Genomic DNA, 72,089 nt, shown 5'->3' on the forward strand with positions numbered 1-72,089 from the left:
GGTATGAAGTGAGCTGACTTGGTTAAGCTATCCACCACTACCCAAATGGAATCGTAGCCAGCTCGAGTGCGAGGCAATCCGACTATGAAGTCCATACCGATTTCATCCCATTTCCACTGAGGAATTTGCAATGGTTGCAACAATCCGGCTGGCCTCTGATGCTTTGCCTTGATCCGTCGACAACTATCACACATAGCCACATGCTCTGCGATTTCCCTCTTCATTCCGTACCACCAGAATTTTTTCTTCAGATCTTGATACATCTTCTCACTTCCAGGGTGTATCGAGTAAGCTGTCTCATGAGCTTCCTTGAGAATCAACTCCTGAATAGACTAGACATTGGGAACACACAAGCGGTATTTGAACCATATCACACCCTCTGCATCTTCCTGAAAGTCTTTGCCTCTGCCGTCTAGAATCAGTCGCCGGATTTCATTGATCTTCTCATCATTCTTCTGTGCTTCTTTGATTTCCCGCTCTAAAGTGGGTTCTAGCTCAACTGTTACTCCTCGCATATTGTTAAGAAATCTGAGACTCAACCTGTCAAACTCTTTGGCCAACTCATAAGGCATCGGATGAGCGACCATCAGATTGACCTGAGTCTTCCTGCTCAAAGCATCTGCCACTACATTTGCTTTGCCTGGATGGTAATGAATCTCCAATTCATAGTCTTTGATCAACTCTAACCATCTTCGTTGCCTCATATTCAGCTTCGACTGAGTGAATATGTACTTTAGACTCTTGTGGTCTGTGTAAACATCACATTTCTGCCCATACAAATAGTGTCTCCATGTCTTCAGTGCATGAACCACTACTGCCAACTCTAGGTCATGGATCGGATAATTCTTCTCATGAACCTTCAGCTGTCGGGACGAGTAAGACACAACTCTTCCCTCTTGCATCAACACGTATCCCAAACCAATGTAACAAGCATCGCAATACACTAAGAAGGGCTTGTGCACATTAGGTAAGACTAAGACAGGCGCTGTAGTCAACTTCTCTTTCAGCGCTTCAAAGGCTTCTTGGCATTTCTGGGTCCACTTGAACTCATTTTTGAGAACCCTTCAATGAACCGCCGATAATATCCGGCCATTCCAATGAAGCTCTTGATTCCTCGGGCATCTGTTGGCGCTTTCCAGTTCAGAATGTCTACTACTTTCTTCGGATCCACAGCCAATCCTTCCTTGTTGATTATGTGACCCAAGAACAGGACTTCATCAATCCAGAACTCACACTTGCTCAACTTTGCATACAGCTGGTGCTCTCACAATCTCTGCAATACCATCCTCAAATGATCTACATGCTCTTCTTAGCTTTGAGAATATATGAGAATATCATCAATAAATACCACCACAAACTTGTCAAGATAATCCATGAATACACTGTTCATCAGATTCATGAAGAAGGCCGATGCATTTGTTAGACCAAAAGACATCACAGTGAACTCGTACAACCCATACTTGGTAATGAATGTCGTCTTCGGAATATCTGAAGGTCGAATCCTGAGCTGGTGATAACCCGACCTCAGATCTATCTTTGAGAACACGCTGGCTCCTCTCAACTAGTCGAACAGATCTTCTATCCTGGGCAAGGGGTACTTGTTCTTGATTGTGACCTCATTCAGAGCTCGATAATCGATACACATCCTTCTAGTGCCATCTTTCTTCTCCACGAATAGGACAGGAGCGGCCCAAGGCGAGGTGCTTGGCCGGATGTAACCTTTCTCTGACAACTCATCAATCTGCTTCTTAAGCTCAACCAACTCTGGTCCAGATACTCTGTAAGCTCTCTTAAAGATGGGGGCAGTTCCAAAAAGAAGATCTATGGCAAACTCAACTTTTCGCTCAGGGGGCATACTTGGTAAGTCCTTTGGAAACACATCTGGGAACTCGGACACAACCTTGATAATCTCAAGTGGATCTGTTTCACTGCTATCAACAGCCATCTAATAACAACTTCCTTTCTTTGGCTCAGGCGGGACTAACTCGGTCACCACTTCCTCTCCTAGTGGGAACATCAACTTGATTGTCCTCTTATCACAACTGATAACTGCCTAATACTTTTCTAGCCAGTTCATCCCTAGGATGACATCTATTCCCTGAGTACCCATTACTATAAGATTAGCAGGAAACACTATCCCCCTTATTTCCACACTTACATTCAAGCAAATGCTATCGACTCGAATTCTACCACCGGCTGAGTCAATTTGAATGGGGGTTGACATGGTAGTTATTGGAAGATTATGTGCTTCTACCCATGATGCAGTAATGAATGAATGCGTTGCTCCAGTATAAAATAACACTTCTGCAATATGGGAGTCGACTGGAAACATACCTACTATCATGTCGGGGGTTTCCTGAACTGCTTCAGCCTCTAAGTGGTTCAGTCTCCCATGGTTATAGCGTGGATGAGAGCGGTTGCCTGCTCCAGGCTGAGGCACATTCTGCTTTGCTGGGGCACTGGGGCCTGACTGCTGCTGGGCTGCCTTCTTCGGACATTGCATCACCCAATGACCTTGCTCTCCACAGTGAAAACATGCTTTGTTTCCACCCTGAACTGGTGCGGCTTGACTGTTCTGCTGGTTCGCTGGGGCAGAAAGACGAGGTGCCTGCTGATTCTGCCTCTGGAAGTGGCCTCCTCCTGACTGATTATTCTGACGATTCTAATGCTGGTGCTGAGGATACTGCCTTTGAAACTGCTGCTGCTGAGGTGGGCGCTGGTTCTGCCTGAACTGCTGAGGTGGATTGCCTAAGAAACGAGGGCGATTGTTGCTTCCAGGCTGGGGTCCACTGATCTTGCGCTTGCGATCTTCCATCTCTTTGCGCTTCCTCTCTGTTGTGATTGCTCTGTCAATCAGGTGCTGGAATGTTGGGAAGGTATGATTCATCAGCTGATACTGCAGAGCGTCGACCAAGCCTCTCAGGAAACGATACTGCCGCTTGGCGTCGGTGTTGACATCTTCAGGAGCATAGCGAGATAGCTGTAGAAACCTGTCTCGATACTCACTGATAGACATAGGCCCTTGCTTGAGTGCCAGGAACTGCTCCTTCACTGTCATCAGACCTGCAGGAACATGGTACTGACGGAAGCTATCTCTGAATTCTTCCCAGGTGATGGCATCGGGGTTGGCATGGGTGGCGAGATAGGACTCCCACCAAGACTGAGCTGCTCCTCTCAACAGACGGGGACCATATAGAACCTTCTCCCAGTCGTCACACTGAGCAGTGTGCAACTCCCGCTCCACTGTGTGCAGCCAGTCTTTAGCATCCATGGGGTCAGAAGAGTGAGCAAACACTGGGGGATGACCTCTCATGAATTCAGCACGCTTGTCCCTAGGCATCTGAGGCATTTGAGGCTGAGGTGGTGGCTGCTGCTGCTGAATGGCGGCCAGAGTCTGACCGATGGCTTGAACTGCCTGAGTTTGCATCATGAACATCTGCTCGATGGACATCGGGGGCGGGGGTGGCAGCAGCTGTTGCTGGGGCACCTCACCCTGCGGTGCTGCCTGCTCCTGCTGAGCACGCCTTCCTCCTCTGCACCTGTTTTCTGATATCTGCAGAATGCAACCACACATCAGAACTAACCTTGCAAATCTTGCAGCATAAGAAAAGAGTATAGAATTCTTCCACAACACTGAACAGATGAACATCTTCACTGATCTCCAACACAGACCAACATAGCTTCTCAGATAAAGAGGAAAGTAGAATAAAAAGGCTTCCCAACTAGATAACTAACTTCATTAACATATAAAAGGTAAACCAAAATGCAGGGGATACCCACACTCTGGTGACAGTCATTACAAAGATCCAAATCCAACATAGTTCATCATGACAAACATAAATGCACAGGATAAGCAAACTACCCTGTCTAACTAAGACTAACTAAAAGCAAGACTAACGCTAAGACTATAACTTCTATGTATATATTTTCGTATTAATTACAAGATCCGACTCTGACGATCTATGGTTCTAAATTTATCTTGGTCCTGTAGTCGGGGTTGCCATAGGACTGGTGTCCACGCCGAGGTGAGCGGTACGGGTGCTGAGTCCCGACGGGAGCAGGGGAGCCATCCTCCAGGTGACGATGCTCCGTGCGCTCAGCCCGCAGCTGGGCGATCTCAGCACGAGCCCTACTCAGCTCGTCTAATGCATGGTCCAGCTCCGTGTTTAGCACGACGGCTAGGTTGACTGTGCTGCTCAACCTAGGATTGTCCTCGCCAACAGGTGAGACAATCACGCCTCCTGTGCTGCCAGATGGACGACGGGGGTAGGGTTGAAAACGGACGGAAAAAATCCCGTCCCGACCCGTACCGTTTTCTACATTTGATCCGACCGTTTCCGTATTTACGGAAAAATATGGAAACGGGACGGAAACGGGAGAAGGCTTATTCCGTCCGTATTTGCGGGATCCCGTTTTTTTCCGGATTGAACCCGTATTTATTCCATATTTGACAAATATGGGACGAGCCTAATATGCATTAGTATATAAACTAAATCCTCGTGTATTTAGGTGACAAATTATAGCACAATTGGTCATTATAACCACCGGCTCTTTTCAAATGACAAGTGATCTAAAGTCTTAAACAACATCGGATATAGCTAAATATACACATTTAGCAACCAAACAACAATATAATGTTACCTCTCTATATATATTTGTTTTATGTTATTTTTCTGTTAATCAGTCACTAGTCAAACATCAATAACATCTCTATTTGTATTAAATTATGAGTTTCCGTTAGTATTTCCGTTTCCGTTCATTTTCGCAATTCCGTTTATCCCGCTCCCGTTTCCGTTCCCGGCTATTCCGGACCTGATCCCGTTTCTGATGATAAAATGCGGATACGAAAATGGGAGACGGGGTTTTCCGTCCGTTTTCATCCCTAGACGGGGGTAATACTTCAGGTTGAGACCGTCGGCTAACCCGCCGAGCACTGAGCAGTAGTGCGAAAGCGCACGCCGTACAGCACCTTGCATGGCCGCCTCAGCTGAGTCTCGCTCAGAGATAGAGTAGTGCTCTGAGCAGATCTCCGCACCCCGGAGACTGTTCTCCGGACGGCGCACCAAGCAGGTCGCCTCCCAACGGTCCGGGTAAACCCCGCGACTGGGCTGGAAGATCACACAGCGATACTCGATAGACCAAGTACGCCGGTCGAGTGCCCGACGTAGCAGGGTGTCGAGTGCATCGTGGAAGTGACACCCGCGAGCAGCGTCGCGAGTGATGGGTCGAGCAACCCATCCTTCCGGCTCCTGGTCGGCGGAAAGGTCGGTGATAATATAAGGGAGGACCTTGTCAACTATGTAAGGAGTTCATCAGTGATAATATAAGGGAGGACCTACAATTCTGATGAAAAAGGTTTGATCATGAGTTTTATTTCATTACATATATAAATTGGGTGTCAAAGTTAATTCAGTAACCATGACATAATGAAATATTTACGTTTACCTATTCTAATTTTAATAGTATATCAAGCCATCAAGTTTTTACTGTCTATTTATTAGAATTGAATCATAATTGGTTTGCACTACTTTCAATTTACAATATTTACAACTAGCATTACAAATAGCGAAAATACAGTTGTAGTTACAACCTTGTCTACATTATGCGTGTGCGCATATACATTGCTACCTCTACATTTTGCATTTGAATGAAGTGATCTCTGGCAAATTAAATAACTGCAATTTATACGACACTGTTTTATTGCTATATCATGCATATAGTAATAATGTTTGTACTATTGTATTCTTCATCCATGACACCATGACAATTTTTAGTTCTTAGGTTGGAATAGCAATCCTATTTGAGGAATGGTCTTGCTTTTTTGCTGATGACTAGCTCCAATTTTTTCCCACTGCAGACAAGCCTAAGGATATGACCGGGTAGTGTTATGGATTCACGGCCTTATTTCTTTCTGTGAGATCTTTAGAAATCTTTTAGGGAATGGAATGCATATGGGGCTTTTGTTCCATGTTAAATGGCATTGGCTCTGTCATATCTTTCTACCATCCACTATTTGTGGACCGATCTATACACTAAACACACTTAAATGTTTTCTAGACCGTGGAGTGCGCACAATTTACTAGTTAAGATATAGTTTAGTTCCACAACAATGGCTGATATAGCAGAAGCCAAGTGTTCTGATGATTTGTTTTTTCAATTGTGTTTTCTATTATTGGTTCAAATGCACATATATTGACATGATTTATGGCATGGCATCTGCCATCTTTGTTATATTTATGACATCGTTCTTGATTGATGTGTGTGACATGAATGATGGATCTTTTTAACATCCTGGCCATCATTGTGTCATTCATTATCGTCTTTTATATACCATTTATGGGTTCACGGATATGAAATGACAGGTTTCTTATTTTTTAAGCTGAACCATGCGTTGCCTTTTGAGTTGTTACATAATAACTTGTTCAGTCGATGCGTTTTACGTTCAAAAATTTCAATGCGACATGCATGGAAACTAACACTAAACATACGCAATTTAAACGTCGTAATTCGTTACGAAACAGATCAACGATTTATGCTAAAGTTCACACATATTTACGTTATTTTGGTTCACGTTTTACGCAAAATCCGTCTGAGCCAGAACCCACGCACGATCGGACACACGCAATTTTTATGCCGTAATTTTGGGCCCCATCCGTCGTTATGAAACAGATTTACGATTTACGCTAAAATTCGTACCCATTTACGCTGTTTTGGTTCATGTTTTACACAAAAATCCGCCTGAACCAGAACACGCGCACGATCGGACGCGCGTGATTTTTACGCCGTAATTTTTGGGCCACATTCGTCGTTATGAAACAGATCTACGATTTACGCTAAAATTCATACTCATTTACGCTGGTTTGGTTCATGTTTTATGCTAAAATCCGCCCAAGCCAGAACCCGCGCACGATCGGACGTGCGTGATTTTTACGCCGTGATTTTTGGCTCCATTCGTCGTTATGAAACATATATACGATTTACGCTAAAATTCGTTATCATTTACGCTGGTTTGGTTCACGTTTTACCCTAAAATCTGTCTGAACCAAAACCGTGCACGATCGGATGCACGCCTACCTGCGTGGATGTATATCTGGCTGGGCTTTCCGGTACTAATGGAAGCCCTGATCTTCCATTAACACGTTCCTCTCTCTCTATATTTCCTATACTTTAAAGCCAGTAGGAAACAGCTTCTATTCGGCGTCCACGTCACTTTTTTTAATCTCCACCGTTCGATCCAGGATCAGTGGCTGTCACCCGTCAGCAACAGCCTCCTGTTTCCGACCGATGCTGTTGTGCCTGTGCGCTGTAACCACTATCTTTCGTGGCCTTGCTGCTTCTGGAAACATCGATCTGCAATAAATAGAACACGTCGTCGAATCGTTTCATTGCCTCCACACACACGATGTCTCCAGACACACACGATGTCCCCGGAACTCTGTCGGGTGATGGCTTCCACAGGGCGACGGCCTCCACGGAAAACCGGCGAGTCCTCTCTAAGCGCTCGATCTCAGATCAGTATGTGATGGTTATACCAATTTGGAGAGGTATGTCACCACCATGACACCCTCAATGATCCACAATACTTGCCCAAGGTATTCTCGTTATTGCTCTTCATCGCTTCATTAGCCTGTTGTGTTGTCATCTTACTTCTCAGAGTTGTCTACTACAATTGGTAGGGAAGGGGTTCCGATGGATAAAACTGCAGCATCTGCACCACTTCTCAATGCTATCTTGGATGGAGATTGACGCAAATGATACAGGACTTGAAAACTCAATGCTTGGAGCACTTTAATCAGGAATGGTCAATCTAAAGTTCAATGTTTCAGCATAGTTCTTATCCTAGAACTTCTCTTTAAAACCCTTCCTCTATTGATAACAGGTAGCCACATTTAACTGAAAGTCAATGTGCTCATCAGCCTTTCATTCGTTGCTTCTTCTCATTGCGTATTGCATTGCTTCTTCTCATTGTATACTGCAAATGTGTGAGTATATGCTAAAATACTAAATCACAATCTTTTACTTTCTCAACAGGTTCTTGGTGTCAGTGACCACATTTTGGTTTAGTTACAATGACTATAGCATGACTTTACGACATTCCCTCAAGCATCTAGTTTTTTTACCATATGGATATGTATGGATACAATATATATATAGCAATTAGTTTTATTGTCTATCCCAATTAAGAATGGCCACAATGTAGCATTTGATTGCCATACACCTCTAATCTATCCTACATAAGCAAGAATATGTTAATACAGCGGCAGTTTGTTACATTACCTGAATTTATTTATTAAAATGGCCATTAAAAAGGGTGTTTTGTTACCTATATGAACACATATTGCACTATATACAAATTGAACTGTGAACCATGAAATCATTGAAAGGATGTTTTCGTATTAGAAAAGGTTAGCTGGTTTACTTTCAGAAATGAATTTATCAGTGAGGCAACTATTAGATACCTTTTTAAAAAATATATAACATTTTAGTTCACTTTTAAAAAGGGATTAAAACATCATACCAAGGTAAAATAACCAACTTTAGTCGCTGCAGCATTGTTTTGATGTAAAAAAAAGAGGTTAGTATTACAGGCTCCTTCCTTGAACACTAAATCCTATAAGTACTTCGATGCCCTATATGTCATTCCTCCAATTGCAGTCAGTACATAGTTTACCTCCTTTATTATAATATATAAATTTAACAATGCATTTTATAGCTTCTTTCTTCGATATTTAGAAGCTCAAAAAAAGTGTTCAACTGTGTAGGAACAGTGAGATCAATGATTCAATGCCTGCACCTAGATATGACATGTGGTGATTTTGTTGACTGTACTTTAAACTCAAGTTTTGAACAACTCATTAAACTCAAATTGTGAACAACTCATTGTAACACATAACTGTTGTCTTTTCTACAATGTTCACTATTATCTTGTGTATGGTTTCTATTATGCTCCTAGAACCTTCATTGCAGCCGTCGAGTTTTTTTTGCATGTGTATATATATGTCCGAACCTCGTGGTGCAAAAAAACATGAAAAATGTTGAAAAACAGGTATTATGCTGGTAAAGGCATATGTGGTTGCAGACATGTTCAACTAATATCCTTTTTTCACATATTTGCCAATGATCCGATTATTGTTTTTAAACTTTCTTTACCATGAAGATTACTAATTGTATATTGTTATAATTCAAGTTTAGTTATATTCCTTCTTCATATAAAAGTATCCTACAATAAAAAATTGTGCGCGCTCTGGCGTGCGCCAACCACCAGTATATATATAAAGTGAAGGGGTAAATAGCGTTAGTCAGAAAAAGACAACATTGTATTGGTCACAACATTATATAACATGTTTTGTAACGATAGCGTTAGTGCAGAAAAAGGTACGCATCTGAAACGGACGTGCCAGCAAAAACCGCCACGTGCTGAACCGCCTGCCGCACCGCACTAGCGTCCGCAACAGCAGGAGACGTCCTCGCTTTCCACCTGCACAGAGCGCCAGGGCCGTAGCGTGCCGATCGCTCGATCCCACCAACTGAGGCCACTGTCTAGTTGCCGACTCTCCTCGCAGGCCGCAATCTCGCAGACACGCACCGTCGCGGTATCCGTATCGCCAGAGTCCTCACGGATGGCCTCGCCAGCGATGGTCCCGCTGCGGCAGCTCTTCGTCGACGGCGAGTGGCGCCCGCCCGCGCAGGGCCGCCGCCTCCCCGTCGTCAACCCCACCACCGAGGCTCACATCGGTGAGTAAGCTCCCCCGATCACTGTCGCCTTCTATTATTATACTCTACTAGCTTTTTACTTGGCCTGGCGCTGATGCGCTGGGTTTCGCGTGCGCGCGCAGGCGAGATCCCTGCGGGCACAGCGGAGGACGTGGACGCCGCGGTGGCGGCGGCGCGGGCGGCGCTCAAGAGGAACCGTGGCCGCGACTGGGCGCGCGCCCCGGGGGCCGTCCGGGCCAAGTACCTCCGCGCTATCGCCGCCAAGGTACGCTGGTCCTCTTTGCTCTAGCCTAATTGGGCCAGAAACCACTCCTGTGCTGTGCCTCTGCTTCCAATGGTTGGTACCTACTAGCCCCTAAGCTAGTAAGTTATTCAGAGTGGATTGAATGTGTGACAACTAAGTAGGGGGTGTTTGGGAGTGAAGTTTTTTCAAAGTTTTAGAAGAATACTGCAGTATTCTCAAAAACTATAGTATTATATACTAAAAAGGTGTTTGGCAAGCCAGCTAAAATCTCTGTTTTCAAAACTAAAGTATTACAAATACTGCAGCTCTTTTGAAGTATTCTAAACTTATGTTTATACCTCAGTTTTCTCTGTAAAACGCAGCGTGCACATCTCTCCCACGTGCAAAAAAATACTTTGCTTCCAAACACCTCTATGTATTCAATACTGTGGTATTCTAAAACTGTAGTATTTTAAACTGTGGTATTGTCATGACTAAAATATACCGTAGTATTTCAAAAACCGTGGTTTCCAAAAACTTTGTTCCCAAACAGGCCCGTACTTGTGAAATATACGTTGGTTTCCGTACACTCCATTACTGTTTCTGCGTTACATGAGCAGAGGCACAGAAAGTACAAATTAAACTCCTCCAATTGTAAACCAATCTATTCAGGGGAAATCCTTATGTTCTGCTTTTGGTGTGAACAAACTATTGCACTTCCCATCAATACAGGGTGTGTTAGCTTTATTATCAACTCCAATTTCAAAACACCTCAAAAGATCTTTCTCTTTAAACTTCAATTGAGAAAGTCTTGTAACATTTGGCTGGGCCATCAAAGTTTTGTTCAAATATATTCACATATGTCACATTTTGTGTATAAGAATGTCTTCTTATTCAGGTGATTGAGAGGAAACCTGAGCTGGCTAAGCTAGAGGCACTTGATTGTGGGAAGCCTTATGATGAAGCAGCATGGGACATGGTATGTGACACCTTATGGAAGTGCAATTTATTTTCACTAGCTTGCAATTACAATCTGTTTGGTATTCCATTTATCAGGATGATGTTGCTGGGTGCTTTGAGTACTTTGCGGATCAGGCAGAAGCCTTGGATAAAAGGCAAAATTCCCCAGTTTCTCTTCCAATGGAAACTTTTAAATGTCATCTCCGAAGAGAGCCTATTGGGGTAGTTGGGCTGATAACTCCTTGGTATTTTCATTTCCCCCTCACTTAGCTGTTACTTGTATTTATGACCAAAACTCACAGGCGAGTGCCTTATTCAGTAATACAACTTCATTTCTCATAGATCTCAGGGTTGTATAAATGTATAGCGAATAAACTGCATATTCTCTAACCACACACAGTCTTTTAAACCTAATTTCGATAACTTTCCTCATCACCATTCTGAAATATTTCCAGTATTCAGATTTGTACTTCCTATCCAGTGTTGAATCTCACCTATATATCCAAGTTAATGTCAATTTTTTTTGCTTGTGTCAATGTTTGGCCAATATCAAGTATTCTTTCTATGTTGATATGACAGTGAGCTTTGTCCTAGTATAAGTGTACGCTTCTTTTCTAGAAACTCACTATTGTGTTACTATCTTTGTTCACATAATTGTTGTGCGGGCCATTTCAGACTATTATGTCTATATATAAGATGCTGTTGACTAAGTAACTTATTTACTTATATTTATGTTTTCTTCATATGTTCTTGTTTTACTTATTCTGATTCTGACTCTAAAGCATTATACTTTGTACTTGTATTTGTGTTGCAGGAACTATCCTCTACTGATGGCTACATGGAAGATAGCCCCTGCATTGGCTGCTGGTTGTACAGCTGTGCTGAAGCCATCTGAACTGGCTTCTGTGTAAGTATTAGCATGTTATATCATGTTCATGCTACAAGCAACAGCATTTTATGTGCCTACGTTTTGAATTACCAGGACTTGCTTAGAGCTTGCTGATATCTGTAAAGAAGTCGGTCTCCCTTCTGGTGTCTTGAACATTGTGACAGGATTAGGTCCTGATGCTGGCGCTCCTTTGTCAGCACACCCAGATGTTGACAAGGTAAACTATTCTGCATATAATGACATAATCATGCATGAGCACTCCTCATAGCATGGGTTTTCTGTTTATTTAGGTCGCTTTTACTGGGAGTTTTGAAACTGGCAAGAAAATTATGGCATCGGCAGCTCCTATGGTCAAGGTTCGTCTGTGAATTATGTTTTATTTATAGTAATGTGCTGTGCCGTGTTGTTTTGCTCTCTTCTAGTTGATAAATTATCAGAAAGTATGATTTGAGTGCCCTATTTTAAGAGGAAATTCTGTTGCATTCCTTAACATTGCATTTTTCTTGACAGCCTGTTACACTGGAACTTGGTGGAAAAAGTCCTATAGTAGTATTTGATGATGTTGACATTGACAAAGGTACGTTTATATTCTAAGGATTACAAAATTCCTGAAGTTCATTGGTATTTGTGGATTGTTGCAATTTGCAGAGAATTTAACTGATGAGAATGCTAAATGCCTAAACCCTTCAAAGCCCTTCATCGGTTTCTGGGATTTTCATAGAAATACTCAGCTGAGCCTGATCAGGCTACTACAATAAGAATTATTTTGGTTTGAAAATTGATTGTTAGGATTTGTAAAATACAGTCCATAAAGTTGTGGGGAAAACCCACATGCTTGCTATAGTTTGGACTTTTGACCACAGCACCAGACTTTTTATTAGCTGCATTTTGCACAAAATTTAGAGATGCAGCATGCCAGTTGAATAAAAAGATGAAACAGAAAGTATTTGATGCATTATGTATATGTTACATGATTTGATTTCATCATAGACCTTGAGAAATATAGGGCTGAACTTCTTTGTAGAACATAAGTTTTAGTTCCAAGAAAGGGAACTTTTACAAATTCACTGACCAACTTACTTTAGTTATGCTGATACTTTGCTCATTGTGGAATTATGGATTATGCTATACTTCCATCATTGATCATTCGTTCTAAATATAAAACAGCTGTCGAGTGGACTCTGTTTGGGTGCTTTTGGACCAATGGTCAGATTTGCAGCGCAACATCTCGTCTTCTTATCCATGTAAGTTTCATATGTCATTGCCAGTAGCAGTTGGGATACTTTTCACACATAATAGCTGTCAACCATAATATATTTCCTTGAGTGGTGTTGCTTTAGCTTTACCCCGCCGTGCCGTTAACTTCTGATTCGAGAAGGCTACCATTTCAAAATCGCTGTACTGAATATATAGCAGTATACTATGAGGTTTACACCTATATTGAACAATATATGTGCCCCATTGCCTAAGGTTCACACTCTTCAATTTGTTGTGAACTGTGCACTTTGGTTTGGTGTATATTTAGAAGTATATATTCTCAATGACTTGATTGTTTTTACTCCCTCTGATACCAAATGCAAGTAGTTTAGGACATAGTCCTGATCTCCAATGTGACACTGTTTGACCGACTTGAACAAAAAACAACCTAACAATTGGGATTGGAAGGAATAGGTTAACAATGGCTATTTACTGCTATATATTACTCTTTCAAATCAGATCTCAATTATGAATCAGTTATGTTATGTACTTATGTTATTGTTGTCAGTAACACAGTAACCAAGTTCTGCCTCCAATGAAACCGTTGCAGACAAAAATTGCTAAAAAATTTAATGAGAGGATGGTTGCATGGGCCAAAAATATTAAGGTTTCGGATCCACTTGAAGAGGGTTGCAGGCTTGGGCCAGTTGTTAGTGAAGGACAGGTACTACATGTCAACTTTGTCTAAATGTAAATTCACCATGCCAATGCTATGATTTGTAGCTTCTTTCTTATTTGACAATTTGGTACTTCTGATATAGTAGCTGTAAACTTTGTCTAAATGTAAATTCACCATGCGAATGCTATAATTTGTAGCTTCTTTCTGATTTGACAATTTGGTACTTCTGATTTAGTAGTTGTACACTCTTGTTTTTGCTAGTTTCTACAGGATGTAGCTTCCTCTGATTTTGAGAGGATCTGTGTTCAGATGCACTGACCAACACCACCTTTAGATTTACTTTGTTATATTTTAGTATGTTTTTACAGCAAGAGCTATGGTATGGATTAATGTTTATGGTCATACTGGATTATGAGAAAATGACACCCTAATCACCACCATATTGGTAACCATACACATAGTTTCAGATTACCTTGTTTCATCTATAGTTGTTCATAGGAGCCTTATATATATTTTTGTGTTCTCAGTATGAGAAGATTAAGAAGTTCATATCGAATGCCAAAAGCCAAGGTGCTACTATTCTGACTGGAGGTGTTAGACCTGCGGTAAGGCCTGCATTTGGATTTACAAAGATCCACATGCTAAAAGCATGCTATAGAGAGATAGAACTAATGTTTCATGTTTTACAGCATCTTGAGAAGGGGTTCTTTATTGAACCAACTATTATTACTGATATCACCACATCAATGGAAATCTGGAGGGAGGAAGTCTTTGGTCCAGTCCTGTGCGTTAAAGAATTTAGCACTGAAGATGAAGCCATCGAACTTGCCAACGATACACAGTGAGCTGATTCTTTTTAGCGCAGTTTCGATGTCTTTTTTGCAGGCTTCACAGGTCATGTGTAGTCCATAGCTTATGAATTTATGCCAGTATCCTTCTTTTGAATTTTTGATAGGTATGGTTTGGCTGGTGCTGTAATTTCTGGTGATCGGGAGCGCTGCCAGAGGTTATCTGAGGTACGTATAAGTGAAGAGGTCCACAGTATTTGGTTGGCAAATTGACTGCATCAGACTGATACTCAGAGTGCACTTTTGTGTGTGTGTGTGTGTGTATGTGGGGTGGGGGGGGATAAGGGGTCACCATTATAGCTCTGTGCTTCTGTCCATGCTATCACTCGTTTGAAGGGTTCAATTTGGTACTTTTGATACCATACCACTCAATTCGATTTTCGTGTTGCAACATGGAATTCGTGGTGCACTTGCTCTCAGAACTGGTTTTGGGTATTTCTACTACACATCTCTAATGAAACTTGCGCAACAGGAGATTGACGCTGGATGCATCTGGGTAAACTGCTCGCAACCCTGCTTCTGCCAAGCTCCCTGGGGCGGGAACAAGCGCAGTGGATTTGGACGTGAGCTTGGAGAAGGGTGGGTAACATGGAACGACAACATTTCTAACAGATATTGCTATGGGATCTGAATGACACTGGCTGTTTATCTGTAGGGGCATTGATAACTACCTGAGCGTCAAGCAAGTCACGGAGTACATCTCTGATGAGCCGTGGGGATGGTACCAATCCCCCTCCAAGCTGTAAACTGGCAAGACGAAAATTTGTCTGTTTCGGTAGAATAAATATATCTCGATGCTATACAGAACGAACCCGTGTATCACATTGAATGACATGGTGAAAAAGGCACATCTGCAGGATAAAGGCGAGAGTTGAGTTGAAACCAAAAATTTTGGAACTGTGCCATTATAAGAGGTGGATTTTGTCAATGGGCCTTGTCTAGACTTCGTTATCAGCAAAGACAGATTTGCCCCTATCTTATCTGGACAGAATCCCGGCACGGGGTCCGTCATGAGCCCAAGACAAGAGCACGGCCGTTTATTGTCGGCGCACGGCCGTTTTTTGCGGCATATTTAGCCTGATGCTAGGTACTATCGGTATGGATAGCCTATCAAACCGAACCGAGCCCGTCCCCGTCGAACCTGTTTGTGGCCCAACCTTAGTTATGATATAGTCCATTATATATAAATATGACCGACTCGATCTCTCAATTTAAAGCTATTTTCTAGTTCTAAGGGGCCCAACGAAGAAGATTGGAGAGACTATAATTTTAGGATATGGGACGGGCTTGAACTGGTACGATCTAATAAAGGCATGACGTGGTTTAGAGTCGGACTGTATCACTGTTTTTTACACTTCGGACTGGCATGGTATAACCCAAAACTTTTTTGAATTTTCTTTGTCTGAACTCGTTTAGCTTGAAGCATGATGTGCTAGGTCTGGTTCAACTCAATTCCAAGCATTAGTCACATTAACGAAGAAGATTGGAGGGACTATAATTTTCTTTGTATTCAAAAATGAATATCAAGAAAGTTTTAGCCCCTCCATTCCTGTTTTCCCAAACATGTCCATAACATATTAAGTAACGTAAAATAAACTCTAACTTAATTAGAACACAACTTCAACAATATCCAGTTGGGATTGAACAAAAAGTTGTCATGCTTCCGACCGTGTCAGTTGGTTGGCCGCCAAGCCAGTGCAACCGTTACGTTCCAAACTTCCAACTCAAAGGCGTCAATCTCGTGGTCATGCTCTTGTGCAAGTGCAGCAAAGCACGGGTCACCGGATCCTTTCCAGCTCTCGGCCGCGGGCCGCCCGCTTGAAATAGAGCGCAGGCCACCTGCCGCCGGTGGCCCGTGCACTGCACCCGGGAGTACCTGCTCTACCGCGCCGGCGCGCCTTGCTCCGCCCTAGGCAAGCAACACGCACGCCGGTCGCTGGCGTGGCGGCGGCACTTAAAAAAAATCCTGCGAGCCCGTTCGGCGCGAGCCGAGTTTTCGCATTTGTCTCGACGCGGCCGCGCGATCTCTGGCGCTGCATCACGGGCCGGGGCCGCGAGCCACACACGGAGCAAGCAGCCAAGCGAGCGAAGCGAACAAAAAGCTCACGGGGGCCAGCTAAGCGCACGGACCGACGCCCGACGATGGCCGCTCTGCCGCGGCGGAGGCTCCTCCTCTTTCTCGCGCTGCTCCGTGTTCTAATCTGCGGAGCGGCGCCGTTCCGGGCGAGGGACCTGCTGCCGCTGCTGCCGCGGCGGATGGCGTGGCAGCTCATGGGCGCCACGGCCCACAGCGCCGTCGACCTGCTCCCGTCGTTCGTCGGCGCCGTGGCGCCGGGCGGGCCCGCGGCCGCCTGGCGCGGCGCGTGCTTCGACGAAAACCAGGCCGTGCTCGACCTCACCCCCGGCCGCAACGGGACCGCCGGGGGCCTCGGTGGCGCCGTCCTCCGCCTCAAGGTGAGGGATCCCTCACATATTACACACTCACTCGCATATTGCCCCCTTTGAACCCGCAACCTCATTTACTAGTGGTTTATCTCTTTCGATTCCACCCGGCCGGCCGTAGTCCTAGCTGACTCTAAATCCCAGACATATGGTGTATATATATATTTTTTGGATGAAATTCTGCCTTCCCGATCAATAGCAAAGCAAACACGTTGGGCTAGCTTGATTGTTGTGTGGATTTTGACCGAGACCCGTAAGAGAGACAAATGAATTTTGAATGCCTGAATAAAATAGCTAGCACAACAAGACAAACACGCATGTTTGGAACGCGGACAGAATGGCCATCGTAGGTTCCCCGACTGGTCGGTGGCAAACAGTAGAAATGCCAAATCGCCAGTCCGCACGTCCGCGTGTCACTCTGTCCTGCAGTCCACAAAAATATGAAAGCATGCATGATATTCCAAGGTCGTCCTGTTCTCGGTTTCTTCCTCTGTTGTACACTTGTCAATCTTAATTGGATGAACTGGGACTGCTACATTCGGTCGGTCAATAATATCCTTTACGGCAATTTCTATCTCACCAAAAGCGTTAATTAATTCCTTCCTTGTTGCTGTAGACTGCTTCGCCTCAGAGCTGGACATGCATGGACCTGTACGTGTTCGCAACGCCCTACAGGGTAGCCTGGGACTACTACATGAGGTCGAACGAGAACCACACCTTCGAGATCAAAGCGTGGGAGGACGCGGCAGAGATGGAATACGTACGTACGTATGGGTCGACTGTCTCTTTACGCTCAGACAGACAGCATGACTGTCTCTCTTTCTGCATGCAGGTAAAGCAGCACGGGATCGCCGTCTTCCTGATGCCATCTGGGATGCTTGGGACGCTGCTGTCCTTGGCCGACGTGGCGCCTTTGTTCTCCAACACCGGCTGGGGCCAGGACGCCAACTTGGCGTTCCTTGGGAAGCACATGGGGGCGTCGTTCGAGAGGCGTCGTTCCGCGAACACAATTATAAGGAGGGAGGACGTGCGGTCGGGCGACTTCTTGGCGCTCTCCAAGATCCGGGGCCGGTGGGGCGGGTTCCAGACGCTGGAGAAGTGGGTCACCGGCGCCTTCGCCGGCCACACCGCGGTTGTCCTCAAAGATGGTGACGCCAACCTCTGGGTCGCAGAATCAGGCTACGAAAATAACAAGGCAGTTCTTGCTGGTTCAGTTTTTTCATAGCTAGAGCTAGGAAGCTAGCTTTGATTCAGCCTTATAGCTAGCTAATTTATGGCAATAATTGTGGCCTGCAGGGTGACGAGATCATTAGCATGACTCCGTGGGACGAGTGGTGGGGGATGGCGCTCAAGGACGAGTCCAACCCTCAGATAGCGCTTCTGCCGCTGCACCCCGATGTACGGGCAAGGTTCGACGAAAGCGCCGCGTGGGAATTCGCCCGGAGCATGTGCGGGAAACCCTACGGCTACCACAACATGATATTTAGCTGGATCGATACGGCGTCAGACAATTACCCGCCTCCTCTTGACGCCAACCTGGTTGGTATTATATATAGATATATATACTTGCTGCTCTCTTATTATCTATGTTTGTGCTAGCTGCTGCGCTCGTATTTATTATTATTATTATTAATCCCAGGTAATGGCCATTATGTCCATGTGGACCAGACTGCAGCCGCGCTATGCTTCCAACATGTGGAACGAAGCACTTAACAAGCGACTTGGGACTGAGGTATCTATATGCTTAGTTTAGTTCATTTTCATCCATTTTTTTATCTGCTGTTTCTACGACGGAAGCATTATTCAAGGTGACTAATTAAAAGCTCATCGATCAGTGGCTGAGGATACCATGGCATGCTTTTGCTTGGATGTAGAAACTGGACCTCCATGGGATCATTAGGGAGACCGAGAGACGGGGCCTGTCCTTCAACCAGCTGCTCACCGTACCTGAGCGAGACGACTGGGAGTACAGCGACGGCAAGTCCACGACGTGCGTCGCCTTCATCCTGTCCATGTACAAGGCGGCCGGAGTCTTCGCTCCCTACACGGAGTCCATCCAGGTCACCGAGTTCACCGTGAGTATAGTGCAGCTTGACTCCTGAGTCCTCACAGGAACTGTACGTTTTCTCAACTGACACGGAATCTGTGGTAGATCCGGGACGCGTACATGCTCAAGATCTTCGAGGACAACCAGACGCGGCTGCCCAGCTGGTGCAACGCGGCGGCGGACGGCCTCCCCTTCTGCCAGATCCTCGGGGAGTACAAGATGGGCCTGCCGGAGTACAACACCATCGAGCCCTACGCCAACATGAACGAGAACTGCCCCTCGGCGCCGCCCACCTACAGCCGCCCGTCGCGCTGCTAGCTCGGCGTTGCCTGGGGTGTGTGTAAACTGTAAACTAAGCTAGCTAAGTGTAAATAGACCACGCTGTGTGCATGCTATTCATGCAGTGGTTTCATTTGCAGGTAAGTCGTCGTCGACGTCGTACGTGCAGAGTATATGTTGTTGTTGTTGTTGTTCGCTCGTATGCTTAATTCAGCCATTAATTCAGCTACGGCCTAGCTACCGGCACAAGTTAATTTGCTTAGCCTTTAGCCTTCGCTGCTGTAAAGTGACTGCTCGTGGAAATGATTACTACAAAATTAGTGTAAAGCGGCCGCACATCTGGCCTTCAGTATGTTGTCTGTTTTGTGTAATGCAAGAGCCTTATCAACATGAAACATCAGAACGACTGCTCCAGTAGCGTGTTCTGGAAAATATACTTGCTCAACGCTACATCTGTATTACATAAGTATATGGTATATGCCTTATAGCATGTCTGTCTCTTCCTCCTTAACACCGTGTTGGCGTCGATCTGGACACCAATCACTACGATAAGTACCGACGCCGGTGCTTTCTGCGGAGCCTCGAATGGTCCGTGCATGCGCAGAGGCGACGGAATTCGCCAATAACATCTGAATCTCGTTCCCGGGAGGGACTCTGTCGGAGAGGAGAGATTTTAGGGTTTGTCTTGGAATCGGCAGGCCACCCAAGACGTTTCTAAACGTCGTAGAGCTGGAGAGATGTGAAGATTAGAGGAATAGATCTATGTTACTGTCTACTCATAGGGCGAAAAGTAAAGAACGGAAGATAAATTGATTGTTTGATCGATTGTTGGTTCTTTAACCGGCCATACCCCTTCAAATATATAAGGGGAAGGTCCAGACCCGTTCCTAGGTGTTCTTCAACACCTCCCGCGGGATTAGAGTACCATGCGAGGAGATAGTAGTTTTAACGGCCTGATCTGATATATTCGCGGACCATCCTCGCCTATGGGCGGATCGTCCGGGTCTCAGGGCCGGACTGTCCAACCGTGCTTAGTGCCACAGATGGTGCTCAACACATGCCCCTGCCTTTTGGAGAAGATGAGCGAACCAAAAGCAATGGTACAGGCTGGAACCAAAAGCAATGGGCTCAATGTGATCACATCGGTTCTCTTAAGCGTCTTGTAATAATTGCAATATGTATGGGGTTACCGGATATTACTAGTGTGATCTTGTAAGGGCCTTCCTAGCTTGACGACCATTTCCCGAACTTCCAGTCTCTGCTCCTTAGTGGCAAGATGGTCTTCCATACCAGGTTTCCTTTCTAGAATGACTTAGACTTGACCTTCTTGTTGTAAGCTTCGGCGACCATGATCTTGTCTTTCTCTATTTCTCCTAGAGCTATCACTCTCTTATCGGTTACTTCATCAATATTGTCCATCATTGAATTATGATAATCACCGACAGTTAGATCATTCTGTCTGGTGAACCTGACAACATTTAGGCTTACCTCTACATGCAAAACTGCTTCCTGCCCATAAACAAGCTCAAGCAGAGATACTTTAGTAGCACGGTGTTTAGATATTCTATGAGCTCATAAAGCTTCAGACAAGACCTTATGCCAATGCTTAGGATGATCATATATCTTTTTTTACCAGGCTAATCAATGTCTTATCACTAGACTCGGCCTACCCATTGGCTTAAGCATAATATGGAGATGAATTGAGCAATTTGATTTTGTATGATTCATCAAACTCACGTACCTCCTTTGACATAAAAGAAGTCCCCTGGTCTATGGTCAAAGTCTGAGGAATGTCGAATCTATGAATAATATGCTTAGTTATATACTCAATTACCTCTCTGTGCGTCATGTTCTTTAGAGCAACGACTTCAGTCCATTTGGTAAAGTAGTCTGTGGCGGCTAACATGAAACGATGCCCTTTTGATGATGAAGGATGTATTTCTCCTATAAAGTTCAATCCCCATCCCCTGAAAGACCAAGGTTTGATGATAGGATGTAGTTCGGCTGTCGAGACCAATTGTAAGTCGCCGAATTTCTGATACACTGCGCATGAGGTTCATGTAGCAACACATAATCTGACAACATTTTTATGTTGTGTTTCTATTATGTCTTACAAATAAAAGATTTAATCATCGAACCAATTTTATATTTGTGTTTCAGAGATTTTTTGAACAAAATTAGATCACACATGTTGTATAATATTTAAAGATTCAGTTATGCACACTTCACTAGTTCATGTTCTAATGTAGACAAACAAATCAATCCTAAATACACTAATGCAAACAATCAAACACAAGCCTATGCACTAAACTAGCATGTACATAGGGAGCCTGATTCCTCACGTACGGACTAGGATACTACCATGCAGCAACCAAACAAATTGATATACACACTACACATAGCATCATGTAGATCAACATAATAAACTACCGAATAAACATATTGACTCACATCGGCTTTGTCGGTGCTAGTTTGATCAAGTACAGAAGTAGACAAAGCAGGTCGTCAATTTAGACACGCCGATTTATCCATCAGGCAGTGCTAAACGTCATCGAACAACTTTGAGCGGTCGCACAGTTGCGCTGCCCAAAAACATTATTGACGCCCCTCGTGTAGGCTTCTCGACGGCAACGGTTCGAAGATACCACTCGCCCTCCTCCTCATTGCATGCCAAGAAAAAGGCTTGGTGAAATCACAACAACTCAATCGCCACATCACAACTTTTCAAAGCAAGAAGAAGAGGAAAATGGAAGGAATTTGATGTGTGGAAACCTGAACGCATTCAGGGCATAACATAGTCGTGGCTGCCCTCAAGTAGCTGTTTTCCTTAACTCGCCCATTAATTAGCAGCAGGCCGCCAATTAACCTCATTTATGGAAATAAAACCTATACTAAATCTTAATTAATTAATACAAAATGGTTAAAATGAGTAAAGGATACAAGTGGCCAAATACACTACGCCACGCCACGGTCGCGCGTCACAAGTCATAAGTTACGCGGAACATGTCACACCCGGTTTTGGAAGGCAAACCGAATGCGAACCATGTACGTGCCAGGATCAGAAACTCACGTACACAGCGATTACATAATTGGACATCATCACACATTGTTCAAAGTAAATAGCGGAAAGGTACTTTATTACATCAAGATGTCCAAGACATCCACATAGTCATTAACATAACATTGTCATTAGTATTATCAAAGTGCGGAAAACAGATATGGCCTTCACAGGCAGTTGACTGGGGGTTTGCCACTAACATAACTAAAACTCGTTGTAGTCCTGGAACTCCTCAAAGTCCTCCATGTTGCCTACATCTCCTCCTGAGCACTGAATACAGTGGGGACAACCTGGGGTGGGGGTGGTTTTTAAAGCAAGGGTGAGTACACATCAACGTACTCAACAAATGTCCCGTTTGGCTGTATGTGGAGTTAAGGTTAAGCAGTTGATTTTACTTGGCCAAGTATTTATTACTAATAGTATAGCCAAGTTTTAGTAATAAACCCAGTTATTACCCAAAAGTACTCCCTCCAAGAGGAAATACCAGAGATCAGAGTTATATTCATCATCATTAACTATAATCATAAAAGTATCCAAAGTTCTTCTAATCAAAGAGGATCCCAAGGCTGCTCTTAACCGTGAGGACGACTGATATACCAGTTTCTAACACTCTGCAGAGGTTGCACACTTTACCCACGAGTCGTGATCCCTTTTTGCCTCGGGTCGATCAAACCCTCAAACACTAGCAAGATGAGTAGGCAAGGTTTCACTACGTAGCCTTTACAAAGATTCTCCAGAGGTCATAGTCGCCCGTTAGGTTTCTCCAATTTGATAAACACAGTACTTCTCCCCACAAGAAGGGTGACTAACAAAACCAAATCGAAAGAACCTCGACAACCAGCCTTGGCAGAGCAAGTACTGTGCCCGGACCCCATTGACGGTGCTACGACGAAGCCGACTACACCTCAAGTTTCTCTAATATTGACAGATATCCCACGGGTCCACTAGAAGGTAAGAAGGCCTCGCGAGAAGCTTTAGGCCTACTATCTCGCTAGACCATCCCTTCGTGGGCCAGGAGGAAACTGCTGGCGGAATGGGACGACACGAGAAAGAAGCAGACTCAGGCCCAAGCGACTCGTTGTACTTAAGCGCTATCCACAACGCCCACCCGACTTTCCCGCGTGCAGCGACCTTGAATATCGGAGTGAACTAGGGATAAGTCGGCAAGATTATAGGAAGATCAGTTCAGTCGGTTCACTATTGTTTAGGAACATATCATCATCACATACGCATGTAGTGCCCCACGATCGAGTATATAAGGCCTAGGGGGTACCCCATCATTTCCAAGTCAATCACCAACCCATTTCACTAGTTTCTCTCCATTCTGGAGATTCCTCTTGTAACCCACAACATAAAGATCCTCACCAGGAAGTAGGATATTACGCCTCTCCAAGCGGCCCGAACCTGTAGAAAGTCGCCTGTCGTCTCTCGTGCATCTCGCACGAACCATTGAGTTACAGTCAACATCACCGTCCTACCCAAAAGCACCGTGAGGGGTAACCCCGGGTGTGCGGTCAGACTCCAAACACCGACAGCTGGTGCGCCAGGTAGGGGGTGTGTCATTGATCCAAGCTAGCTCAATGGCCGTTACCTCCTAGTGCAAGATCGCTCTTCGCCCTGGATATGTATTTTGTTTCGGGGCCATCTTATCCGTGGCAGATGAGAAGGGAATTCTGCACCGCATAGCAGATCCACCGGAGAAGAAACTTCTCTTGGAAACCCCCAGGAAAGCCGGAACAAGACAGCGGACAGCGCAACCTCCTGTGCCCCAGACGAAGACTACTTTTTGCAAGCCGAGAACTTACTTGCCCGAAGAACTCCGCTGCCCACTTCGCCCACAAAGGAGTGGACGCGGATTATAAGGAAGAGAGAAGCAAATGTTCCTAGAAAAGGAACGGAGCTCCGCCGAGCTATCTTTTCGGCACCTTCACCCTCAAAGAAGGACAGAAAGGAACTCACCACCACAATAACTCTTTTCTACCCCGAAGTCCTCTTCATCAGGGGAAGCTTGGAATCATCTCCCATCTCCAACGATGAGCCAACCATGCCAGGGGAAGAACCTCCCCAGCGAGAAGCTCGGCGATGAAGGAATAAACGCCGGAATATTCGGCGACATCACGAGGCTAGGGAGCAGGACCCAGCGCAGCCCATATATCGGGATGAAGTCTTGGAAGTGGGAGAAACTCCCGACGAGCGGGTATTCAGAGAAAGGAGGAATTCTAACCGATGTGACCGCCGGCAAGCTCAAGACCGAGATCGAGAACAAGCTGAACAGGGCGCAAGGTTACGCCGGGAGAACCCTCTCTTCGCTCGAAACCTGAACCCTGACTTCGCTCGCGCAATGAACACACCGAGCAAAGTCGGAGGAGTGCTGGCTCTGATAGCTGACGGCCTCCCGCAGACTCCGGATTTTGAAGGCTATCGACGGCTGCTTACTCGGGCAGCTAATCATCTTCTACCCATCGCTCATCCCCCGAGCGACCTACGACACACCATCAATAGTCGGCGAGACACGCAGAGCTCCATCAACGCTTCGCGCGACCGACGACACAAAAATGAGATAAGGCGCCAGGAGGAGTATGATCGGGACCATGGCGTCCTGGCTCGAAGTCACGCCACCCGAGTTGAGTTGGCTGCAGCCTCAACCAGTGGCCCGATCCAGGGACGATCGAGACGACACATCACCGACTCCCCTCTCTGGGACCGACACCATGAACGTCGACAGGAAGACACATGTGGAGTATCCGCGCTTACTCCGTGTCTCAGGGCCATCCAGTGGCCCCCAAACTTCAAGGTCTCCAACGTCGACAAGTACGAGCCTAAGCAGGACCCGAGAGGCTGGTTGGCCGTTTATACGACCGCCACCCGGGTCGCTGGGGCAACCGAAGACGTGATGACCGCATATTTGGCCATCGTCCTTGGGCAGGATGCATTGCAATGGCTACGTCATCTACCACGACACTACATCGACGATTGGAGCGACTTCAGTCGGCGTTTCATCGCCAACTTCCTGTCCCTCTCCGACAAGCCGGCGCAGCCATGGGACCTCAAATCCATCAGGCGCCGAGGGGATGAAACACTTCGGTCATACCTCAAGAGGTTTTAGACCATGAGAAATCATATCCCCGAGGTCACTGAGGCAACAGTGATTGAGGACTTCTACCGGGGATCTAATGACTCGGCCTTCGTCCGAGCCATACCGCAGAAAGCGCCAACCATCTCCGAACAACTGTTTCGAGAGGCGGACCTCTACATCACCGCTGACGAGCGGGCCCAGGACCTCATCGAAGGAACGAAACCTACACCACCGGCACCACGGCGCGACGTGAACCAGCAACCCGACAGGCGTTGGGAGAAGAGGCCTCGTGAGGAGGTTCACGCCACCAGACCACCCGTCGCTCGTGCCCAAAGGGCACCTCGTGGAGGTGAGCGGACACTGGACGTCATCCTCGATGCTAAGTGCCCGTACCACAAGGCCATGTGCCACACCTTGCAGAACTGCAGGGACTTCAAGCACTCCGTCGGGAATGGCTGACTGTTCCAGCCTCTACCACCTCCCCCACCACGAGGATGGCCTGGCGAGCCCAGGCAGCCTCAGCAACCAGAAGGGGGAGGGGGTGGAGCATTCCCACGCATTGACAGGGAGGTCAACGTCATCTTCGAAGGACATGGGTCGTAGGAGAACAGAAGGCAGCAAAAGCTCTATGACCGGCAGGTCCTAGTGGCAACCACAAGTGCCCCAGCTCCTTATCGGTGGTCAGAGCACACAATCACCTTCAGCCGAGCGGATCAATGGCTCAACTTCGACCATCCTGGCAAGTACCCGCTCCTCGTTGACCTGGTGATCCGAGAGAGCAGGGTAAAGAAAGTACTAGTGGATGGGGGAAGTAGCATCAATGTTACCTTCCCCGGACGCTCCTGGGCTTGGGGGTCGCACTCAAGGACCTCACCGAGTTAGACACCCCTTTCTTCGGCATTGTGCCGACCGAAGGAGAGTACCCGCTCGGGCACATCTACATGCCCGTCACCTTTGGAACTCCGGAAAACTACAAAACCGAGTTCTTGAGGTTCAAGGTGGCGCGTTTCGACCGCAGGTACAACGCCATCATCTGCAGGCCGGGACTGGCGAAATTCATGGCCATTCCGCAGTATTCATACATGATATTGAAGATGCCAGGACCGCAAGGAATCATCACCGTGCGCGCTGACTTCCAAGGTGCCGCGGAATGCTTTCGGGAGCTATCCAGGCGGCCCTTACTACTAGACCCCCGACGACTTCCTCCATGCAGGTGGACACAAAGCCTGAGGAAGACCTCGCAATACCCACAAACGAAGCTCAAGCCGTGACCTCTATACGACCGACTGAGGAGACTAAAAGAATCAACTCGGGATTTGCCGATGAGCGCAAGACTGCCATCATCAGTTCCAGCCTTGACGACAAAAGGGAAAGCGCGCTCGTCCGGTTCCTGCAAGATAACCGGGATGTATTAGCATGGCAACCTACGGATATGCCAGGAGTCCTGAGACAACTGGCCGAGCACAAATTGAAGGTCTATCCTCAAGCAAGGCCTATTCGACAGAAGCTATGTCGTTTCACGCTTGATAAGAGAGAAGCTATTCGCGCCGAGTTAGCTCGCTTAGTGGCTGCAAGGTTCATTAGAGAAGTGCTGCATCGTGAGTGGCTAGCAAATTCTGTTCTTGTACTAAAAAAGAATAAAGTGGATTGGCGCATGTGTGTCGACTATACTGATCTCAACAAACATTGTCTGAAGGATCCCTTCGGGCTCCCTAGAATAGATTAGGTGGTTGATTCGACCGCTGGCTGTTCTATGTTGTCCTTCCTAGATTGTTATTATGGATACCATCAGATCAGCTTAGCAAAAGAAGATGAGGAGCAAACTGCATTCATCATCCCGTTTGGAGCTTTTTGCTATACCTCCATGCCGTTCAACCTCAAGAACGCGGAGCAACCTACCAGAGAGCCATTCAGACATGCTTAGCCGACCACTGGGGCAAGCGAGTGGAAGCCTATGTCGATGATGTGGTGATCAAAACAGAAAACTCAGAAAACTTCATTGAAGATTTGCAGCTGGTCTTCAACAGCTTGAGGCGATACCGGTGGAAGCTCAATCCAGAAAAGTGTGTTTTTGGATACTCACAGGGAACTTACTCGGATTCATTGTCAGCCACCGAGGAATTGAAGCTAACCCAGAAAAAATCGAGGCCATCATGACAATGGAAGCGCCACAATCACAGAAAAAGGTACAAAGGCTTACTGGATGCATGGCAGCCCTGAGCAGGTTCATATCAAGGCTAGGCGAGAAAGGCATGCCATTCTACAAATTGCTAAAAAAGGTGGACAAGTTTCAGTGTTCCATAGAGGCACAGGAAGCTCTAGAGGCATTGAAAAAGTTCCTGACTACACCACCAGTACTCAAGCCACCACGCCGAGCCACGCCGAATCAGCCATCAGAAGATCTGTTGTTATATATCTCTTGCACGACTCACGTGGTGAGCACCGCGTTAGTAGTCGAGCGGGTGGAGGAAGGACATACATACCCGGTGCAGCATCCGGTTTACTTCATCAGCGAAGTTCCCGGGCCCTAAAAAATGAAGTATCCCCAAGTCCAGAAACTGCTATACGCGATACTTCTAACCGCTCGCAAGCTCCGACACTACTTTGACGACCACAAAGTCATAATAGTCACATGATTTCCAATAGAGGACATTCTTCACAACAAAGAAGCTATAGGAAGGATAGCCATGTGGGCGTGTGAACTGGGAGCTCACGACATAGAGTTCCGACCTCGCACGACAATAAAGACTCAAGCACTGGTTGACTTCGTATCAGAGTGGACTCAGCACTAGGTCCCAGACAGCCTAGAGGTTATCGAGGTGTGGAAAATGTACTTTGATGGCTCGCTGAAGCTGCAGGGAGCGGGAGCAAGGATTCTCTTTATCTCTCCTGGAGGAGAACAACTCAAGTATGCACTCCAGCTACTATTTCCAGCATCAAATAATGCAGCAGAATATGAAGCACCGATCCACGGGCTAGGCATCGCTGTATCACTCGGCATCAAGAGACTCATGGTACATGGTGATTCGCTAGTAGTCATAAGCCAGATAAACAAAGACTGGGACTGCTCGACTGATTCCATGGGCAAGTACTGCGCATCCGTCCGAAAATTGGAGGACAAATTCGAAGGATTGGAGTTCCATCATGTGGAAAGAGACCGCAACACGGCAACAGACGTGTTGTCAAAGCTGGGATCCAGTCGGGCCCAGGCTCCGCTCGGGATCTTCGTCCAAGAAATATCACAACCAAGTATCCTCTCAGATCAGATGGAAGAGTGCAACACCTTGAGCCAACCAGAGTCATACTTCAATGACTGGAGAGAGCCTATCATTAGGTACATAAAAAATGAAGAAGAACCGGATGACAAGGCGGCAGCGGAACGCATCGCCAGGCAGTCAGCCCACTACACCCTCATAGGGGGCATACTGTACAGAAGAGGTGCGACATGAGTCCTCATGAAATGCATTCACTCGGCTATTGGGAAGCAACTGTTAGATGAAATCCATGCTGGGCAGTTCGGAGTACATGCAACATCCAGAACTCTAGTCGGGAAGGCTTTCAGATCTGGTTTCTATTGGCCAACAACGAAGAGTGATGCTGCTGAGTTAGTCCAGAGATGTGAAGCTTGCCAATTCTTATCAAAGCAACAACATTTACCCGCGCAGCAGCTGCAGACCATTCCTGTAACATGGCCATTTGCATGCTAGGGGCTGGACATGATCGGACCTTTCAAGAAAGCTCAGGGAGGCTATACTCACATACTGGTTGCCATTGACAAATTCACAAAATGAATAGAGTACAAGCCCATTGCCTCTTTGACCTCATCCAAGGCAGTGGAATTCATACAAGACATAATATTCAGGTTTGGGATACCAAATAGCATCATCACCAACCTGGGATCCAACTTCACCAGCTCTGAATTCTTCGATTTCTGCGAGCAGTGGAGCATCCAGATTAAGTATGCATCAACAACGCACCCAAGAGCCAATGGCCAAGTAGAAAGAGCCAATGGAATGATACTAGAAGCACTCAGGGAAAAAGTATTTGACAAGAGTGAAAAGCTTGCAGGAAAATGGATCAGAGAGCTGCCATACGTGGTTTGGAGCCTGAGAACTCTACCCAGTCAAGCTCTACATGGAAATACCCCGTTCTTCATGGTCTATGGGTCAGAGGCAGTGCTGCCCGCCGACCTAATATTCGGGCGCCGAGGTTGATTTTCGAAAGCATAGCCGAAGCAGAAGCTACCAGGCTAGAAGATATCGATGTGCTGAAGGAAGAACGATTGAACGCAGTAATTCAATCGGCTAGGTATCAGCAGACCTTGAGGCGCTATCATGATAAAGTTGTGCGACATCGGTCCTTTGCAGTGGAAGACTTGGTCCTTCGCCGAATTCTAACGGGAGAAGGACGGCACAAGCTGTCACCACTATGGGAAGGGCCATTAATCATATCAGAGGTCACTCGGTCCGGATTATACCGGCTTACTGTAACACCATAAAAGCCATCAACTACAAATAATAAATTTGATTATTATGTTAATTAGGATAATAATTTTTTAAGTGTTTAATTATTTATTTACACTTGGAATCATTTTTCTTTGTATGCGCATGATTGAGTATCAGATGTTTAATATCAATTCTTCTTAAAAGAAAATCCTAGCAATTAATATAATAATTAAATAATATAATAATTATTAGTCTAAAAACAAGTATTTTATTTATAAATAATTTTGGTGAATTTTTATGAATTTTTGAGCCCTTTAGAAATTCAGTTCGCAATTTTTTTAAAAAAAGGAAAAAAAACAAAACTCCCTAACCCTAGCTGGCCCACTAGGGGCCCATCTATTTCCACTGTAGCGCGCGCCCTGGCTCTTCTCCAGCCGCTCCCGCTCCCTGCTGCTATCTTCTCTCTCTCTTCCCTAATCTCTCCTCACATCTCTCTTCTCTCCCCTGCTCTCTTCCCTGCGCCAGGCACGTGCCCTGGACGCGACCGCGTCCAGGCAGCCGAGCCCACGACCCCGTACAGCAGCGCCAGGCCGGCCCTATCACCGTGCACTGATCCGCGCCCAGGCCCCCGTGACGCGCCACCAGGACGCCGCCGAGCGCGCCGCCCTGCACACCCACCGCGGCACGGACCAGCCCTGCGTCTGAGCCCAAGCCACGACCCAATCTCGAGTCGACCAAGCCGTCACCCCGCCGTCCGTTCGCCACGGCATTAATGGATATTCAACTGCGACCGTTTCTTCCTCCCTTCACAGCGTCCGTTTCTCCTCCTTTTCCCTATTATTCTCCTTGTAACTGACACATCTATGGCCATGATGAACAGCCGGTCGACCCTTCCCCTCTCCCTCCTGCTCCCTATAAAACCAAGCTCTTCCTCTCTCTCTTCCTTCCCTACCCGAGCTCTCTCTCATTCCTCGCACTCTCTCGCTCGCCGTTCGTCACCGGAGTTCGTCGTGGTCGCCGGAGCTCGCAGTTCGTCGCCGGAGTTCACTGTTCATCGTTGGAGCCACACACTCGCCATCCGAAGCCGAATCCCTGCTCTTCTCCATCCGGTCGAAACCCGTCGAGCCGTCCCCGTCACACGCACGAACCCAAGTTTGAAGACGACCCGAATTAATTTGTGTATTTTATAAAATACTTTTGATTCGATTCATGAATTGTATATTTATGTGGTTGTATTATGAACATGTGTGATCCAAAATTCATACGAGCACGTTATGGAATTTTTGGTAGATACATAGTGCACCGTGATAGTTCATGTTAGTCGATGCGTTGATTTTTGGATTAGAGAAATATGACGAGAATTTAGTAGTCACACGTTGGTGATAAAAACACTAGATAGGAAATGTTGTAGTTAAATTTGGCCACAAGGAACTTTAGAAACTATTTGGAGAATTATAGTCATACGTTCATTTTAATGGAGTTAGAAAATAGTATAGAATTCATGTCATATAAACATTATAGGATTTTAGATGGTTTATCACTGATTATTTTATTAATATTTTCTTTTTATAAAGAAAGGAGAAAATACCACTAGTAGTATGGAAAGTAGATTTTTACTAGCCAAATAAACATGTTCGCAAGTATAGCACTTAAATTCTTAGAGTAAGCAAAATACTTGTTTACATCAAAATAACCTCGCTTGTGTTATAAAAAGTTCAATTAGTAATTTATAGGGATTTTTAGAATATTAAATTCATTTTTTGACTGTACTCAATAATAATTCGAGTTAGAAATAAAAAGGATAAAATCTAATAATCTATTTATTAGTACTAAAGATGATAACTATAGTTTATTTTCATTGATGATGTTAAAACATATTAATACTAGTTAAAACTGTATTTATAGCACCCACTCATAAATTCACCATTTAGGACTCATAATAATAGCTATAAGTGAATTAATAAGTATTTATGCGTTTAGGACGTATTTAAGGTGTGATAAGTGCGATGTGTTAATGTGTATGTAATGTTGTATGTTTATGTAATGGTGCATGTTTATTTATTGGTGTATGTTTTCTCTTTGTATGGCAACGTACGACGTTATTAGAAGCTGATTTTGTGGTAGAGGATCCGAATTCGTTTGAGGACGATCTGCAGGACGCTTTTGAGCAAGGCAAGTGGATTCTCCCTCTGCATATTCTTTTTATACCCAATCATTGCATATAATATTGTTTACTTTTTGATGTACTGCATAATTCAATGGGTTTTACCTAATTAAGGATTCCTAGATTTACCAACTGTATTCCTTGTTTACCCTAGAAAATTATTAAGCTTTGTAAATTTGTGCTACCGCTCAACTTAATAATTTTGATGTCACTCATTAATTGATATTAATGTTCCGATAATGAAATTGGCAATTATGACATTAACCTGATGGTTAAAACAATATTATTTAATATTAATTCGAACATGGAGTGACCACCCAGGATAACAGTGCAACCACGAGTGCTATCATGGCTCTGGCTTTGGTAATTAGCTTTATATGCTTAGTATCCGGCAACCTTACCTGAAATATGGGCAAGAGGGGGAGCGGTGGTGTTGGCAGCCCACGTTATCATGGGGACGTATTCTTGGCTAAGGTACCTCATCCAGGGGGTCACCACCATCGGCTTTAGAAACCTTAGCGGGTTGCTTCGTATTAAGTGTATTTTGTGAAAGCCTCATAATGGATCCCTAGCCATTCACCTCGGCAGTGTTTAAGGGTCCGATCAACCCGGGCTAGATGGGACACATGGCTTGTGGGTAAAGTTGTACCACCTCTGCAGAGTGTAAAACTGATATATCAGCCATGCTCCCTGTTAAGAGTGACCTAGACTCCTCACATGATAATTGAACTTGAAGATGGAATTAAATTGAGATCCGATGATCTGCCAATGATTTGCTTAAGTGGTTTCACTTAAGTGTTTTTGTATATTCATATTCCTTTGTTTAAATGGGATACTTGGGATTCACACTTATTAGTAAGACAGGTGTTGTTAATAAAATGTTGACCAACTAAAATGCTTACTGCTCAACCTTAGCCTCGCCTTATTATACCTGCATTAATTTTCCCCCTACTTGCTGAGCCCCGACCGTAAGTGAGCTCACCCTTGCTAATATTTTGATCGAAGGGTGATGCTGGAGACTTTGATGGAGATATTGACGACGATGAATTCTAAGTCTAACGATACGCCGGTCATCTTCCTGTGGGAGATTGCCCCTGTTATTTAAATTCCGTTTTACTTTGATGTGATACTTGTTAAAGATACAATGATTCAGATGATGTAATAAAGTATTCTACTCTCTTTATGACTTTATTGCATTGTCTTTTGATATATTACACTTGTGACGTCAACATATGTGTGGAAATGGATCTTGGCACACATATGGTATGCGCTCGGTTCTACCCCCTAGAACCGGGTGTGACAGAAGTGATATCAAAGCTATACTGACCCTAGGTCGTTAGACTAGTTAGAAATGGAAAGCCTAGTTTGTCCAAAACTTGCTAATTTCATTCTTATAAATTATTTTATCAGCCTTACCTCTTTAAAATTTCAACTGAGTTGACATTTCTCTTGTAGATGGTTCGTACTCTCCAAACTACCCGTGTCAACACCAGCTACGCCCCTCAGCCCCATCAGATCCTGGTCTACCCAGTGGTAGCTGACGAAGTTCCGGTGGATCTCCCTCACATCCGAGTGGAGAATGTAGTCATCCTATAGGATAGCTCGGAGGAACAACTGCCGACGCCCACCCCATTGGCAGAGTCACTGGCCTTCGCAGCTAGGTCATCGACATTGGCCCCGCCTGCACCAGCCGTCCAAGCACCTGCACCCGGAGGCGACGACCCCGACGACTCTGGGGACGACGATGACGAGGATGACGACAACGACGAAGGAGGAGATGAACATGTCAACGAGGAAGCCGACTACGCCCAGCAGGACTACTTCATGGGGTTTGGTCCTGTTGTCGAACATTACACATCAATGTTCGAGACGAGGCACTTCCCCAACCTGCTGCAAGACATGCTGCACGCGTTAGGAACCTACGTCTGCCCCCTGTATGAAACAAGGCGAGTGAGCGAGCCTCCCCTGGCTTGCTACTACATCACTCGCATCCACGTCAGGGTGATGGATGCAGGGGATAGGGGATTCAGGACTCTGTCTGCTCACGAGTCCCTAACACCACTATCCACCTACACTGCCTCGGTCAGCGACGCTGCCAGACGGACCCTGTGGTCTCTTAGCCACACCTATCGGCAGCAGCTGCAGGACACGAGGTTCAGGCATCTTCCTATGCGTCTGAGTGGAGGAAGTCAGACCAGCATCGTCCCAGGTGAAGCTGGTGAGGATCGCCTCAACACCCTAGCTGGTGTAGTGACCGGTCTCAACACCGACCTGGACAGTGCCACCCTAGATCTCTCTAGGGTGCAATTGGAGCTGGAGAATGCCCATGCCAGGATTGCAGCCCTGGGAGCCCAACCTCAAGGACTGGATCCGCCCGAAGCTCAGGTCCCCGCCATGGCGTTGTCTCCTCCCCGCAAGAGCCTGCGCTATGGGGAGCCCGGATCCGTCACTAGGCTGCTTTAAGAGTTTTAAGTTATGATGTAATAAGTTAGTCTTCACGTCAGACGTTGATACTCTTTTAAGTTATCTTATTAATAAATAACAACCATGTGATGGTGTTGATTGACATGTTTGAGTTGGATTTTTGTTTGAGTGCAATGGTCTTATGGAATGATGGCCATAAGAACATATAAAAAAATAAACTTAGGATATTCCCCTCTAGAATCTTTTCTACTCTTCACTCCTCTAAGATGTTCACTTCCTAACCAATCAGATGGCGAACGCTCGTCAAGGATCCAACAATAACCGGAACCAGCGTGGTCAACAGATACCACCACCACCACCGAATCCCAACATGGAGTCGTTCATCGCTGCCCAGATGTAGTTACTACAAGGACTCACTGCAACTGTTCAACAGATTCAGCAGAACCAGCTGAATCAACATCACCACCAGCAGCAGCAGAACGCACCCCCGGCCAGAGACAAACACCAGGATTTTATGAGTCATCACCCGACCACATTCTCTCATGCGGTTGATCCTTTGGATGCCGATGACTGGCTCAAGGTCATTGGAAAGAAGCTTGACATCACTCAGTGCAACGACTGGGAGAAGGTCTTGTACGCCTCAGGAAGACTCGAGGGAGTCGCGTCCGACTAGTGGGATGCCTTCACAGCGGCACACCCCAACGCGGATATAATAACCTGGCAGGAGTTCCAAGCGAACTTCCACGCTCACCATATTCCCTCGGGAATTATGAAGCTAAAGAAGAAGGAATTCCTTTCCCTTACTCAAGGGAATATAACGGTCAGTGAGTATCGTGATCGCTTCACTCAGCTTTCACGCTACGCACCGGAAGAAGTGGACACAGATGAGAAGCGCCAAGAGCGTTTCCTAGAAGGACTGATTGGACCTATGAACTATCAACTTCAGAGTCATACCTTTCCCAATTTCCAGACACTGCTGAACAAGGCAATTGGCCTTGAAAGTAAAAGAAGGGAACTATCTAACCACAAAAGGATGTTTCAAGGTCAGTCCAGCAGGAACACCCGCCCGAACAACACTCAAGGTTCACAGTTCCGCTCTAGAAATCAGGGTGGAAACAATTATTAGATGCAACGCTCTGGACAACAAGGCCAGAGAAATAATCAAAGTCAGAACTAGCAAAGGAGCAACTCTCAGACCAACCAGAGGTCTGGTGGGAGTTCACAGAATCGTCAAAGTGGCGTCATGAACACGTAGGCCAGAAGTAACAACGCACCAGTCCAACCCAATGGCTCTTTCAAGTGCGGTGAGCTGGGCCACTATGCTAACAACTGCCCAAGGCGCAACTAGCAGACACCTCAGAAAAGCAATAACCAGAGAAATGACCAGAACACCCTTGCTCATGGATCTGCATAGAACAAGACTCCGCAGAACTAGAGTAGAGGAAGGGTCAATCACGTCACCGCAGAATCAGTGCCTGAGGATGCCGACGTAGTGTATGGTATGTTCCTTGTTAACTCCATACCTGCATTAGTTTTATTTGACTCTGGAGCATCGCATTCATTTATAACTGAGTCATTCGTGGAAAAACATAACATACCAAAGTACCCTCTTAAGAAGAGATTACATATTAGTTCACCAGGAGGTGACATGAAGGCCACACACTCATGCCCCCATGTTAATCTCAAGATTCAAGGAATAGATTTTTCAGTCAACCCAGTGGTCCTAGGATCCAACGTTATTGATGTGATTCTTGGATGCAACTGGTTGAAAAGTTGTGATGGAGTGATACAGTGTGCCAACGGAACAATTATGTTGACAAGTCCTCAAGGTGAAAGAATCCAAGTTAGCATAGACAAGTCAACAGATGCAAAAGGGAAGACAATGATCAATCACTTGGAAGAAAAGCCCTTGGAAAATATCAAGGTAGTGTGTGAGTACCCAGTCGTATTTCTGGAGGAATTACCATGTATGCCACCTGACCGTGATATAGAGTTTTCTATTGAATTATTACCCGGAACCGCACCTATCTCGAAAAGACCTTATAGAATGGATGTCAAGGATTTAGTAGAACTGAAGAAACAAATAGAAGAATTACTAGAAAAAAGTTTCATTCGCCCAAGTTCATCCCATTGGGGAGCCCCAGTGCTATTTGTGAACAAGAAGGATGGTTCGAGGAGAATGTGCGTTGATTATAGAAGTTTGAATGAAGTAACCATCAAGAATAATTACGCACTACCTTGGATTGAAGATTTATTTGATCAGATGAAGGGAGCTAAGATATTCTCGAAGATAGATATGAGATCAGGATATCACCAGTTAAAAATTCGAGCAGAAGATGTACCCAAGACAGCCTTCACGACGAGATATGGATTATATGAGTTTTTGGTCATGTCGTTCGGACTGACTAATGCACCAGCATACTTTATGAACTTGATGAATAAAGTATTCATGGAATATCTGGATCAGTTTGTGGTCATATTCATTAACGACATACTGATATATTCTCTGAATGAAGAAACACATGAAGATCATCTAAGGCTAGTCCTACAAAAGCTTCGTGACAACCAATTATATGCAAAATTCTCGAAGTGTGATTTTTGGTTGAAGGAAGTTGCTTTCTTAGGTCATATTGTTACCGATGGTGGAATTAAAGTAGACCCAGGAAAGATAAGTGAGATACTGGATTGGAAGCAACCAAAGGATGCGTCCAAGATTAGAAGTTTTCTTGGATTGGCAGGATACTATAGAAGATTTATTGAAGGTTTTTCCAAGTTAGTGAAACCTCTTACCTCTCTACTGGAGAAAGGTAAAGAGTTCAAGTGGGATGAAGCTTGCCAGAATTGTTTTGAAGAACTCAAGAAACTGTTAACCACCGCACCAATATTGGTAATGCTAGACATCCACAAGGGATTTGATGTGTATTGCGATGCATCACACCTTGGACTTGGATGTGTGCTAATGCAAGAAGGAAAAGTGATAGCTTATGCCTCAAGGCAGTTGAGAAAGCATGAGAAGAATTATCCTACACATGATTTGGAACTAGCTGCCGTAGTGCGTGCTTTGAAGATTTGGAGGCACTATATGATTGGAAACAAGTGCAAAATCTTCACGGATCACAAAAGCTTGAAATATATATTCACTCAGAAGGAACTCAACCTACAACAGAGAAGATGGCTTGAGTTGATTAAGGACTATGATTTGGAAATACAATATCACCCCGGAAAAGCAAATGTAGTAGCTGATGCTTTGAGCCATAAGGGTCAATTGAACAACATCACTACTCATTTGATGTCACAGGAATTGTGCTGGGAAATGGAACAACTCAACCTTGGTATGCTCAATAATGTAGAAGCAACAGTTATGGAAGTTGAATCTACTTTGGAAGAAGAGATTCGTAAAGGACAAGAGTCCGATAAGAAAATTAAGGAAATTAAAACTTTGATTGGTTTGGGAAAAGCCCCAGATTTCACAGAAGATGATCAAGGCACAATATGGTTTAAGAAGAGAATCTGCGTACTGGAAATCGAACACCTGCGCCAACTTATTTTGAGAGAAGCTCATGATTCGGCTTACTCTATTCACCCTGGTAGTACAAAGATGTACCAAGATCTTAAGGAAAATTATTGGTGGTACGGTTTGAAAAGAGATGTTGCTACTCATGTTGCATTATGTTACATATGTCAGCGAGTTAAGGCCGAACACCAAAGACCAGCAGGATTACTGCAATCTCTCAAGGTACCTGAATGGAAATGGGAAGAAATCGGTATGGATTTCATAGTTGGACTACCCCGTACTCGGGATGGCTATGATTCAATATGGGTCATAGTAGACAGGTTGCCTAAAGTGGCACACTTTATACCTGTGAAGACAACTTACTCAGGAGCCCAGTTAGCAGATTTATACATGTCGAGGATTATTTGTCTGCATGGAGTACCGAAGAAGATCGTATCGGATCGAGGAACCCAGTTTACCTCGCGCTTTTGGAAAAGATTACATGAGTCCATGGATACCAAGCTAAATTTTAGTTCAGCTTATCATCTGCAAATGGATGGGCAAACGGAAAGAACAAACCAAGTGTTGGAAGATATGCTAAGAGCTTGCGCTCTAAAGCATGGTAGAAGCTGGGATAAGAGTTTGCCTTATGCAGAATTTTCATATAACAACAGTTATCAGGCAAGTCTAAAAATGGCACCATTTGAGGCACTTTACGGACGAAAGTGTAGAACACCGCTTTATTGGAATCAGACTGGAGAAAGTCAAGTATTCAGTCCAGAAATTCTCCAAGAGACGGAAAAGCAAGTACAGATTATTAGAGAAAATTTGAAGACAGCAGAGTCAAGACAAAAAGCTATGCTGATAATAGAAGAAGAGAGTTGATGTTCGAAGTAGGAGACTTCGTATACCTTAAAGTTTCACCGATGAGAGGAATGAAAAGGTTTAAAGTTAAGGGAAAATTATCACCTCGCTATATTGGCCCATTCAAGATTTTGGAAAGAAAAGGTGAAGTAGCCTACCAGTTAGAGCTACCCGATAGATTATTGGATGTGCATGACGTATTTCACGTGTAACAACTCAAGAAGTGCTTAAGAGTACCGGAAGAACAGTTACCCATGGAAGAACTGAATGTCAATGAGGATTTGACTTATTCGGAGTACCCTGTCAAAATTCTGGAAACATCTCGCAGAATTACACGGAGTAAAGTTATTAACATGTGCAAAGTTCAGTGGAGTCATCATTCGGAAGATGAGGCCACTTGGGAAAGAGAAGATGAACTCAGAGCAGAATTCCCCCAGTTATTCTCGGAAGTTTCTTAATCTCGAGGATGAGATTCTTTTAAGAGGGGTTGGTTTGTAACACCATAAAGCCATCAACTACAAATAATAAATTTGGTTATTATGTTAATTAGGATAATAATTTTTTAAGTGTTTAATTATTTATTTGCACTTGGAATCATTTTTCTTTGTATGCGCATGATTGAGTATCGGATGTTTAATATCAATTCTTCTTAAAAAAAATCCTAGCAATTAATATAATAATTAAATAATATAATAATTATTAGTCTAAAAACAAGTATTTTATTTATAAATAATTTTGGCGATTTTTTATGAATTTTTGAGCCCTTAGAAATTCAGTTCGCAATTTTAAAAAAAGGAAAAAACAAAACTCCCTAACCCTAGCCGGCCCACTAGGGGCCCATCTATTTCCACTGTAGCGCACGCGCCCTGGCTCTTCTCCAGCCGCCGCCGCTCCCTGCTGCTATCTTCTCTCTCTCTTCCCTAATCTCTCCTCTCATCTCTCTTCTCTCCCCTGCTCTCTTCCCTGCGCCAGGCACGCGCCCTGGACGCGACCGCGCCCAGGCAGCCGAGCCCACGACCCCGTACAACAGCGCCAGGCCGGCCCCAGCACCGTGCACTGATCCGCGCCCAGGCCCCCGCGACGCGCCACCAGGACGCCGCCGAGCGTGCCGCCCTGCACGCCGACCGCGCCACGGACCAGCCCTGCGCCTGAGCCCAAGTCACGACCCCATCTCGAGTCGACCAAGCCGTCACCCCACCGTCCGTTCGCCACAGCATTAATGGATATTCAACTGCGACCGTTTCTTCCTCCCTTCACAGCGTCCGTTTCTCCTCGTTTCCCCATTATTCTCCTTGTAACTGACGCATCTATGGCCATGATGAACAACCGACCGACCCTTCCTCTCTCCCTCCTGCTCCCTATAAAACCGAGCTCTTCCTCTCTCTCTTCCTTCCCTACCCGAGCTCTCTCTCATTCCTCGCACTCTCTCGCTCGCCGTTCGTCACCGAAGTTCGTCGTGGTCGCCGGAGCTCGCAGTTCGTCGCCGGAGTTCACCGTTCATCGTCGGAGCCACGCACTCGCCATCCGAAGCCGAATCCATGCTCTTCTCCATCCGGTCGAAACCAATCGAGCCGTTCCCGTCACACGCACGGACCCAAGGTTGAAGACGACCCAAATTAATTTATGTATTTTATAAAATACTTTTGATTCGATTCATGAATTGTATATTTATGTGGTTGTATTATGAACATGTGTGATCCGAAATTCATACGAGCGCGTTATGGAATTTTTGGTAGATACGTAGTGCACCGTGATAGTTCATGTTAGTCGATGCGTTGATTTTTGGATTAGAGAAATATGACGAGAATTTAGTAGTCACACGTTGGTGATAAAAACACTAGATAGGAAATGTTGTAGTTAAATTTGGCCACAAGGAACTTTAGAAACTATTTGGAGAATTATAGTCATACGTTCATTTTAATGGATTTAGAAAATAGTGTAGAATTCATGTCATATAAACATTATAGAATTTTAGATGGTTTATCACTGATTATTTTATTAATATTTTCTTTTTATAAAGAAAGGAGAAAATACCACTAGTAGTATGGAAAGTAGATTTTTACTAGCCAAATAAACATGTTCTCAAGTATAGCACTTAAATTCTTAGAGTAAGCAAAATACTTGTTTATATCAAAATAACCTCGCTTGTGTTATAAAAAGTTCAATTAGTAATTTATAGGGATTGTTAGAATATTAAATTCATTTTTTGACTGTACTCAATAATAATTCGAGTTAGAAATAAAAAGGATAAAATCTAATAATCTATTTATTAGTACTAAAGACGATAACTATCATTTATTTTCATTGATGATGTTAAAACATATTAATACTAGTTAAAACTGTATTTGTAGCACCCACTCATAAATTCGCCATTTAGGACTCACAATAATAGCTATAATTGAATTAATAAGTATTTACGCGTTTAGGACGTATTTAAGGTGTTATAAGTGCGATGTGTTAATGTGTATGTAATGGTGTATGTTTATGTAATGGTGCATGTTTATTTATTGGTGTATGTTTTCTCTTTGTATGGCAACGTACGACGTTATTAGAAGCTGATTTTGTGGTAGAGGATCCGAATTCGTTCGAGGACGATCCGCAGGACGCTTTTGAGCAAGGCAAGTGGATTCTCCCTCTGCATATTCTTTTTGTACCCAATCATTGCATATAATAATGTTTACTTTTTGAATACTGCATAATTTGATGGGTTTTACCTAATTAAGGATTTCCTAGATTTACCAACTGTATTCCTTGTTTACCCTGGGAATTATTAAGCTTTGCAAATTTGTGCTACCGCTCAACTTAATAATTTTGATGTCACTCATTAATTGATATTAATGTTTCGATAATGAAATTGGCAATTATGACATTAACCCGATGGTTAAAACAACATTATTTCATATTAATTGGAACATGGAGTGACCACCCAGGATAACAGTGCAACCACGAGTGCTATCATGGCTCTGGCTTTGGTAATTAGCTTTATATGCTTAGTGCCTGGCAACCTTACCTAAAATATGGGCAAGAGGGGGAGCGGTGGTGTTGGCAGCCCACGTTATCATGGGGACGTATTCTTGGCTAAGGTACGTCACCCAGGGGGTCACCACCATCGGCTTTAGAAACCTTAGCGGGTTGCTTCGTATTAAGTGTATTTTGTGAAAGCCTCATAATGGATCACTAGCCATTCACCTCGACAGTGTTTAAGGGTCCAATCAACCCGGGCTAGATGGGATACATGGCTTTGGGTAAAGTTGTACCACCTCTGCAGAGTGTAAAACTGATATATCAGCCCTGCTCCCGGTTAAGAGTGACCTAGACTCCTCACATGATAATTGAACTTGAAGATGGAATTAAATTGAGATCCGATGATCTGCCAATGATTTTCTTAAGTGGTTTCACTTAAGTGTTTTTGTATATTTATATTTCTTTGTTTAAACGGGATACTTGGGATTCACACTTATTAGTAAGACAGGTGTTGTTAATAAAATGTTGACCAACTAAAATGCTTACTACTCAACCTTAGCCTCGCCTTGTTATACCTGCATTAATTTCCCCCCCACTTGCTGAGCTCCGACCATAAGTGAGCTCAGCCTTGCTAATATTTTGATCAGAGGGTGATGCTGGAGACTTTGATAGAGATATTGACGACGATGAATTTTAAGTCTAATGATACGCCGGTCATCTTCCTGTGGGAGATTGCCCCTGTTATTTAAATTCCGCTTTACTTTGATGTGGTACTTGTTAAATATACAATGATTCAGATGATGTAATAAAGTATTCTACTCTCTTTACGCCTTTATTGCATTGTCTTTTGATATATTACACTTGTGACGTTAACATATGTGTGGAAATGGATCTTGGCACACATATGGTATGCGCTCGGTTCTACCCCCTGGAACTGGGTGTGACACTTACTCAAATGGATGGCACAGAAGTCGGGAACTCATGGAACATAGAGCACCTCAGAAAGTTCTATCCCTAGCAAGGCCTAAAAAATTCTCGAAGAAACATTGTACTCTGTAATATGGGGACTTCATCATCAATAAAGTTTTCATTTTCAAAGGCATTCAGACTCTTGACTTACGACTGACTTCGATTGGACTGGACTTGAAATCAGCACGCTTACTCGACTTAGGGTGACCACTATACCCTACTAACGGAGCAATCGGCTTCAGCCGGCGATGAATTAAGTCGGTGCGACATGCTCACGCTTACTCGACTTAGGGTGACCACTATACCCCACTAACGGAGCAATCGGCTTAAGTCAGAAACGACTTAAGTCAGTGTGACATGCTCACGCTTACTCGACTTAGGGTGACCACTATACCCTACTAAAGGAGCAATCGGCTTAAGTCGGTGCAACGTGCTCATGCTGACCTGACATAGGGTGACCACTATACCCTACTAACGGAGCAATCGGCTTAAGTCGGCGACGACTTAAGTCGGTGTGACATGCTCATGCTTACTCGACTTAGGGTGACCACTATGCCCTACCACCCAGGCGATCGGCTTAAGTCGGAAAACGCCTTTAAACCAGCATGACGCACTTGCTTTCGCGTTGTTCAGAGTGACTACTATAACCTAATAGCGAAATAATTAGCTCTTCAGGAAAAAAGAATGTCTTACTCACTGGCGCCAGGGGCGTGTTCTGGCACCATGTTCACAAAATATTCGAGTTCTAACACAACTATCACAGGCACATAGAATTCATATTACATCATATAAAAAAGATGCTAACTCGATAAAAAAGAGTGCTTTGCAGGACATCACTGCATTGAAACATCTTTGCTGGCAATGTCTTTCGCAGGTGCAACGGAAGAAGAAGGACGGCTTGCAGCGTCGGGCGCGACCTTGACATCAGCAACAATATCGTCAGGCACCACGACGTCGGGCCTCCTCATCAGGATCCGTCCAGCGTGAACGGCTTTATCCATAGCTTTGTCACACTGAGCCTTCAAGACGGTGCAGTTGTCCTCTAAAGCTTTAACAGCCAGTCGAGCGACCTCTAGCTCCTGTGCAACAAGCTTCTTGGAAGCGCGCAGATCCTTGATGGTGGAATCCTTGGTCGATAGCAGTTGTCCAAGTCGCAGAACTTCATCTTGGGATACTTGCCGCTCATGGCGGTGATGATCTAGGTCAGACATGGTGAAGCGGTGGCTCCTCTCCAAGATGGTCAAGGAGTTACTGGCGTCACGGTACAACCTGTCTAGATTGTCACGAGAGGCAACAAGTGCTCGCTTCTCCTCCTACAAACAGGAAACAACATTCAGTACCAAGGCAACAATATCACGACAGGGTCAGCCAAGGAAGTTTACCTCATGCGTCATCTTTTTAGAGTCAAGCTGGGAATTAAGAGAGGAGTTCAGAGAGCATGCACCGTCCAGAAAAGCAGAAGTTTGGGCCAAGTCGGCTTGACTTTGAGAATACTTCTCCTGAAGGTCAGAGCATCGTTGAGCCATATCCGACAACGCAGCTGAAAGGGAATGCATGATTAAGAACAAGTTGATCGATTAAAATGGCTAGGGAAGCTGTAAGCTCACTAACCAGCATTCGATGCTTCAGATCATCGATCTATTTCTGGAGCAGCAATGGATTCCACTGCATCAGAGATAGAGCTTGTTCAGGAACAGCGGCGCCACAGGATTTCAACTGGGCAGATACTCCATCAACAAAATCCTGTGATCATAGACTGATGAGCAGAAGAAAGATATTTCACTAGTGGGTACAACATAGAGCAAAAGACCGACTCACCTAGAGATTGGAAAGGAACAGCGGTAGACCTAGGGCAGGAGGAGCTGGGGCATGGCTTGACGAGGGATGGTCAGCAGGAACAATCTGAAGAGCACTATCCGGGGTGACCTCAGCCCCACCAGCAGACAGCAGGCTCCTTGCATCTAGCTCGCCGACCTCTAAGGCAACTTGTCCAGTTAAAGACGTGGAAGCACGTGCTGCAGTTGCTCCATCGGACCGAGGTGGGGACAACCCGATGTGGACATCCATGGAGGTATTGGAATGAGAGCACACCCGAACACCCTCGGGGCTGGTTTGTAGTTTGCAATACCCACAAGAGCTGGATCGCTACCAGCAACACCCTCGGGGGCTGGGTAGCTACCAGCACCACTCTCGGAGGCTGGGTCTTCTGCAGTAGCCACCTCTAAGGCTGAAGGCCCCTTAGGCATCTCCAGGGGAGTCAGATGACCCAGATCAGCGTCTCTGCATGGAAGACTACCCTCTAAGGTCGACAATGCACGAGACACCACTCGGGTTACCTCTTGCCCGGCAGAATCAAGCAACGAAAGCCCACCATCTGGGACCTCTGAACAGATGGCCAAGATATCATCTTCAGGAGGCTCTGATAGCATGTCTTCGGGGACGACCTCCTCTAGTACTTGATCAAATCTAATATTGAAAGCCCCTAAATACTGACAAGTGCCGACAGAGCTGGAGAGGGAATATCGCTACCCCCTCGCTGCCTCTATAGTGCCGGCTGTTCTTGCGGATCAACGGGACTTCTTCTTCCTCTTCGTCCTCATCAAACGTGCACCCAGCAGCCTGTGCACAATCAGAACCCTTGGCATCAACCTCAGGAATGACCTTTGCCAGGACATCACCAAGAACCAGTACAGAAGGGCCGACATCCTAATCCAAGCACAACAGTCACTGAAGTCGCCTCTTCTTTCTTTTCTCCTCGATAGGTGCAGTCAGGCGGTTCACTCGGCGTAGAAGCTTTGGGCGGGCACCTTCGGGTTTCTGAGTTTCCACCTCTTCACCAAATTCTTGCCCAGTTGTGATGGCGATCGGCTCGGTGCGGGTAGATTCGGATGATTCCCCAGCCAGCAGGCTAAGCACAACATCTATCTCATCATCATCAGTGCTAGCTGGCATCTCAAAGTGAGTCTGCCTCTCATCCTCGGGAAGACTCCAAAGTGGAGCAATCAAAGCCTCAATGTCCTCAGGAGAGGGTCGCACTCTAAGACCCAGGCTACCGTCACGAGCAGGAGGGTTGGATACAAACTCAGAGAATGGCCTAAGTGGCGGCAGGTTCCATGCAAAATAGGCCACAGGAACACCAGCATTTGAAACTCTGCCCCTCAGGATCATGTCTAGTCGGCTCAGCAGATCTTCAGTGGGAATTCTTCTGCTCGTGACCCGGGTAGAATCATTGACATTGCTATATATGTAAGCGGGGTAAGCCCTGTCCTTTAAGGGTTGAATGTTCTTGAATACGAAGTCAGTAACTACAGCTTCAGCAGTTAGACCCCCATCTTTCTACGAACAGATCTCGGCAAGCAGCACTTTGGTCTCTATTATCTCCGAAGAGGTTGGAGATTCTATCCAGCTAGGTGTGCGAACATCTGGCTGCCTCCCTGACCGAGGGGGAAGAGATTTGCAGTGATTCTCCACAATGAACCACTCAAGGCGCCACCCATTGATACTGTCCTTGAGACGAATGCCATGATACTCTACTTTCCTCCCTCGGTGAAGCTCTAGACTTGCGCCGCCAACAAGCTAGTGCTATCCCCCAACCATCCTGGGCCGACAATGATAAAGATATTTCCAGAGACCGAAGTGGGGGAGAATCCCGAGAAAGGCCTCGCACAGATGTATGAAAATGGAAATTTGCAGAATGGAATTAGGGTTCAGATGCGTCAAGTTAAACTCGTAGAAATCAAGGAGACCGCGGAAAAAGGGGGAGATGGGAAGACCAAGCCGACGAATGAGAAAAGGAACGTAAACGACAGATTCATGGGTATCCTCTGTCAGAACGATGACACCGCGGCAAATCCGCCAAGAGCAGAGCTCTTTTGGAAGCAAAACCCCAACTTCAACGAGATGAAGGAGGTTGGATTCAGAAATGATAGACATATGGTTATCAGCAAATGACAGCTGACTGTTGGGGTCAATGGGCGGGATGATTGCAGCAATGGTGCTCTTCCTCTTCCGCTTTGGCGTGATCGCGATCTTTCTGGCGGAACGACCAGGATCAAAATCTCAGGGAAGCAGAGGAGTGGTTCGAAGGGCAAAAGTGAAGTTAGGGCTCAGAAATCAAAAAGCGCGTTGGCGCGAGTATAAATGGGGTTTCCTGGGTCGGGCACTATTTCTAAAGTGCCAAGTCACTACTCGGGAAAGCAAAGTTTCAGGCATCACTCGGCGGTTACCTCTAAAACACCAGTAGTATCAGGCATATGGGCGAACTATCAAGCGCGTAAACAGAAAAAACAGCAAAATTCAACAATCACTTGGAGCAACTAAAGTTCCTCATTATTATTGGAGGGGGTTACACAAACTCAAAAGCAGACTCATTATGAGTCGGCCTTTTTCCCTCATTTTTACTACATTACATTACATTACTTCACTACTTACACTACACTACACTACTAACTACCACTACATTATTCTACTACTACTACTAATTATATATACTAATATTTTAGACCAGTGGCGCCTTGCCACTGGCCTTGCCGCTGCCACTGCCGACGTCGCCACTACCGCCTTTGCCGCCACAGTCGTCGTCGCCGCCGTCGTCACCTCCACCGCCGCTGCCACCATCGTCGCTGCCGCTGCCGTCACCGTCACCGCTGTCGTCGCTGCTGCCACCGCCCTCATCGTCGTTGTCGTCGCCGCTCCGCTCCTCGGACGAGCCAGAGGAGTTCTCCTCATCCGAGCAGACCTCCGACTCATCCGACCCCTCGAGCCCGACACGCTCGACAGAACGGATGTACGTCCAGACCTCAGTGGCTAACCCCTAGGAGTCGTCTGAGTCATTGGAAGACGTGGGGGGAGAAGCGAGAGCCAGCGATCCCTCAGACTCGGAGGAAACCTCCTCCACTGAATACTCCGAATCGCAGAAGTCCTCCGAGGGAGGACTTGGGTCTCGCTTCCGCTTGTCGCCAACACGACGGGGCGAGCCTCGACCTCTCCTGCCTTTGCCCATGGTTGGATGGAGAAGAAGAGAAGGGGAGAAGAAAGCAGCAGATGATCGAAGGATGAGTGAAGAGAACAACGGTGCAAGCAGGCTATTTATAGAGGCCGGGAGTGACCGTCCACTTCCTACCACGCTCGCCGAACAGTCACAAGTATTCAATAGGCAATTCAAGCCGCCTGAAAATGAGTCAGGCAAAAGGCGCCGCTTCACGTAACACGACACCATTTGGACCAAGGTCAACTGCTCGGGCGGTATGATTACACCCCATGGTCACATCAAGTTACTACTCTAGGACAGTGTGCTAAATGCTCTGCGTCCCAAGACGCCCCTTGGTCACACCCATTGGGGGGGTAACCAGGAATTTTCAATAGATTTTCTGAAGAAGTCATATCCATATAGTATACACAATGAATGTACTGAGATAAAAAGAAGAGATTGGTAGAGATCAGAGGAAATCCAAATATAGCTACTGAACCGCAAGTCTAATCAGTAGAGGCATTAATGCACATAGTGGGGTGATGACCAGCCAAGAGCCATCTACCAAACATAAAATCTATCACCGATCAAATACATTTCAGACCTAACAAGGTGTGGGCAGATAATATTGTTTGAATTCGCAAAAGCATGAGATGAAGACAAAATGCTGATTTCTAAAGCATAAGACGATGACAGAATGCTGATTTCTAAGGCATGAGATGAAGACATTCGAGTGGATTATTTTCAAAAATCCACTCAAAGCTCGGGGGCTACACCCATTGGGTGCACCTCCGATGCACCCAATAGATTGTTAATACCAAAAGACAAAATGTTGATTTCTAAAGCATAAGACGATGACAGAATGTTGATTTATAAGGCACGAGATGAAGACCTTTGAGTGGATTATTTTCAAAAATCCACTCAAAGCTCGAGGGCTACACCCATTGGGTGCACATAGATTGTTAATCCCAGAAGACAAAATGCAATTTTCTAAAGCATAAGATGATGATAGAATGCTGATTTCTAAGGCACGAGATGAAGACCTTTGAGTGGATTATTTTCAAACATCCACTCGAAGCTCGGGGGCTACACCCATTGGGTGCACCTTCGGTGCACCCAATAGATTTTTAATCCCAGAAGACGAAATGCTGACTTCTAAAGCATGATATGATGACAAGACGCTGATCTCCAAAGCATCAAATGAAGATCTTTGAGAAGACTATTTTTACTGAGTCACTCAAAGTTTAGGAGCAACGCTCAATAGGTGCACCTTCGACACGCCCATTGCCAGAGTGGAAATCATGCCATAGACTCGCAAGCTAGACCTAGAATCTTTGGGCTGATTATTTCAAAATCAACTCAAAGATTGGGGGCTTGTGGGGGATAGATATCCCCCGGGTCCACTAGAACGTAAGAAGGCCTCGCGAGAAGCTTTAGGCCTGCTATCACGCTAGACCATCCCTTCGTGGGCCAGGAGGAAACTGCTGGCGGAATGGGCCGACATGAGAAAGAAGCAGACTTAGGCCCAAGCGACTTGTTGGACTTAAGCGCTATCCACAGCGCCCACCCGACTTTCCCGCGTGCAGCGACCTTGAATATCAGAGTGAATTAGGGATAAGTCGGCAAGATTAAAGGAAGATTAGTTCAGTCGGTTCACTATTGTTTAGGAACATATCATCATCACATACACATGTAGTGCCCCACGGTCGAGTATATAAGGCCTAGGGGGTACCCCATCATTTCCAAGTCAATCACCAACCCATCTCACTAGTTTCTCTCCATTCCGGAGATTCCTCTTGTAACCCACCATATAAAGATCCTCACCAGGAAGTAGGGTATTACGCCTCTCCAAGCGGCCCGAACCTGTAGAAAGTCACCTGTCGTCTCTCATGCATCTCGCACGAACCATTGATTTACAGTCAACAGCACCGTCCTACCCAAAAGCACCGCAAGGGGTAACCCCGGGTGTGTGGTCAGGCTCCAAACACCGACAACTAACAAAACCAAATCGAAAGAACCTCGACAACCAGCCTTGGCAGAGCAAGTACTGTGCCCGGACCCCATTGACGGCGCTACGGCGAAGCTGACTACACCTCAAGTTCCTCTAATTATTTAGCTAAGGGCGTCCCATTCCACCCTCATGGTTGTACTGTTATCCCGGGTGGTCACTCAATGAACAGGTCCTTATGGAGAGGTACTCAGGAAACATCCCAAGTCCCCTAAAGTAACACAAGATCATCATCGGGATAACTTCATCATATCATAAATATTCATATCATGTTCGTTGATTAAGGTAAAGCAATATCATACAGCTAACCATGATAACCCAAAAGGTAAACAAAGATACAGTAAATACAGACTAGTAGATACTTACGTTTCAATAAAGAAATGCGGGACAGTGAATTATAAAGTAAGTAGAACATAATAGTTCAGAGTACGCTTGCCTTCACTTGGTGGTTGCTTAGGAAGATCTTCGGCAACATACTCAGGAACCACGGGCTGCTCGTTGTCTAAACAAAGCGATCATGCATTCAATACGTTTGGATAAAGACAGATGAACAATATACCAAACATATACAATCAGTGAACCCAAGTTTGATAGAACATTATAAACACAAAAGGTAAACTTAGGTTCTGGGGTGAACTAGCACACTTAGAAGTTTGTGATTCTCTAAGTACTATCTATTTCCATAGATTACATAATTTAATTCCACCTATTTTAATGAGACACAAAAATTATACCAGGGATAGATTCATACATTACATATTATTAATCTCACAATGTTAAACATCTAATTACCATTAGGGTTTTCCTTTTTATTTTTCTTATGAATAAATAAACCATTACCTAAACTAACCTATAGTCCAGGCATAAAATTAATATGTGCAGACAGTAAATGATTATAATTTACATAGATAGAGAATAATCTTATGAACATTTTGCATATTGAATCACTCAATTTGGAGTTCATATGCAAAAGATATGAAATAAATAAGTTTTTGGAATTTAAAACCCCAAATTAGGTCAAAATCTGGGATTAGATATAAGTTTGGGTTCTTTCTGCAATAATATAGGGTCCTGGCTGAGAGATCTAAGGACTGTGGGTTCCATTCTCAGGAAATCGAGTGGGCCTTAAGTAAATCGTCCACCGCGAAAGGGTATATGGGCTTCTCGGCCATCTGATCGGGAATGGACGACCGAGATTACAAGCGGGCACGCGAGATCGGACACGAGGGCTGACCGGTGGGTCCCACTCGTCAGCGGCCCGGGCATCCCCAGTGTGGGACACGAGCGCGGGCACGCTCTGGCGGGCGGGGCCCATAGGTCGGCGACTCGGGCAACGGGAGCGGGAAAGCGGCAGGGACGCTAGGGCACTGGTGCCTGACAGGCGGGGCCACGGCAAGGCTGGGCCCGCTGGTCAGCGACGCGAGGCGGGCGCAGGCGCGGACATGCGCTGACGCAAGGGGCCCTCGAGTTAGCAGCGTAGAAGGGGGAAGAGGGGAGAAGTTGGCATGGGAGACTACCAGTGGGCCGCGGATGTCGGGGTCCTCGTCTTCCCCCGCCGCGAAACAGAGTACCGCCCGTTGGGCACGACCAACGATGGTGCGGTGTGGGAAGGGCCCGTGCGGACGAGGCGGTTGGCCAGAGAACCACGTCACGGCGGTGAAGCATCGCCGTCGACCCTCACCGGTGAACCGCACAAAAATAGAGAGAAAACAGGGACAAAGGAAAAGGGGAGGCGCTAGCGATCCCTACCTCGGGTGGAGCTCAGGCGAGGTGGAGCTCGGGACCTTGGCGGGTTTTGGGCGCGGACGCAACAACAACACCGGATGAGGCGGAACCAGGGCACTAGTGCGGCACGGTCGTGATCGCCAGCACGACATGGGCGAGGCGGAGCTCGGGCACAGGCGGGCAAGAGGGGGTGAGCTGGGCGTGGTCTGCAAATGAGGTGGCCAAGCAGGGGAGGGAGTGCGGGGGGAGGAATAGGGGTCAGGCGCGCGGGTGGTGGCTGGGGAATGCGCGGACGTGGCCGCGTCCACGACGACACGCGCAAGAGGGGGGCGCGGTTACAAGGTAGTGGGCGAAGCTGATGAGCGGGGCCCACTGCGCATTGACTGCGAGCGTGAGGGACGGGTGCGTGGCTGCGGTTGGCAGGGCGAGCCTGCAGATAGAGGGAGAGGAGGGAGACGCGTGGGCGCACGGCCACGCCGACAAGCGGGCCCACTCGACAACGAGAGCGGGAGGGGGGGACAACTGGGCTTCTTTGGTTTTCCTTTTTATTTCCGAATTTCTAATTCCTTTTCTTTTTATTTTCTCTAGTGAACTCAATTCAAATTCAAACCATTTCAAACATGTGCATCAAACAAAAGGATAATTTAGGCTCAGCATGATCCAACAATTCATGACTCACATCATTTTGACAAAATAAATAATTAATCCCTCACCTAATTAACCTAATTCTAATCAAAAGGAAAAGAGAGAGAGAGTTTAGTGAAAGGGAAATAGGGTTAACCATTTCCTATAATTAATTTTGGTGGTTGATGATCAACACAAACACATGGACTAACTAGTTTGTCAAGAATTCATGTATTATAGGTGCATAAGGTTCAACACAAACCAATAAAAGAATAAAGTTAGGGACTCAATTTGAAACGGAGCAAAGGACTTGAGTGTGCTGAGAATTGGCACATCGGACTGTCCAGTGCGCCACCGGACAGTGTCCAGTGCACCAGGACCGTGTAGGTGTCAACTAGCCACTCTCGAGAAAACGAAGGCGCGCTCCGCTATAATTCACCGGACTATCCGGTGTGCCACCAGACTGTCCGGTGAGCCAGCGGAGCAACGGCTATCTGCACGCAACGGTCGACTCTGATAGATGAACAGTGTCACAACAGAAGTCAGAGCAGCAAGTCAGAGGGGCACCAGACTGTCCGATGCCGCAAGAGGACAAAGCTCCAACGGTCGACCCAGCTCCGAACCCTAATAGTTGGGTGACGTAGCGGCGCACCGGACAAGGAATAGTGCCTGTTTGGTGGCGCACCGGACTGTCCGGTGCGCCCATCGCCAGTAGCCTCCCCAACGGCTATGGAAGTGGTTGGGGGCTATAAATACCCCCAACCACCTCATTCATAACCATCCAAGCATTCCAAACATCTCATTCAATACAAGAGCAAAAGACTCCACTCCAAGACACATCAAATAGATTGAATCCTCTCTTAGTCTCCAAAATCAACTCAATTCCATTAGGGACTTGACAGAGGGTGTTTTTGTGTTCTTTTGTTGCTCTTGTTGCTTGGCTTGGCCTTTTTCTTTTCTTACTCTTATTCTCAAGTGCTTTGTAAGCGATGCAAGATACACCAAGTGTGTGGTGGTCCTTACGGGGTATTAGTGACTCGTGAGATTAAGGAAGAAGGCTCACTCGGTCTAAGTGACCGTTTGAGAGAGGGAAAGGGTTGAAATAGACCCGGTCTTTGTGACCTCCTCAATGGGGACTAGGTTCTTTGGAACCGAACCTCGATAAAAAAAATCACCATGTTCACTTGCCTTATTTCTTGGTTGATTTGTTTTCCCTCTCTTTCGGACTTGAATTTAATTCTAACGCTAACCCCCGACTTGTAGTGTGTGTTGAAAGTTATAAATTTCAGGTCTCGCCTATTCTCCCCCCTCTAGGTGACTTTCAATTGGTATCAGAGCCAGTGCTTCATTAAGAGTCTAACCAACTTGAAGTGATGTCTGGAGATCACGCCAAGAGGGAGATCATGAACGACGACAAGTTCGCAAGCTCGGGAGGACTGTCTCAAGGGAGTCCGGCAACAAACACAAGGAGGAATCCTCTTCCTCCATCAAGTCGCATCGGAAAGGTGACAAGAAGAAGAAGATGAAAAAGGTGGTCTACTACGAGATCGACTCTTCGTCACCCTCCACATCAAGCTCCGAGTCATCTGTCGCTTCTAAGTGCCATGAGCGCAAGAAGTATAGTAAGATGCCTCTTCGCTATCCCCATATTTTAAAGTGTGCTCCATTACTTTCCATACCCCTAAGCAAACCACCATATTTTGATGGTGAGGATTATTGTATGTGGAGTGATAAAATGAGGCACCATCTAACCTCACTTCACGAAAGTATTTGGGATATTGTTGAGTATGGAGCGCAGGTACCTCAAGCCGGGGACAAAGACTATAACTCGGACGAGGCCGCCCAAATTAGGCACTTTAACTCCCAAGCCACGTCTATACTCCTCGCCTCCTTGTGTCGAGAGGAGTATAACAAGGTGCAAGGGTTAAAGAGCGCCAAAGAAATTTGGGACGTCCTCAAGACCGCACACGAAGGGGACGAGGTGACCAAGATCACCAAGCGCGAGACGATCGAGGGAGAACTCAGTTGATTCGTCCTCAACAAAGGGGAAGAGCCGCAAGCTATGTACAACCGACTCAAGACGATGGTCAACCAAGTGTGCAACCTCAGGAGCACCAAGTGGGATGACCATGAAATGGTCAAGGTTATTCTAAGATCCCTTGTTTTTCGCAATCTTACTCAAGTGCAATTAATTCGTGAGGATCCTAGATATAAACTAATGTCTCCCGAGGAAGTGATTGGGAAGTTTGTGAGCTTTGAACTTATGATCAAAGACTCCAAACACATTGTCAACTTGGAGCAAGGCGCCACCTCCACACCTGAGGTGCAACCTGTCGCATTCAAAGCGACAGAAGAGAAGAAGGAGGAGTCTACATCGAGTAGGCTTCCAATTGATGCCTCTAAGATCGACAATGAGGAAATTGCGCTCATCATCAAGAGCTTCCGCCAAATCCTCAAGCAAAGGAGAGGGAAGGACTACAAGTCCCTCTCCAAGAAGGTGTGCTACCGGTGTGGTAAGTCCGGTCACGTTATTGCTAAATGTCCAATTTCTAGTGGAAGTGATAGGGACGACGACAAGAAGGGGAAAAAGAAGGAGAAGAAGAGATACTACAAGAAGAAGGGCGGCGATGCCCACATATGTCGGGAATGGGACTCTGACGAGAGCTCCACCGACTCCTCCTTCGACGAGGACGCCGCCAACATCGCCGTCAACAAAGGCCTCCTCTTCCCCAACGTCAGCCACAAGTGTCTCGTGGCTAAGGACGACAAGAAAAAGAAGGTACACACTAGAGCCACCCCCAAATATACAACATCTAGTGATGAGGGTAGCTCTAGCGATAGTGAAGATAATTTAATGTCTCTTTTTGACAACCTTAGCATGGACCCAAAGAAAAAATTAAATGAATTAATTGAAGCCATTAATGAGAAGGATGAACTCTTGGATAGCCAAGAGGACTTCCTCATTAAAGAAAACAAAAAAATTGTTAAGTTGAAAAATGCTTATGCTCAGGAAGTAGAAAATGTGAAAACTTAACTAAGGAACTTAGCATTTTTCATGATTCAATTTCTAGTCTTAGAAATGAAAATGCTAGTCTAGTTTCTAGGATTAAAGAATTGAATGTTTGCAATGATTCCATTTCCTGTCTTAAAAATGAGAATGCCATATTAAATGATAAGATAGAAGAATTAAATGCTTGCAAACTATCTACATCTACTATTGAGCATGTTTCTATTTGTACTAGATGTAGAGATATTAATGTTGAAGCTATAGATGATCACCTTGCCATGATTAAGAAACAAAATGATCACATAGCTCAATTAAGTGCTAAAATTGCCGATCATGAGCTCGAAAATGAAAATTTTAAATTTGCTCGTAGTATGCTTTATAATGGGAGACGTCCTGGCATTAAGGATGGCATTGGTTTCGAATATGGGAGCAATGTCAAGCTTAATGCCCCTAAAAGATTGTCTAATTTTGTTAAGGGCAAGGCTCCCATGGTTCAGGATATTGAAGGCTACATTTTATATCCTGCTAACTATCCTGAGCACAAAATTAGGAAGATTCATGCTAGGAAACCTCATAATGTTTCTCACCATGCATTCATGTATAAAAATAAGGCTTCTAGCTCTAGGCATACCACTCATGTTAAATTGCCTAGAAATAAAATTCCTGCTGCATCAAATGAGCATAATGTTTCATTTAAGACTTTTGATGCTTCATATGTTTTAACTAACAAATCAGGCAAAGTAGTTGCCAAATATGTTGGGGGCAAACACAAGAGTCCAAAGACTTGTGTTTGGGTACCCAAGGTGCTTGTTTCTAACATCAAAGGACCCAAGACTGTTTGGGTACCTAAGAACAAGGCCTAAAATTGTTTTGTAGGTTTATGCATCCGGTGCTTCAAGTTGGATAATCGACAGCGGATGCACAAACCACATGACAGGGGAGAAGAGAATGTTCTCCTCCTATGAGAAAAATGAAGATCCCCAACGAGCTATCACATTCGGGGATGAAAATCAAGGTTTGGTCAAAGGTTTGGGTAAAATTGCTATATCACTTGAACATTCTATCCAATGTTTTTCTTGTAGATTCTTTAGATTACAACTTGCTTTCTATCTCTCAAATATGCAAAATGGGCTACAACTGTCTATTTACAGATATAGGTGTTATTGTCTTTAGAAGGAGTGATGATTCAATAGCATTTAAGGGAGTGTTAGAAGGACAGCTATATTTAGTTGATTTTAAAGATAACAAAGCTGAACTTGACACTTGCTTAATTGCTAAGACTAATATGGGTTGGCTTTGGCATCACCGACTTGCCCATGTTGGAATGAAGAATCTTCACAAACTTCTAAAGGGAGAGCACATCTTAGGACTAACCAATGTTCATTTTGAGAAAGACACGATTTGTAGAGCATGCCAAGCAGGGAAGTAAGTTGGAATCCATCATCCACACAAGAACATAATGACGATGGACAGGCCGCTTGAACTACTCCACATGGACCTATTCGGCCCGATCGCTTACATAAGCATCGGCGGGAGTAAGTACTGTCTAGTCATCGTGGATGACTATTCTCGCTTCACTTGGGTGTTCTTTTTGCAGCAAAAATCACAAACCCAAGATACATTAAAAGGATTCTTAAGACGGGCTCAAAATGAGTTCGGATTAAGGATCAAAAAGATAAGAAGCGATAATGGGACGGAGTTCAAGAATTCTCAAATTGAAGGATTTCTTGAGGAGCAGGGCATCAAGCATGAGTTCTCTTCTCCCTACACACCTCAACAAAATGGTGTAGTGGAGAGGAAGAATAGAACACTACTGGATATGGCAAGAACCATGCTTGATGAGTACAAGACACCGGACCGGTTTTGGGCTGAGGCGATTAACACCGCCTGCTACTCCATCAACCGGTTATATCTTCACCGAATCCTCAAGAAGACATCATATGAACTCCTCACTGGTAAAAAGCCCAATGTTTCATATTTTAGAGTCTTTGGGAGTAAATGCTTTATTCTTGTCAAAAGAGGTAGAAAATCTAAATTTGCTCCTAAGGCTGTAGAAGGCTTTTTACTTGGTTATGACTCAAACACAAGGTTATATAGAGTCTTCAACAAGTCCAGTGGATTAGTTGAAGTTTCTTGTGACATTGTGTTTGATGAGACTAATGGCTCCCAAGTGGAGCAAGTTGATCTTGATGAACTAGATGATGAAGAGGCTCCATGTGTCGCGCTAAGGAACATGTCCATTGGAGATGTGTGTCCTAAGGAACCCAAAGAGCCCACACAAGCACAAGATCAACCGTCATCTTCCAATAAAGAATATCCACCAACTCAAGATGAGGATCAGGCTCAAGATGATGAAAATGAAGATCAAGAGGATAAGCCACTTCAAGAGGAGGACAATGATCAAGGGGGAGATAAAGATAATGAAGACAAGGAAGATGATCAAGAAATTCAGGGTCAAAGACCGCCACACCCAAGAGTCCACCAAGCAATTCAAAGAGATAACCCCGTCAACTCCATCCTTGGTGACATTCATAAGGGGGTAACTACTAGATCTCGAGTTGCTCACTTCTGTGAACATTACTCTTTTGTTTCCTCTATTGAGCCATACAGGATAGAGGATGCACTAAGAGATCCGGATTGGGTGGTGGCTACGCAAGAGGAGCTCAACAACTTCACGAGGAATGAGGTATGACATTTAGTTCCACGTCCTAATCAAAATGTTGTAGGTACCAATTGGGTATTTCGCAACAAGCAAGATGAGCATGGTGTGGTGATAAGAAACAAAGCCCGACTTGTAGCCAAAGGTTATTCACAAGTCGAAGGTTTGGAGTCAATTCGTATATTACTTGCCTATGCTACTTACCATGGCTTTAAGCTCTATCAAATGGACGTGAAAAGTGCTTTCCTCAATGGACCAATCAAGGAAGAGGTCTATGTTGAGCAACCTCCTGGCTTTGAAGATAGTGAGTACCCTAACCATGTGTATAAACTTTCAAAGGCGCTTTATGGGCTCAAGCAAGCCCCAAGAGCATGGTATGAATGCCTACGAGATTTTTTTATCACTAATGGCTTCAAAGTCGGAAAGGCCGATCCTACTCTCTTCACTAAAACTATTGCAAAAGACTTGTTTATATGCCAAATTTATGTTGATGATATTATATTTGGGTCTACTAACAAGTCCTCATGTGAAGAGTTTAGTAGGATCATGATTCAAAAATTAGAGATGTCTATGATGAGGGAGTTCAAGTATTTCATTGGATTTCAAATCAAGCAACTCCAAGATGGCACCTTCATCAGCCAAACAAAGTATATTCAAGACATACTTAAGAAGTTTGGAATAAAGGATGGCAAACCCATCAAAACACCCATGGGAACCAATGGGCATCTCGACCTCGACCAGGCAAATCCTAAGGAAGTTCAACTTAGGGTCGTGAAAAGAATCATGAGATATCTAGTTTACACTCCTAAGTTTGGGCTTTGTTACCCCAAGGGATCCACTTTTGATTTAATAGGATATTCCGATGCCGATTGGGCAGGGTGTAAAATTGATAGAAAGAGCACATCAGGGACTTGTCAGTTTTTGGGAAGATCCCTGGTGTCATGGGCTTCAAAGAAACAAAACTCCATAGCTCTTTCCACCGCTGAAGCCGAGTACAATGCCACATGCCATTGTTGTGCGCAATTACTTTGGATGTGGCAAACCCTTAGGGACTATGGCTACAAATTGAGCAAAGTCCCTCTCCTATGTGATAATGAGAGTGCAATTCGCATGGCAGATAATCCCGTTGAACACAGCCGCACTAAGCACATAGACATCCGGTATCACATTCTGAGGGATCACCAACAAAAGGGAGATATCGAAATTGCTTATGTTAATACCCAAAACCAATTAGCCGATATCTTTACCAAGCCACTAGATGAGAAAACCTTTAGCAAACTTAGGAATGAGCTAAATATACTTGATTCTCGGAATTTTGATTGAAACATTGCAGACATAGCTCATTTATATACCTTTGATCATATCTCTTTCATTTGGTGCAAATACATATTTCTTATTCTTCTTGTGCCAAGACTACAACTAATGTGTTTTCAAGTGTATTTCTATACCAAGTCATAGATTGAAAGGGAAATGGAGTATTCGGCAAAGACAAGGCTTCCACTCCAACTCTGACGGTATCATTTACCCTTTGCCGGTGCTTCTACAAACTCTCAATGGTATGACCCTTCACTCATATTTATATTACCATTTGGGAGAAAGTATTAGGCCCCAAAGGGGGAGAAAGATGAAAAAGGGCTCCCAAAGTTTCTGTTTTTGGCGATTAATGCCAAAGGTGGAGAGAATATTAAGCCCAAAGCAAAAGGACCGCACCACCCTTTCTAAATTTTTCGAAATGAAGTTTTAAATGGTATTTATTGGTATTTTTTCAATTGGTATCTATTTCAATTGATGTATTCTCAAATTAGTATATGATATCAATTGGTATCTATGTTTCACTTGACTTGTGAAAATAAAATTTCAAAACCCACTTGAAAGCTAAGAGGAGAATTTCATCCAGGGGGAGTTTTATTTTGTCAAAGGAAAAGCATTTGAAACAGGGGGAGAAACTTCAAATCTTAAAAATGCTTCTTGCAATCTTATTCATATACCTTTGACTATTTGCAAAAGTCTTTGAAAAGATTTTCTAAAAAGAATTTGCAAAAACATACATGTGGTGCAAGAGTGGTCCAAAATGTTAAATAAAAGAAAAGGCAATCCATTCATATTTAGTGAGATATTCAATTTGTTTAACTCCAAGTAACCTATGCACATTCCAAATGCAAACTAGTTACATTTCTGCACTTTATATTTGCTTTGGTTTGTGTGGGCATCAATCACCGAAAAGGGGGAGATTGAAAGGGAAATAGGGTTAACCATTTCCTATAATTAATTTTGGTGGTTGATGATCAACACAAACACATGGACTAACTAGTTTGTCAAGAATTCATGTATTACAGGTGCATAAGGTTCAACACAAACCAATAAAAGAATCAAGTTAGGGACTCAATTTGAAACGGAGCAAAGGACTTGAGTGTGCTGAGAATTGGCGCACCGGACAGTGTCCGGTGCACCAAGACCGTACCGATGTCAATCATCCACTCTTGGGAAAACAAAGGCGCGCTCCGCTATAATTCACCGAACTGTCCGGTGTGCCACCAAACTGTCCGATGAGCCAGTGGAGCAACGGCTATCTGCGCGCAACGGTCGACTCTGACAGATGAACAGTGTCACAGCAGAAGTCAGAGAAGCAAGTCAGAGGGGCACCGGACTGTCCGGTGCCGCAAGAGGACAAAGCTCCAAGGGTCGTCCCAGCTCCGAACCCTAACAGTTGGGTGACGTGGCAGCACACCGGACAAGGAACAGTGCATGTCCGGTGGCGCACCGGACTGTCCGGTGTGCCCATTGCCAGCAGCCTCCCCAACGGCTATGGAAGTGGTTGGGGGCTATAAATACCCCCCAACCACCTCATTCATAACCATCCAAGCATTCCAAACATCTCATTCAATACAAGAGCAAAAGACTCCACTCCAAGACACATCAAATAGATTGAATCCTCTCTTAGTCTCCAAAATCAACTCAATTCCATTAGGGACTTGAGAGAGGGTGTTTTGTGTTCTTTTGTTGCTCTTGTTGCTTGGCTTGGCGTTTTTCTTTTCTTACTCTTATTATCAAGTGCTTTGTAAGCGAGGCAAGAGACACCAAGTGTATGGTGGTCCTTGCGAGGTCTTAGTGACCCGTGAGATTAAGGAAGAAGGCTCACTCTGTAACACCCCTAGTGTTACCCAAAGCCCTGGCCAAAGAAGCACATTGGGTCCTACTCAAAACCTTATGCTATATTGGAAAGTGATGGGACTCAAAATTCAGAGGCATGGTTAAGATAAGCATTTACCATAACAACAAAGAAAGTCTACCCTTCATACAATGTTCACCCACAAATAAGATTCTCAAACCCTAAATCCTTTAAGCCCTTAACCCTAACCATAGGATTAAAAGGGAAAGAGTGGGCAATTGGTCAAAACATAAAAAGAAACCTTTACTAAAGATGAAGAATATTAGTAAAGCTACCAAATTTAGTAAAAGAAATATTGCAAAAAGGCCCAACAAAAACCTCAAAATAGTTCACCAAGTGGAAAGCACACTTGAGCCTTTCAAAATCTCTCTAAGTCCCAAAAAACCACCTTAGACCAAGATCAAAGGTGTTCACCTTTGTGCTGGCGCCAAAACCCCTTGGTCCAAATATCAAACCCTGGAAAAATTTGAACCGAAGCCAAGACCATTTGACAAGGTTTGACATTAGTTTTGTCTCGAGATGAATAGTGCCGACAGACCCAACTTGGCGCCCGCATATTGAAGCGTCCCGATCCTTTGGGACTCAAATGTGATACAATTACTAGTCCCAGGAGGCTAGTAATCACATTTCTTTCTTCAAATAGTACAGAGTTTAAATAAATGTTATTACAATACCAGGGTACAAGCTCGAGAGAGCTAGAAATACAAAGCGCAGTAGAAGATAAAGTAGCCCAAGCTACAGGCAGAACTGGGTGCAGACACAGCCCCCTCAATCAAGCATAGCAGAAAAGAAGTCCTCAGCTGCTGAAAAACATAAATAAATCAGGGTGAATACACTTGGTATTCAGCAAGCCCATCCCGCTCCCGTAAAGAGAAAGGGACCTATATCATACATGCTTTATATGGTGGAGTTGAAGTCACTCTTCTTTTTCTCAGAGAAAGGCGATACTTTTAGGGTTTTTCCCCAAAGAAATAGAAATAACACATTACTCAACCATCACTGAGCTTCCCGCTCCCGTGGCATCGTTTTCTTTTCCAACGCACTCACACACACATTTCCCTGTTCACGGAGGTTGTAAAACACTAATTGTCATACCACACCAGACTCGTCCATACCAGTGGACATGGACTATTCGAATAGGTTTGAATTCTGCACAGAGGGGTACACTTTACCCACTAGTCCGGCTCTGTGATCTCATGGCCAATGGGATCCGAATCCGAATCTCTTTCTTTCCTCGCACGTCCTAACCTTAACGGTTATACCGGAAGGAGTTAGGCCACCGCCATGTCCAAACCGGACAAAACATTCCCCCTCCTTATCCTCCCGGTGCTCCCCAGCCTTCATAACCCTGGGGTTGGACTGTACAAGTTCAGATTGAGTGACTGCCCATACAGTCTCGAGTGGTTGTACTTATCATGAGTACAGGTAGTGAAGGATGACAAACCGGTACTTATATGAGGGGACAATCCTTCTGCTCACACCTAAACCAGTTGAGCCATCACCTTAGGCCCTCCCCTAAACCAGGGAGTCCCTGATCATCCCACTCACAAGGTGATGAGGGTGAATACCCTTCATCGCACACTTTTTGAAAACATCGCTTAGTCAAAACCACTGCCCTTTTCCCATCCCACATTTTGTACTCAAAAGATGTTTGTTAATGCGGGCTATCTCTCTGCTCACAATGCAAATATTCCATCCCTAAATCCCGGCTTTGGTAGTGGTAGAAAGAATAGGTAAATTATGCATCAAGGGAAGGATGGACTTGCCTTCGTCGAAGCTTTCCTGGCACAAAAGATTTATCTCGGAGGGGTCGGGTTCCTACCCTTCTTCTAGAGTTATAAATTCCAGAGGATCGGATCCCTCTTCCGCTAACAAACACAGATAAGGAACAATACATCAATCATGGTGACTTGGTGGGATGTGCCAATTATTATACATTATTATTTTTGTGCCCTATAATTTATTTAAACTATTTTTGGTGCATAAAATATCAGCATATAAATATATATATGAAAATGGGAAAAGGAAAAAGAAAAGGAATTCTCAGCTAATTGGGCCGGGGGGATTTCGGCCCAGCCGAGCGCAGACGCGGGCAGGCTGCTCAGCCAGCCCACGAGGAGCGGGGACGGTGCGGCGGACGCCGTGGGCGTGGGCCCACGCGCTAGAGAGAGGGAAGGGGAGACGACGTCAGGGGGGAGGAGGGGGGCGGTCCGCGGCGGGGGAGAACCGGTCGCCGGTGAACCCGACGGCGGTTCCTCGCCGGTGGTTCAGTTCTAAGTGGACGGAGCGGTGGCAAAGCACGAGCGGGGCTGGGGGGTCACGGAGGTGGAGTCAATTTGGCTGGTGGATGCCTGGGGTGGCCGATCCACGGCGGGTGGCGGGCTCTGCGGCGGTGAGAGCGCCGGCGAGGCCAACGGTGGGAAGAAGGCGAGGGGAAAACAGTGTGTCGTGCTTGTGGTGAAGTGGCGGAGCTCAAGGGCTAAACTAATTTATCTAGAACCCAACGTAGAGGGGAAGGGGAAGCTCACCGAAGATGGAGATGGCGGCGGCGCTGGCTCAATTGAGCTCGGGGAAGGGGGAAGAGATGGCCGAGGCCGGGGTGAGGAATTGGGGAGCTCGGGCGGCCCTTTTATAGGCGCCCGGGGCGGGGAAGGGGCAAGAGGTGGCGTGCCCCGGTGGAGATGGTGGCGCACAGTGGTGACGACGGGATGGCTCGGGCAGACAGGGCGACAGGATGGCTTGGGCAGACGCAAGGCACCAAACCGAGCTGGTGAACGCGATAATGGCGAGGCGACGGGGCGGGCAGTGGCCGGCGGCGATCGCGTCGCTAGCCCCGGTCACGGACGCGAGGAAGGCGCTGACGGGCGGGGCCCGCTCACCAGAGAGAGATTGCGAGAGAGCGAGGGGGGGTGCGGGCTAACGGGTGAGGACCGATCAGCGAGGGAGCGGCGCGGCGCACGGGAGGGAGCTGGGCCGCGTGGGCCAGGGGAAGGGGGGGGGAGGCGCGCGAGAGGGAGCTGGGCCGGAAATGGCCTAACCGGGGGGGAGAAGGTTTTTCCTTTTTCTTTTCTATTTTCTATTTCTTATTTCTATTTTCTATTTCTATTTCTTTTATCCCCTTTTCTTTTGAACAAATAATTAGCTAAATAATCTTAGGTGCTAAAAAAATAATCATCCATGTGAGGTGCTTCTAACAATCAAGGTGTATGCATATGATGAGATGTCCTATGAGGGAGAATTTAGGGAGAGATAAAAAGGGGGGTTAGGAGATTAGGGTTCCAAACCTTGGGTAGGAATTTTGGGATGTTACAAACCTACCCCACTTAAAGGAATCTCGCCCTCGAGATTCAGACGGGGTTTGAGAAAAGGTAAGGGTATTCCCTCCTCAAGGAGTCCTCACTTTCCCAGGTTGCTTCCTCTTCTCCTTCTCTGCTCCACTGAACTTTACAGAGTTTCACTTCTGAGTTGCGGGTCTTTCGGACTACTGAGTCAAGAATTTTTATTGGCTTTTCTCGGTACTGAAGATCTTTCTGGATCTAGATTGTCTCTTCTTCGATGTGACTTTCTAGTACTTGCAGGCATCTGTGGAGCTGGGACACATGAAACACATTGTGGATATCAGTCATGGATTCTGGTAATTCAAGACGGTATGCTGCGGGTCCCACTCTGCCAATGATGGGATAGGGGCTGACGAAACGCGGTGCTAGCTTTCCTTTCACTTGGAACCTTTTGACACCACGCATCGGGGAGACCTTGAGGTAGACGAAGTCTCCTTCTTCAAATTTGAGTTCTCTCCGCCTGTTGTCCGCATAACTTTTCTGCCGACTTTGAGCTTCAAGTAATCGTTTGCGGATCAGGACAACTTTCTCTTCAGCCTCTTTAACAAAGGCAGGTCCTTCCAATGTCTTTTCCCCTATGTTGGACCACATGAGAGGGGTCTGGCACTTTCGTCCATACAATGCTTCGAACGGTGACATCTTAATGTTGGCCTGATGGCTGTTGTTATATGAGAACTCTGCATAAGGCAAACTGGACTCCCAGTTTTTGTCGAATGTTAACACACAAGCTCTTAATAAGTCTTCGAGGACCTTGTTGACCCTTTCTGTCTGACCATCTGACTGGGGGTGATAGGCGATGTTGAAGTCTAGCTTGGTGCCTATAGCTTGCTGAAGGCTCATCCAAAATTTGGAGGTGAACTGGGTTCCCCTGTCTGACACTATCTTCCTTGGAATGCCATGGAGTCTGACTATCTCTTTAAGATAAATCCGGGCAAGGGTAGCTCCTCCAAAGGTAGTTTTTACTGGGATGAAGTGGGCTACCTTGGTAAGACGGTCTATTATTACCCAGATAGAGTCATTCCCTTTTTGCGTCCGGGGTAGTCCGATTACAAAATCCATGCCTATTTCCTCCCACTTCCATTCGGGCACTGAGAGGGGTTGCAATAAGCCTACAGGTTTCTGGTGCTCGGCTTTTATTCGTTGGCAAGTGTCACACCGGGCCACATACTGTGCTATATCTTTCTTCATCCCTCTCCACCAGTATCTGGTTTTGAGGTCTAGGTACATCTTGGTGGTTCCTGGGTGGATGGAGTAGGCTGAGTTGTGAGCTTCATCGAGCAGGACTTTCCATGCCTCTCCTTTTGGTACACACATACGGTTCTTGAACCAAAGGACTCCTTGTTCATCTGTCCTGAGGTCCAGAAGTCATTCTTTGCGTGCTTTTGCCATAAGTCTTGCTGTTTCTGCGTCCAGGCATTGAGCCTTGCATATGAGGTCTTCTAGCATTGGCTTGCCTTCTAGGCTACCGTTGTTTCCCAGACATGCATTCAGTTGAGCTGATTCCTTCTTACAGTCTTCTAAAAAGTTGACCCCCTTTATCCCGAAAGGTTTTCGGCTGAGGGCATCTGCTACCACATTGGCCTTTCCAGGGTGATAATGGATCTCAAGGTCATAATCTTTGATCAGTTCCAGCCATCTTCTCTAACGGAGGTTGAGATCTGGCTGAGTGAAGATATACTTCAGACTCTTGTGATCGGTGAAGATGTGGCATTTGTTCCCATTTAGGTAGTGCCTCCATATTTTTAGGGCATGCACTATGGCTGCCAATTCCAAATCGTGGGTGGGATAATTCTGCTCATGCGGCTTGAGTAAGCGTGATGCATAAGCAATAACTTTCTCATTTTGCATCAGGACACACCCTAAGCCTTGCCTTGAAGCATCACAGAAGACGACGAAATCCTGGTGTATATCCGGTAGTGTCAAAACGGGCGCGGTCGTGAGCTTTTTCCTTTATGATCTAGAAACTTTCCTCACACTTCGGGGTCCACACAAACTTATTGTCTTTCTTAAGGAGCTCGGTCATAGGTCTTGCTATGCTGGAGAATCCCTTGATAAAGCGGCGGTAATATCCTGCCATTCCCAGACTTCGAACTTCACTGATGTTGGATGGCTGCTTCCATTTTGATACTGCTTCTACCTTGGACGGGTCTACTTCTATTCCTTCTGCAGTTAAGATATGCCCAAGGAAGGCTATCTTTTCTAACCAGAATTCACATTTGCTGAGCTTAGCATAGAGTTGATGTGCCCTGAGTCTTCCGAGGACGATCCAAAGGTGACGCTCATGGTCTTCGCGATTCTTGGAGTAGATGAGGATGTCGTCAATGAAGACTACGACAAACTTATCCAGTTCTTCCATGAATACATTATTCATGAGGTTCATGAAAAAGGCGGGTGCGTTCGTTAGTCCAAAAGGCATTACTGTGAACTCATATTGTCCGTACTGGGTGACAAATGCAGTCTTCTGAATATCTGCTTCCTTGATTCTCAGTTGGTAATAACCAGACCTCAGGTCTATCTTGGAGAAATATTTGGCCCCTTGAAGCTGGTCGAAGAGGTCATCGATTCGAGGGAGTGGATACTTGTTTTTTATTGTAACTTCATTTAAAGATCGGTAATCAATACACATCCTCATGCTTCCATCCTTTTTAGTGACAAAAAGGACTGGTGCTCCCCAAGGGGATGAGCTGGGACGGATGTACCCTTTTTGTTGAAGCTCTGCGATCTGGAGTTTTAATTCTGCTAACTTGGTAGGAGCCATGCAGTATGGTCTCTTTGCAATGGGTGCCGTACCAGGGATCAGGTCTATGTAGAACTTCACTTCTCTTTCTGGCGGCATTCCTGGCAACTCTTCTGGGAATACCTCCATGAATTCTTATATCACTGATATGCTTTCTGCTGCTAGATTAAATACCATTGGATCATTGGCGGGTGGCTGAGCCTGACAAGAGACTGACTTTCCTTGGTGGTCCGTGAGAAGGACTGTCTTGTTTGCGCAACTTATGATGCCTTTGTGCTTGGTTAACCAATCCATGCCTAAGATCACATCAATTCCTTGGGATGGCAAGACGGTTAAGCCTGCTAAGAATACTACCCCACTTAAAAGAATTCTGACCTGGGAGCATTTGAGCTGGCATAGAAGGTCTGACCCTGGGGTTTGGGTGACCAAGGGAATTTTTAGGTGGGTAGAGGGAATGCCATACTTTTCCTCAAAACTAGTGGCTATAAAAGAATGGGATGCTCCTGAATCAAAAGGTACAGTAGTGGGAGTAAATTCAACGAGGAACTCACCGAGTACTACTCCCGGAGCTTGCTGAGCCTCCTGAGCATCGACGTGGTTTACTCGTGCCCTTCCTTGATACTGGGTCTTGTTCTGCTGGCTGATGGAGGAGGGCGCCTTGGGGGCGGGTGCTGAGGTATTCTTGGGGCCATTCACCGAGTTGGAGTAAGCAGGTCCTGATGCCTTCAACTGGGGGCAGTTGTTCTTGAAGTGACTGGGGTCTCCGCAGTGCCAACAGGCATTTGCTGGTGGTTGGTTGCTTGCAACCGAGGGGGCCTGAAAGGAGCTCTGACTCTGCTGACTGAAACGTGACGGAGTGGGTCCCGCTGGTCTATTGAAGCTTGGTCCCTTGGGTGGAAACCCAAAAGATCGAGTTCTCTGGTGCCGGTCCTGCTGCTGAGCTCGGAGGACTTGGAATTTCCTCTTGAGGTGACCTTTTTCTTCTTCCCTTGCCCTTTCCACTTGTATGGCTTTGTTTGAGAGGTGCGAGAAGCTGAGGAAATCTTGGCTGTCTAGGATGGTCTTGAGTTCTTGTCTGAGCCCTTTCAAGAAGCGGGCCATCTTCTTGGCTTCTGTGCTGACGTCATCAGGTGCGTAGCGGGCTAATTCTGTGAATTTATGCACGTACTCGCTGACAGATCTTCCACCCTGAGTTAGTTCCCGAAATTCATTTTCCTTGAGCTGAACAATCCCTTGGGGCACATGGTGCTCTCGGAAAGCAGTTTCAAATTCTGTCCAGGTAGCATCTCTGACAGGAGCGTTGAAGGTATCCCACCAAGCTAGGGCCATCCCAGAAAGTTGATGAGCAGCCAATTGAACATGCTGATTCTCTGGGCATTCGATGGCTTCTAACTTCCTTTTAATCGTGCGCAGCCAGTCATCAGCATCGAGGGGATTGCTGGATCCAGCGAATGTGGGAGGCTTGAGCCTCAGGAAATCTCCCATCCTGTCTTGTGGTCTTCCACCATTCGGGCGTTGATTCTCCAGACTTCTAGTGAGGACCTCAATGAGTCAGATTTGGTTGGCTAGAACTTGGGCTAAATCTAATGGCAGCTTTGGAGGTGCGGGGAGGTGGGTCTCACTCCCTTCTCCACCAACTTCTCCTTCAGCTCCTAGGGAAAACCCTGCTCTAATCCTGGAGGCGGTAGGCGTGGTTTTATCCGAAGCCATCTGCCATGGGGAGAGAGAGTTGCTACTATGCATATGCCAAATTTCTTTTTCAACCAAGTTATTTTATTCATTACACCAGTTCATTACAAGCATACAGTTACCACAAGTCGCACTACACGCGAGCGCTTTCTAAGGTACTTCCGAACTCCTTTTCTAAGGTGTCCCCAAATTCCTTGAGAAGGTTATCAAGGCTAGCTAGGGACATATCCTCGACGTCGGACAAATTCTCTATCCTGGAGAGAGGTGGAGCTGGAGGGGCTCTCTTCTTCCGCTCAGTCTGGCATCCTTGGCTCTTGGTCTTCTTTTGGATTTTCTTCGTGGGGGCGAGCTTCTTCAGCTTCTTATCGTAATCCATCTTCAGGGTTTGGTAGGCTTCACGAGTGTTGGCTTCTTCGCCTTTTGCTATATCGAGACACTCTTGGAGGGATGCCTTCTCCTTTTTAAGTTCCTTGAACTGCTGCTCTAAGCTTTCCACCCGGGAGTTTAGGTAGGTGCAGTGGGAGGAAAGGTCATCATAGTGGTTATCGAGAGTGTGGAGATATCCGGCCATGTAGACGATGGTGGGGTCATCTTCGGTAGGATCTCTTCCTGACAGGGCCTGAAGTCTTTTCCTCCAGGTGGGGGTATTTTTGTTGCTAGGTGGGAAGTAACGAAGGGGGGTTTCAAAAACCTCTTTGCTGTAGTTTTGGCATAGCTGTCGGAGGGCTTTTCGGGCAACATTTTGGCAAGTGTCTAGGAAGTGGTATCTAGTGAAGGTGACTTGGAAAGGAGGGTGGTTTGGGTAACTTCGGCTTTCTCCCAGTTAGACTGCCATAGAGCACTTCTCAATTCGATTTTCGTGGTATTCCTTCCAGACATACTCTGGCTTCTTGCGGATCCCCATGCGAAGCGCACAACTCCGCAAAAGATGAGGGAATCCTTCCTCCTCTGAGCAGTAGGATGTCCTAATGACCCAAGAGCCTTCCATCTGGTAGAAGAAAAGAAGGGTCTGTTAATATCGGGGGAAAGGAGAGGAGATTTTTCTTAGAGGTAAGAGGTGTTTTCTTGTTAAGGCAAACTTTTAAGGTCGAGGTTGTGATCTATGACCAGTCCTATGGTTCTGATACCACCTGAAGTGTCCCGATCCTTTGGGACTCAAATGTGATACAATTACTAGTCCCAGGAGGATAGTAATCACATTCCTTTCTTCAAATAGTATAGAGTTTAAATAAATGTTATTACAATACCAGGGTACAAGCTCGAGAGAGCCAGAAATACAAAGCGCAGTAGAAGATAAACTAGCCCAAGCCACAGACAGAACTGGGTGCAGACATAGCCCCCTCAATCAAGCATAGCAGAAAAGAAGTCTTCAGATGCTGAAAAACATAAATAAATCTGGGTGAATACACTAGGTATTCTGCAAGCCCATCCCGCTCCCGTAAAGAGAAAGGGACCTATATCATACATGCTTTATATGGTGGAGTTGAAGTCACTCTTCTTTTTCTCAGAGAAAGGCGGTACTTTTAGGGTTTTTTCCCCAAAGAAATAGAAATAACACATTACTCAACCACCACTGAGCTTCCCGCTCCCATGGCATCGTTTTCTTTTCCAAAAACGCACTCACACACACATTTCCCTGTCCACGGAGGTTGTAGAACACTAATTGTCATACCACACCAGACTCATCCATACCAGTGGACATGGACTATTCGAATAGGTCTGAACTCTGCGTAGAGGGGTACACTTTACCCACTAGTCCGGCTCTACGATCTCATGGCCAATGGGATCCAAATCTGAATCTCTTTCTTTCCTCGCACGTCCTAACCTTAACGGTTATACCGGAAGGAGTCAGGCCACCGCCATGTCCAAACTGGACAAAACATTCCCCCTTCTTATCCTCCCAGTGCTCCCTAGCCTTCATAACCCTGGGGTTGGACCGTACGAGTTCAGATTGAGTGACTGCCCATACAGTCTCGAGTGGTTGTACTTATTATGAGCACAGGTAGTGAAGGATGACAAACCGATCCTTATATGAGGGGACAATCCTTCTACTCACACCTAAACCAGTTGAGCCATCACCTTAGGCCCTCCCCTAAACCAGGGAGTCCCTGATCATCTCACTCACAAGGTGATGAGGGTGAATACCCATCATCGCACACTTTTTGAAAACATCGCTTAGTCAAAACCACTGCCCTTTTCCCATCCCACATTTTGTACTCAAAAGATGTTTGTTAATGCGGGCTATCTCTCTGCTCACAATGCAAATATTCCATCCCTAATCCTGGCTTAGGTAGTGGTAGAAAGAATAGGTAAATTATGCATCAAGGGAAGGATGGACTTGCCTTGGACGAAGCTTTCCTAGCACAAAAGATTTATCTCGGAGGGGTCGGGTTCCTGCCCTTCTTCCGGAGTTATAAATTCTGGAGGATCGGATCCCCCTTTCGCTAACAAACACAGATAAGGAACAATACATCAATCATGGTGACTTTGTAGGGTGTGCCAATTATTATACATTATTATTTTTGTGCCCTATAATTTATTTAAACTATTTTTGGTGCATAAAATATCAGCATATAAATATATATATGAAAATGGGAAAAAGAAATGGGAAAAGGAAAAAAGAAAAGGAATTCTCAACTAATTGGGCCGGGGGGGGGGGGGATTTCGGCCCAGCCGACCCACGAGGAGCGGGGACGGCGCGGCGGACGCCGTGGGCCCATGCGCCAGAGAGAGGAAAGGGGAGACGACGTCAGGGGGGGAGGAGGGGGGCGGTCCACAGCGGGGGAGAACCGGTCGCCGGTGAACCCGACGGTGGTTCCTCGCCGGTGGTCCGGTTCTGAGTGGATGGAGCGGTGGCAAAGCACGAGCGGGGGTGGGGGGTCATGGAGGTGGAGTCAATTTGCCAGTGGATGCCTATGGTGGCCGGTCCACGGCGGGTGGCGGGCTCCGCGGTGGTGAGACCGCCGGCGAGGCCAACGGTGGGAAGAAGGCGAGGGGAAAACAGTGTGTCGTGCTCGTGGTGAAGTGACAGAGCTCAAGGGCTAAACTAATTTAACTAGAACCCAACGTAGAGGGGAAGGGGAAGCTCACCCGAGATGGAGATGGTGGCGGCGCTGGCTCAATTGAGCTCGGGGGAAGGGGGAAGAGATGGCTGAGACTGGGGTGAGGAATTGGGGAGCTCGGGGCGGCCCTTTTATAGGCGCCTAGGGCGGGGAAGGGGGCGAGAGGTGGCATGCCCCGGCGAACTCGCCATGGCGGAAATGGTGGCGCATAGTGGTGACGACTGGATGGCTCGGGCAGACAGGGTGATGGGATGGGTCGGGCAGACGCAAGGCGCCAAACCGAGCTGGTGAACGTGATAATGGCGAGGCAACAGGGCGGGCAGTGGCCGGCGGCAATCGCGTCGCTAGCCCCGGTCACGGACGCGAG

At 45.8% G+C, this 72,089-nt stretch overlaps 2 protein-coding genes across 3 annotated transcripts; both read left to right on the forward strand.

Moving 5' to 3' along the window:
* Positions 1-9,605: 9,605 nt before the first annotated feature.
* AMADH1A (Aminoaldehyde dehydrogenase 1a) lies at positions 9,606-15,394 on the forward strand. Its single transcript, NM_001164335.1, has 15 exons — positions 9,606-9,735; positions 9,837-9,979; positions 10,836-10,916; positions 10,994-11,142; positions 11,712-11,804; positions 11,880-12,003; positions 12,077-12,142; positions 12,297-12,363; positions 12,954-13,030; positions 13,594-13,707; positions 14,190-14,267; positions 14,352-14,503; positions 14,618-14,678; positions 14,983-15,089; positions 15,166-15,394. Exons 1-15 carry the CDS (start codon positions 9,621-9,623, stop codon positions 15,254-15,256), a joined length of 1,518 nt encoding a protein of 505 aa, NP_001157807.1. The 5' UTR covers positions 9,606-9,620; the 3' UTR covers positions 15,257-15,394.
* A 1,123-nt stretch (positions 15,395-16,517) lies between these two features.
* On the forward strand, positions 16,518-19,630 carry LOC100275783 (uncharacterized). Of its 2 annotated transcripts, XM_023302176.2 has the most exons (8): positions 16,518-16,964; positions 17,569-17,712; positions 17,785-18,147; positions 18,249-18,491; positions 18,592-18,684; positions 18,827-19,027; positions 19,105-19,333; positions 19,419-19,630. In XM_023302176.2, exons 1-7 carry the CDS (start codon positions 16,653-16,655, stop codon positions 19,315-19,317), a joined length of 1,569 nt encoding a protein of 522 aa, XP_023157944.1. In that variant the 5' UTR covers positions 16,518-16,652; the 3' UTR covers positions 19,318-19,333; positions 19,419-19,630. The 2 variants fall into 2 exon arrangements, with proteins under 2 accessions (XP_023157944.1, NP_001361011.1); NM_001374082.1 differs by having other exon boundaries at positions 16,614-16,964; positions 19,105-19,539.
* Positions 19,631-72,089: the final 52,459 nt, after the last annotated feature.

The sequence above is a fragment of the Zea mays genome, chromosome 4 (assembly GCF_902167145.1).
Source record: "Zea mays cultivar B73 chromosome 4, Zm-B73-REFERENCE-NAM-5.0, whole genome shotgun sequence".
Lineage (NCBI taxonomy): Eukaryota > Viridiplantae > Streptophyta > Magnoliopsida > Poales > Poaceae > Zea > Zea mays.

Coding starts and splice junctions, on each gene's coding strand:
- AMADH1A (NM_001164335.1), top strand. CDS start 9,621: ATGGCCTCGCCAGCGATGGTCCCGCTGCGGCAGCTCTTCGTCGACGGC. Junction 10,917..10,993: donor ATGAAGCAGCATGGGACATG/GTATGTGACACC, acceptor TCCATTTATCAG/GATGATGTTGCTGGGTGCTT. Junction 12,143..12,296: donor CGGCAGCTCCTATGGTCAAG/GTTCGTCTGTGA, acceptor TTTTCTTGACAG/CCTGTTACACTGGAACTTGG.
- LOC100275783 (XM_023302176.2), top strand. CDS start 16,653: ATGGCCGCTCTGCCGCGGCGGAGGCTCCTCCTCTTTCTCGCGCTGCTC. Junction 16,965..17,568: donor GCGCCGTCCTCCGCCTCAAG/GTGAGGGATCCC, acceptor TTGTTGCTGTAG/ACTGCTTCGCCTCAGAGCTG. Junction 18,492..18,591: donor CTCCTCTTGACGCCAACCTG/GTTGGTATTATA, acceptor TATTAATCCCAG/GTAATGGCCATTATGTCCAT.